This window comes from Castor canadensis, chromosome 3 (assembly GCF_047511655.1).
Source record: "Castor canadensis chromosome 3, mCasCan1.hap1v2, whole genome shotgun sequence".
NCBI classification, from domain to species: domain Eukaryota; kingdom Metazoa; phylum Chordata; class Mammalia; order Rodentia; family Castoridae; genus Castor; species Castor canadensis.
In genome coordinates, this window is record NC_133388.1 from 46757862 (window position 1) to 46829950 (window position 72089).

At 39.3% G+C, this 72089-nt stretch overlaps 1 protein-coding gene and 2 non-coding genes across 3 annotated transcripts; all 3 read left to right on the top strand.

Annotated features, from left to right (window-relative positions):
• The first annotated feature begins 5958 nt into the window (after positions 1-5958).
• Positions 5959-6088, top strand: LOC141422227 (small nucleolar RNA SNORA31). The gene has a single exon (XR_012446831.1). It is a non-coding gene; the product is annotated as a small nucleolar RNA SNORA31 (small nucleolar RNA).
• Positions 6089-22571: 16483 nt separating this feature from the next.
• On the top strand, positions 22572-24331 carry LOC141421398 (melanoma inhibitory activity protein 2-like). Its single transcript, XM_074066967.1, has 2 exons — positions 22572-22663; positions 22750-24331. Exons 1-2 carry the CDS (start codon positions 22572-22574, stop codon positions 24329-24331), a joined length of 1674 nt encoding a protein of 557 aa, XP_073923068.1.
• Positions 24332-25950: 1619 nt separating this feature from the next.
• Positions 25951-26013, top strand: LOC141422235 (small nucleolar RNA Z39). Its single transcript, XR_012446836.1, has one exon. It is a non-coding gene; the product is annotated as a small nucleolar RNA Z39 (small nucleolar RNA).
• Positions 26014-72089: the final 46076 nt, after the last annotated feature.

Here is a 72089-nt window from a genome sequence, read left to right on the forward strand (position 1 = left end):
ATTTTGTCAATTAAAGAAATTAAATTTAAAAATAAGGTTAAAATAACAACAAACTAATCCTTTATACATGCCCACTTTTCCAGAGCTAGAGGAGAAAACAGAGCCATGAAGGGATCACTACAGAATTGGGCAAAGAAAAAAACAGGTAGCATAAGAAATCCAAAAAGGAAATCTAATACTCCCATCCTTAAGCGTGTAATAGATTTTGTGTATTCTTTTTCCAAGGAAGGAAGGAAGGGAGGGAGGGAGGGAGGGAGGGAGGAAGGAAGGAAGGAAGGAAGAAAGGAAGGAAGGAAAAAAAGGAGAGAGGGAGAGAGGAAGGGAGGGAGGGAAGAAGGAAGGAAGGAAAGAAGGAAGGAAGGAAAAAGGGCAAGAGGGAGGGAAGAAGGAAGGAAGGAAGGGAGAAGTGCACGAAGGAGCTAGTTTCCAGAAAGGCTAATATTCACATTGGAATTTCAAAACATCCACTTCAGCCTATCCAAAATGACTCTTCAAGGTTTTGAAAATAAAGTTAGACAATACAGCAGTGAAGTAAAGAGTGTGAAAAAGTTATTAAATTGGGACCACTTGTCAAGAAAAAAACTTCTCTGAGGCCAGGCGCAGTGTCTCACACCTATAACCTCAGCTAACTGGGAGGCAGAAATTAAGAGGATAGAGGCTTGAGGCCAGATTGGGCAAAAAGTTATCAAGACCCCATCTGAATCAACAAGATAGATGTGGTGGTGCATGCTTGTGATCCCAGTGATACTTAGGAGGGATGCTTAGGAGTATCATGGCCTGTGGCCAGCCCTGGGCATAAACTAGAGCCGCTACCTAAGAAAAAAAAAGAACCGGAGGAGTGGGTCAAGTGGCAGAGCACCTGCTTAGGATTTTACAATATGTCCAGGCTAGCTTCAAACTCTTTGGTTCAATAGATCTTCCTGCCTCAGCCTCTCAGGCAGCTGGACTAAAGGCCTGTACCACTGTATCTGGCTTGATGTATATTATTGAACGCTGATATAACTCTGAAGTCATTGCAAAGTAATTCAGTTAAGTGTGTTTGGATGCATTTAACAGAAAACCCAATGGAAATAAGCTTCAATAATATTGCTGAATGTTTGTTGGCTCACTTTCCTGAAAAGGCCACAAGTTCTGTAGGCTTTAGAGTTGGTCCAATCTGAGGGAAATAACCCACAAGTCTCTTGGTCCCATCTTTCTCCACCAGCCAGCTGTATCCTCGGCCTGGTTTCTCTAAAAGTGTCAGGTGTCCGTGTTTTCATTTGATACTGTATTCTTCCTTGAGGTAAGGGTGCCTCTACCAAACTTACGTCAATTACTTACGTCAATAAGAATCTAACCTGGGGTCAGGGAAGCCATACATTGATTGTCTTAGGTACTCATTGAACCAATCACTCCCATCACGATGAAATTATCTAGAATGGCCCTAAGTCAAAGGCTGCCTCTAGATGTGAGGTGTGTGGTCAGTTTCACTCACCTGTCATACTGGTTGGTAGTGAGAGAAGGTGTAAATGAAGGTTGAAAAATAAAGAGAATCCACAGAAGGATATTCAACGTTTTCATGAGGATGTGATTGGGAAGTCAAAACATCAGTGCTTAAACAAAGTCGTTCTTTCTCCTAAAAGTCTACACTTTTAAAGTACAGAATTGGTACCAAACTCTCTCTGTTGTCATTTGGAGCCCAGAATCTCCTTCTAGCTCCTGATCCTGATGGCATTCCTAGGGCACAGTCCTAGTCCTCATTATCCACGGAGGGTCTCTGCTCCAGGCATCAGGGTCACATTGAAAGGAAGGGTCCCAATAGCTGTTAGTCATCACACCTTTGTCATGTGGTCACGCCAACCTTATTGTAAGTATTCTAGGAAGCAAAGCTTTATTCTGGAGTAGTCTTTTTCCTGGCTAAATATCTTATTACTGTGAAATGAGGGGGAAATAAAGTTTAGAGAATAACAGGCACTTTCTTCTACGCTGAAGAAATGAGATTTATTGGAGTTGATTGAATGATGTCAGGCAAGGTGACATGATTAGTGAATTACTTGGGAAAGTGGTTACTCACTTGTCATCCAGCAAACGAGAGGGAGGTGACATAACAGAAAAATTCCAACTTCAAGGAATGAAGTAATGAAAAAGGGAACAGAAAGATAGGAGTTAAGATAACTGTGTTTTCATTCCATTTCTAATAGTGGGGCCATCTGTACCAAGTTGCATAAGCTTAATAAGCTTGTGACCTATCTATAAAATGGAGATAAAAAAATATCTCTTACTCCACAGAGCTAGGCAAGATGACTTGAGTTGAGCTGTAAGTGCTTTGTGAGCAGCAATGCTCATACAGATCAAAGCTATTGTTATTAATAATGAAGTCTATAAGATGTGGTGAATGTGTCAGGAATACATTAATAGAGTGGAAAGTGAGATCTGAGAATTCCATTGTCTTCCTAAGATTGTTCTTTTAACACAATTGATATTTGTGGTTAATTGAATCAAAACTTTCCTTGTCATTTTTTCCCAGTCAATCAGATCTCATTTGTCAAATTACTCAGGTGAGCAATATTCTCACTGGGCCCATAACAAACCCATGAACACAAGACCAGAAATTCCATATTCCAAAATTTCTGTTCTATTTATAGCATTAATTTCTAAAGTAAAATACATTTCTCAAAAGTAGAATGCAATTGAATAATTGTAGTCCTAAATTTCACTTCTAATGTCCTCTTTTGGGTAAGGGTTGGCTGGGGTTTGACTCAGGGTTTCGTGCTTGTGAAGTAGGCACGCTACCTCTTGTGCCATACCTCCAATCCATTTTGCTCTGGTTATTTTGGAGATGTAGGTCTCATGATCTATTTTCCCCTCGCTGCCCTTAAACCTCGATCCTCCCAATTTCAGCCTCCCAAGTGGCTAGGATTACAGATGTGAGCCACCAACACCCAGCTTCATCTGCAGTCTCTCTGACATAAAGAGTGGGAATTAGTTGAAAGAAAATGTCTCATCTGCTCTGCACAGTGCAACTGACCAGCTGTACTAGGAAGAGCAATTGGCCTCATTCCCACTCTGCAGTGGCTCAGTGAGGGTCTTGTCTGCAAGGCACATTAACTGAGTGTATTAAGACAATGGGAGCCAGGGTTCTCCTTGTCTGAGAAGGGAGGTGACAACAAGGAAGAGGAGAAAAGAAACCTGGAAGCTGTAATCTCCTGGTAGAGATGAGCACATCAACTACCCAGATAAAAGCCTCTGAGAACCTTCACAGAAAAGATGAGAGATCATTGGAGAAATGCCTCATTCCAGGGCTGGGACAGGAGGATCGCAAGTTCAAGGTCAACTGGGGCTACATAGCAAGACCTTGTCTCAAAAAGAAACAACAGGAGTCTCTACTCCCATTTCCTGCATGTGGGGCAGGAAATGTTTCTCATTTTCCCCCCCATTCCTCCCCACTTTTATCCTCTTATACTAAATGTCGTTGCTAATAACTTTACTATTACTTTTACCGTAAAAAAAGAAACAACAAAAAACTGACAAAATGTTCCTGCAACATCCTGTTTTGAGTGAAAGTAAGAAAACACAGTACTCAAAGAATGAGGAGGATGTGCTAGAAAAGCAAGAGCTAGTTTGAAGGACTAGTTTTACTGGGATTTTACATGTTAATTATAGAATATAATTTATGCATCTAAAATGAGAGGGAGAAGGAGAGAATTAATGAGACAAATACGGTGAAAGATTAACCGTTGATTAGGGAATCTGGGTAAAGGGTTAAAAGTCATTTGTATTATTTTTATACATAAATTTGCTTTATTTTATGTGAGTAAATTCTTTATGTCAGACAAAAATTCATTTCTTTGTTAGAACAGTTCTACAAACTCATGTTTGCAGTAAAATAAATCACTACCTGTGAAGGCACAGGAGAAAGGAATGCAGAAATGTAAGAGTTCTTGCTTCTTTTCAACTTAATTGTAGAAGCAGGGATGTGGTCCTTATGTTTCTGACAATTGCAGTGTTACTCGGGAGGGTGTGTGGCCGTGATGCCCAGTACTTTAAGAGCTCCTCAAGCTGTGACATCTTAGCCGTTTGGACACAGAGCTCTTTGTGCCATGAGGCCAGGCTCAGGAGAAAGCTCTTTACCTGATCGAGTACACAGGCTGTCCAAACATGGTGATTTCCACTAGGTGCCCAGAGTCTACCTTGTCCACCTCTGGCAAGGCCTGGCTCATCTACGCCATTTCCAGGATGATGGGTCTGTCTGGGACAAAGATCATGTCCACTCAGTTCCTTGGACTCACCATCTCAGGAAGTGAGTCCAAGTGGCTGAAGCTGTACCCTGAGCAGCCTCTCCAGTGGGGGAGAGGCCCACCATACTGGAGCTAGCAGCCAAAAGAGCAAGCTTTGAGGCTCCCTCTGACTTCCTCCAGTCATGGGTATTATTTTTTCAATTTTCTATGAGATTGAAATTATTTCAAGAGTTGATTTTGAAAGCATAATGTAAATGATATTAAATTCTTGTTCGCTGAAAGTTACAGGGCTTAATCCCAGTACTGCCAAAAATGAAGGAAGGAAAGAAAGAAGGAAGGGTCTATAAAGATAACAGTGGCAAAACAGTTTTTAGATCTTCTCAAATGCTTACATATAAACAGAGAAATTGGAGAACAAAAGTCAAACTCATGGGTAACATTTACAAGATGATGAGCTGGCAAGGCATCCTCACAAGCCACAAAACACAAGCAGGTAGAAATACCCAACCACAAGCCCTGCAGGATGTTTCTGTTTGCATGGACAGGGAAGCAAGTGGGTGTTTGATGGTTCTGAGAACAGGGAGAGTACCAGGGAGCAACAGGTATCCCCTGCAAAGCACAAAGGGTCAATCTGTGAGTGGCAACTGAAAACTGGGAAGGATTCTGCCCACTTCAATAGCAGGCGATTGCTAGGGGACCCAGTAAGAATGAAAGGGCTGGGAGCAGCCTGGCCCTGATGAAATGCCCATCCTAACTGGCCAAGTCTCACCTCCAGCACACAGCTCTGAGAGAAGCTGCTGAGTGAGGAGTCAAAATTGATCAAGATGGAGACAACACAGATGAAGCAGAGAAGGTCCAGATAAAAAGTGAACAGTGAGCAGTGGTAGAGGCTTGCCTAGCATATGTGAGGCCCCAGGTTCCATCCCCAGTGCTACCAAAAAAAAAAAAAAAAAAAAAAAAAAAGAAAAGAAAAAAGAAAAAAGAGAAAGCAAAGAAAGAAAAAGAAACAGTGAGTGAGGAGAACAGAGCCAGGAAATCTTAAAAAGAAAGAAACTCTATGTTTTAAAACATTACACAAAGCCAAGGATTACTTCGGTGACATTAGAAAACCTATTTGAACCAAGTCTCCTTCTAAAATGCTCAGGAGAACTAAATTTACTTAAGGTCAAGAAAGAGAAAAATACTGAGGTGAATCTCAAAAAAATAGAAAAGAAAAAGAAAGAGAAGCAGAGTAACAGTCCAAAAAAAAAGTAAACTGTTAAGACAAACTCAAGAAACAGATCAAGCCAGGCACCACTCATGATGCCTGAAGTACTAACTACTTGGGAGGCAGAGATCAGGAGGATTTCAGTTTGAGGCCAGCCTGAGCAAAAAGTTAGGGAGACTTTCCCCCATCTCAACCAATAAAAGGTGGGGTTGGTGGCATGCACCTGTCATCCCAGCTATGCAGGAAGGATAAAATAGGATGATCAAGGTCCAGGTCCACCTGAGCAAAAAATTCAAAGCCTTTATGAAAACTATGAAAGGAGAAAGGGCTGGGGGCTCAGCTCATGTGGTAGAGGATCTGATAAGCAAGCAGATGAGCAGAACTAGAGTTCAAACCCTAGTACTGCCAAAGCAAAGAAAAAGGTCAAAATGATAATGCAATTTTTCAAAATGAGCTAAAAAGTTTAAAGAAACCAGTACCAAATATGAAGAATGAACTTAAATCTAATTTGGAAAAACTCAAGAACTGGATGGCAGGCATCTACTGGTAGGCCTTGAACAATTTGCTGTTGCTCTTTTGGTTTGCGCTAAGGTGTAAAAGAAAATGGTCCCTGAGCTTTCTGTCTGTCTTTGTGGCAGCGCAGATTGAATTGGGGAATATGTCCATAGTAACAAAAATAATACATGGCAGAACTCAAGGAGAGTCTGAAGGGAAAAAAATAATTTTATAAGTAAACACTAAACTAGTAGGAAAAGGAGCAAAGCAACAACACACAACACTTTAAGAGAAATAGTAGATGAAATGAACTTTTTTTGGTAGTGCTGAGGATTAAACCCAGGGCCTCAAGTGTGTTAAGCAGGTGCTCTACCACTAAACTACAGCTCCAGTCCCCGAAAGGAGACAATTTTAAAACTCAAAAGAAATTAATATCTTTTTTACAAAAAGAAAAAACAAAAATATTCAAGAAAAAGTGTCGAGTATTAAAGATAAGTAAAGAAGATGAAACATACATACAGTGGGAATTCTTTTTAAAAAGAAATGCAATGGAGGGAGAAAAACAAATACTAAATACTATAATTCAAGTTGTTTTGTGGTATTGAGGTTGAACTCAGGGCCTCACACTTGCTAGGCAGGTGCTCTACCATTTGAGCCACTCCACCAGCCCATTTTTGTGTTGGGTATTTTTGAGATAGAGTCTTGCAAATTATTTGCCCTGAGCACCCAGCTAATTCAAGTTTTTTGTGGTAGCTCACTATGCATGAGGCCCTGGACTTAATATCTATATAGGAAGGAAAGAAGGGAGGGAGGGACAGAGGGAAGAAAGGAAAACTTTCTCATGATCAAAAAAAATTGAGTTGGATACCGGAGGCTCAGGCCTAGAATATTAGCTACTTGGGAGGCTAAGATCAGGAATGTTGAGGTTAGAGATCAGCCTGGGCAAAGAGTTTGGGAAATCCCATTTCCAAAAATGACCAGAGCAAAACAGACTGGAGGTGTGGCTCAAGTAGTAGAGCACCTGCCTTGCAAATTTGAAGCCCAGTTTTAACCCCAGTCTCACCAACAAAATTAAAATTTGAAATTACATATTGAAAGAGTACTACAAGTAGTTGAGAACATTGATTAGAACAACCAGCAGGAAAAACTATTACTGAGATGGGTGCAGTGTGTAGCAGATGCCTTTAAGCTCACCTACTCAGAGTCTAAGACAGAAGGATCACGAGTTCAAGGTCCCTGGACAGCATGGCAAGACCTTGTCTCAAAAGAAACAAATAAATAAAATAAAAATACTGGACTTTAAAGAAAACAGATTCTTTGGCATTATAAAGGAAAGGTGATTGATTATCTTCAGACTTGAACACCAACATGTTATGCCAGAAGAAAACTGAGTGATGTCTGTTTAAGATACTCAGGAAAACAAAATGTCAGCTAGCCAGTTTATACCTTGAATAAGTGACTTTAAAGTATAAAACGTCCAGACCAGACAAGTTGTTACTGAACTTGAAGCACATCATTCCTAAGAAATATAGAGAGTGAATTTCAGTAAGATTGACTGAGAGGCAGCAACATAAGAGCAGGGGAGACCATAAATGAATACTTGCTTAAAGAACTGAGATGACATGATATATAAGTGGGAGGAAGATGATATGATTTATTGGTTATATGATCTGACAGTAGATATTACACAACTATTTTAAAATGGGAGACTAGCGTGATGACTCACACCTGTAATTCCAGCTACTCAAGAGGCAGAGATCAGGAGGATCGAGATTCAAGGCCAGCCTAGGCAGAAAGTTAGTGAGACCATCATCTGAACAAGCAAGCTGGGCTTTGTGGCTTGACTTGGGGTCCCAGGTGTGGAGGTGGATCATGGTCAGAGGCCAGTCTCAGACATATTAGAAAAATAACTAAACCAAAAAAGGCTCAGATGGTAAAGTGCCTGCCTAATAAGCAAGAGGCCCTGAGTTCAAACCCCAGTACTCCCAACAGCAGCAACAACAAAAAAGACACAAGACTCACGGCAGTAGCTGTTCCTGTCTCTGAGAGCAGCAGGTAAGGAGATCTACTGCATTTGTCATTTTAGGATAGCCTCTCCTCAATGATGTCTGGGACTTTGTTCTATTTATCACTCTTTTCCCAGTGCCTAAGACAGTGTCTGATACAGAGGAGGTGCTTAAAATGATTGGGAGTGAATAAATGATTTAATTCTCAACACGGAAAATAGACCAAATTAAAGACCTTTCCAGAAAGTTGAAATTAATTTGTAAATTTTGTGAAAACAAAAACACAAACAAAGCTATGGCCTCATTAACAGATGCAAAGATTGTAAAGTAATTCACCATGCTGTCACCTCCGGGTCACATTGTGGCCCAGTGAGTATGTTTCACATTACTGAATTTCTAGCAATAAACTGCAGGATAGTTATTTAAAGAAAATTATGATATACAAGTGCTAACCTCTATTACTTTAATGAATAATGTATAAATTAACTGCTCCTAGAAAATTGCCTAAACTTCATTTTATTGTCTAAAAATGTACTTTTGTACCTTACAGTTCTCGGATGGCAGTAAAACAGAGTTAATTAAGATCACAGGCTTTGGAGGTAGGCAGTAACACCCCATTCTGCTCACTTCCTCCTATTCTTTTGGAGGAAATTTGAATTCTACAACATACAGTGAGGTCAGGCTAGCAAAGGAGCCAGAGAGCCTCAGTTGAGTTAAATACAAACCAGAGGCTCCACCACAACAACTGTACTTGCATGGGGTCCCACACTTCTACTTATTTCAGTTTGGCATTTTGACAGAAAAAAAAGGTGATCTCATGAGAGTACAGCCTTGGACTAAATTTAGAGTACCACATTTCATTTCCAGTGTTACCTCTGATAAGCCCTGTGCCCACGGGAAAATTATTTAACCTACATTGCTTTCATTTCTGTGTTTATATTACGACAAAACCCTGATCCTCAGGGAATCAGATAAAATGAGAAAAAATAGCATATTGGGCTAGTCTTTGTCTCAGCACATTCGGGAAGCAGTAGGGTGTGTGGGCTAAAAGTAAATGCAGATTCCAGTTCCGATGTGTCATTAGAAGGCTGGAAACTTGGGCCACAGTATTCACTCTGTGGTTAGAATCCTTTCTGCATTGACTTTCCATTCGTATAATGAAATACCTGGGATAATTAACTTGGAAACTGAGGATTATTTTGGCTCACAATTTCGGAGGATTAATCCGTGATCAATTGTCCCTGCTGTTTTGGGCCTGTGGTGAAGCAGTGTCATGGCTGGAGCCTGTGGCAGAGCAGTCCTGCTCACCTCAGGGCCAGCAAGCAAAAGAAGACTGGATAGACCCACCTTCCCAAGGGCGCCACACTGAGACCAGGCTTTTAGTGTGTGGGCTTTGGGGTCATTTGGCGAAACCATAGCACTTTCAGACTCTTTTTTAAAAAGTCTAAGAATCTAGCTTTACTCTGGGTATTGTGCAAGTCTAAAACCTTTCTGTAAATTGCTCCTTCTCTTGTGACATGTTAAGGTCTTGAAGGAACCAATAACTACCACTCCTCTTCAAATTCTGACCCAAAGGATAAAGTATAGGATAAAATATAAGACACTAGAGATTGGGAGGAGGAAACATCACTTTTATTATTAATAAAGAGTACAGTAAATAATAGGACATCTACCTGTGGCCAAGTGGACCGCTCCAACCCGAACTCCACATTAAGAAGATAGTTTGGCTCATCCACGCCTAGACGTTTCTGGACTAACCCACCCAAATTCGCATGGAGTCGAGTATAAGTCAAATTTATGGAAGCGATGAGCAAAGGAAAGTATGGATTCCCTGATGAAAGCTAGATTCCCAGAGAAAGAAAGAGGATGGCATTAGGCTATACGTGCCCATTTTCTCCTCCAAATTCACCCATTCATTAAATTGTTTGAGTGGAGTGAGGCATGAATACAACCAAAAATGTTACTAGGTGAGTCTCCACATTGAGGGAGTCATCATGTTGAGAAACAAATGCTTCCTGGGCTCCCAATGTTTCCCAGATTTTTGTTTTCTTTATTCATTGATCTTAAAAGTCAAGATGGGGAAGAGTCAGCACAATTTGCTTCTACCTTCATGCAGTTGCTTTTCCAACCACAAATGACCGAAGTTTCTTCAAAATCATTCCAAAAATGAGTAGTGTTGATATTTGAGATATCTACTCCAAGTTCTTCTTCTTCTTTTTTTTTGTCTTCTCTTTTTTTGGTGCTCGCACATACTAGGCAAGTGCTCTACCACTGAGCTACATCCCAGCCCTACCCTAAATTCTTGAAATGAATAACTAAACTCTTTTGGCCACTGGTATTTGTAAAAGTCAGATTTCAATCAGGAGAAAGAACAAGTCTGTGGGTTGTGTTACAAGGAATTGACTTATGCAATTTTGGGGCTAGCTGAGCCCCTGTTCCCATAACTGCTCTATTGAGATATCACTCACATACAGTTCACGAATTTAAAGTATTCAGTTCAGTTGATTATATTATACAGCTGTCCTCAGGATCCACAAGGCATTGGTTCCAATCCAAGATCCATCACAGATAACAAAATCCATAGATAAAATGGCATACTATTTGTATATAGCCTACATCCATCCTGCCATATCTTTCAATCAGCTCTACCTTACTTATAATTCCTAATAACACATAAATGCTGCATAGTTGTTATTCTGTATTGTGGCTCATGCCTGTAATCTTAGCTACTCAGGAGGAAGAGATCAGGAGGATCACGGTTCGAAGCCAGTCCAAGGAAATCATTCATGAGACCCTAGCTGGTGGCTCACACCAGTAATCCTAGCTACTTATGAGACAGAGATCAGGAGGATCACGGTTTGAATGCAGCCTGGGCAAATAGTTTGCAAGGCCCTATCTTAAAAAAATCACAAAAAAGAGCTGGTGGAGTGGCTCATAGGCTCTGAGTTCAAACCCCAGTACCTAAAAAAAAAAGTTCTAATCTAAATGTATGTACTATAAAGCTGATCTCATAGAAGTAGAGAATAGAACAGAGCTTCCCTGAGCTTGGTAAGGATGTAAGGGAGAGGACTGGAGAGAGAATAGTTAATGGGTGTGGGGGCTGTTAGTTGGATTGGAGGAATAACCTCTAATGTTATGTGGCAGAGCATGGTAACTACAGTTGACAACAATTAATTGACTATTCCAAAATACCTAAGGGAGAGATAGGGATGTATTCAGTGGTAGAGTGCCTGCTTAATTTGTGTGAGACTCTGGGTTTGATCCTCAGCACTTCAAATAAAAAAGAAAAACAAAAAAGCTAGCAGGAAATACTTTGTGCACAACACAAAGAAAGGGTAAATGTCTGAGGTGATAGATACGGCACTTACTCTGGTCTGATCATTGCGTATTGTACACATGTATTGAAATGTCATACTTTCCCCTATAAATATGTACCATCACTATGTGTCAAATAAAAATAATGACCCAATGGGAATTTGATCAGTGAAATGAAGACTGTGGGAACTTCTATAAGACAATGACTTGGTTTTTTTTTTTTTTTCCAACATTAAGTAGAAGGAAATAAAATAGAGAGGGAAGAGAGATGTAGGTTAGCATTAGCCCCTGGTGCTTTCTGCAGCAAGGTTCTGTATTTACTCTACGCAGGTGGATATTCGTCAATAGACATGTGGCTATCACAACCAGAGAAATGAGATTAAATTAGACTGAAAAGATAGGCCAAATGCTAAATATAGATCTTATAGAAATCCCAGGTCAAAGGCTGGAAGTGTGGCTCAAGCCGTAGAGTACCTGCTTTGCAAGTGCAAAACCCTGAGGACAAACCCCAATACCACCACCAAAACCAAAATTCCTACAGTATTCCCTTTGTGGGAGTTGGGGACACTAAAAGGGCGACATCCTTGGCTGTGAGTGAGTGATTGTAGAAGTTGTGTGATTGGTACACGGGGCTTTAATCTACTTTCTTTCGACCAAAGAATATGATTGAAATTTTCAATAACTGAAAGATGTTTTTCTTTGTTTGTTTGGTTTGCATGGTTTTTTGTTTTTATTTTTGCTTTGCTTTTTTTTTTGTTTGTTTGTTTGTTTTTGCAGTGCTGGGGATTGAGTCCAGGGCCTGTACCTGATAGGCAAGAACTCTACAACTGAGCTATATACCTAGCTTGAAAGTTGTTCTTTTGGGGGAGTGTTTCCCATTTTTATTAGCATATATTCATGTACAGAGGGAACTGTGACAGTTCTGGATAGCCTGACATTGTTAGCTCACCCCCACCATCTTCTCTTCTCAATTCCCTCCCCTCCCCCACTTTAAATAATTGCAAGGTTTCATCATTGTATTTCGTATATGTCTATGAAGCCCTCCAACCATCTCCTCCTTCATCTCCTCCGTTCACCCTCCTCACTCCCACAAGTATGCCTTGCTGCCCCCGTACCTATTTTACAGTCCTGTCTCTCATTTTTAATTCCAAAGTCAGTGTTCAAAGGGGTTTCTTGATGTATCCCAGATGTGAATATACTGTACATTGGTCAGTTCAACCCCCTCTATTACTCTCCCTTACCCTTTCTCCCCTCCCCACTATTATTCAACAGTTTTCAGCACATATTATTAAGTCATCTACCTGCACAGATACAATGTGTTTCGATATTGTTGACTATCATTGTCTTTTCCTTTCCCTCCTCCCTCAAGTTCCAGAGAGTAGTTCCACTATTACAACTATGTTCTCTATATGAACATGTGTCTGATCATGTTTTGGTACTGGGATTGAACTCAGGGCCTTGTGCTTGAGTCATGTCCCCAGCCCTTTTTGTTTCAGATATTTTTCCGATAGTGTCTTGCATTTATATCCGGGCCAGCCTAGACTGGGATCCTCCTATTTACACATCCCACATAATGGGGAGGACAAGCATGAACCATCAACTTTCTATTGATTGAGATGAGGGTCTGCCTAACTTTTATCTCAGGCTGGCAAGTAGCTAGAATTACAGGCACGAGCTATCTCTCCCAGCGTATTTTTGAGGACAGTACTGGGATTTGAACTTGGGGCCTTGTACTTGGTAGACAAGTGCTGCTCCACCACTTGAAACAAGTCCCCAGCCGTAAAGTTTTTTAAAAGGTATTTGCATGGTAATTTTCCCACGTTACCTCATTAAATCATCATTTAATCATCACCTCACTCTTGTGAGGTAACTAGAATGACACCTCAGATGAGGATCTGCAACTTAGAGAGGTTAAGTTCCATGCTTGAGACCACACAGCAAGCAAGAGGCAGCACTCAAATCCAGGCTCTACCTTCAAATTCCATGTTCTTCTAGTGCCCCACACTTTGTATGCCAAGCTGTAAAATCACCATTGGTTGCTTGTTGGAGAGTAAGGCAAGAAGAATCAGGGAATCGTATGAGTCACCATTGCTCTTGTTCAGAATGATGGATCTGCAGCATGTGCTTCCCTAATTAGGAAGAGATTAATACCAACCACCAGCTGCTTTGCGTTTAATAGGGAGAAGACAGACCATGTTACTAGCCAGGATAGATTTATAAGTTCCAGATGTGGAAGAGATCTATTAACTATAGTCTATACACTACTGACAATGATGATAAAATCAATTTAAGACATCGAGTTCATTAACTGAAATTACTGTTCTCAGCACTCAAAGAGCGTTATGTTGTGTACCTTTTCCTTCAAGACATAGGCAGTGTGTGCTGACTAATGTGTCAGGGTAATATCTGAAACAAGGACGAATAATGAACTCATACCTGGATCTGGTTCATGCATCTGTTGTCAAATTATTTTTGTCTTTGATTGCTTATAGCTTCCTAAAAGGCCCCGTGCCTACTGGCTTATGATTTCCAATTGGCATTTACATTTCGTACATAAAAGATTTCACTACAAGGACAAAGCTCAGCCAATGCTTTAAGAAAATATTTCACTCCTTGACAATTATAACACAATGAAGTATCTTTCTTAAGATAAAAAATTTAACCACATAATATCATTCATTATAGCTAGACCTGTGGGCTTAGGCCTCATAATAGCATATGCAAAATGTAGATGAATAGTGATATATAACTTCACATACTGTAAAAAGATTTGCAAACTTTTTACTAGTTTTGTGTCAAAATGAAAGGAACAAAAAACCATGGGCTAATAAAGATAGGATTTCAGCAGTAAGAAAAACGGGGTGAAGTCAATTTTCAATTCCACTACGTGTCCTATAGGACTTGATTTTGAGAGGGAGACAGTAATGACCTTCAAGAACTTCAACTTTTTGCCCAGAACAAATGCCTGCTTCCCAAGCAGCTGCACTAATTGTAACATCTCCCTTATGGAAGGCAGCAGCCATTTCCCATTTCAGGTCTGAGTTTACCCACTTCACCTGAGGGCCAAAGTCTATGGAAGGAGTTAGGATCAGAGAGTCAGGTTAGACTGTAAATGGCAGGCAGAGATTTGTGGAACAGTAACTTCCAATAATTCAATGACCAAGAAATATTAAGTAAATGGGAGCTGTGGCAACACAAATTGTAACCAAGAATGCCTTGAAGCTGCTTGGAGAAGTGGCTTATGACTATGATAATCCTGGTTTTCTCCAATTTTATTTTGTCTTTCTATGCACCTTGAGTTGATACTTATTTGTTTTCTCTACAGTCTTCTTAAAAAAAAAAGTGTGGAGAAAAGGGTTGAAGGCTTCACCATCTTCTGAAAATCATGAAATATTTAAAGGTAAAATGGCTAGCTTTTTATAGAATTAAACTTTTCTAAAGTGGATAGGCTCTCTTTAAAGGAAATTTCACATAAATTGAAGAAACATTCATCTCAAAGCAAAAACTCATTTAGGAACGTAAGAGGATGGAAGAATATAACCCCTATCCCCATATAGTGTAGTAAATTACCAGTAGGTTTTATACCATTATAAAATGTTTTACAAAAAAGGTTGAATGTGTAAAATAAGAAAACAGCCTTTTGAACTTAAGGCCTTCCTACGAAGCCCAAAATCCTGAGTTCAAACTCCAGTATGGGAAAGGAAAAGGAAAAACAGAAAGGGCAAAGGGAAAGGGAAGGAAGAAAAGTCCCCAGATTGTTTCTTTTCAAAGATGTAAACTCATCATTCATTTATGTGAAGAAGCCATTCCTGACTTACCACACCTGCTACACTAATCGCTCACTCTGTAATTTATTGCTTATTTATGTAGGACAGCTCAGCAGAAGTCACATCTGGTTATCCTACAGGTTTGAAGTTGCAGCTTATTTTTATTTTTATTTATTTATTTATTTATTTTTATTTATTTAATTTTTTTATTACTCATATGTGCATACAATGCTTGGGTCATTTCTCACCCCTGCCGCCACCCCCTCCCTTACCACCCACTCTGTCCCCTCCCTCTCCCCCCGACCCCCTCGATACCAGGAAGAAACTATTTTGCCCTTATCTCTAATTTTGTTGAAGAGAGAGTATAAGCAATAATAGGAAGGAACAAGTGTGTTTGCTGGTTGAGATAAGGATAGCTATACAAGGAGTTGACTCACATTAATTTCCTGTGCGTGTGTGTTACCTTCTAGGTTATTCTTTTTGATCTAACCTTTTCTCTAGTACCTGTTCCCCTTTTCCTATTGGCCTCAGTTGCTTTTAAGGTATCTGCTTTAGTTTCTCTGTGTTGAGGGCAACAAATGCTAGCTAATTTTTTAGGTGTCTTACCTATCCTCACCCCTTCCTTGTGTGCTCTCGCTTTTATCATGTGCTCATAGTCCAATCCCCTTGTTGTGTTTGCCCTTGATCTAATGTCCACATATGAGGGAGAACATAAGATATTTGGTCCTTTGGGCCAGGCTAACCTCACTCAGAATGATGTTCTCCAATTCCATCCATTTACCAGCGAATGATAACATTTCGTTCTTCCTAATGGCAGTTGCAGTTTATTTTTAGCTGGGATGGCATGAGAGTTTAATGCCTTGGATAAGCTTACACTGCAAAAAATTTTTAGCCAGAACTACGTTACAGCTAGTATTTTCCGGAAATGTTAGACTGACTGATAAGGAAGAGAAAGTCAACACTGTTTCCAAAGGAGGAGGAGGAAGACAGGAAGGAGGAAACATCAATCTGACCCCCAGATTCGCTGTGAACCCTGGCCCTGGTACAGTTATTAATGGCGTATTAAATAACTCAGTTTTGTGCAATTAGCAAAAACGTACAATGAAAAATATCTGGCTGTTATACACAGCATTTAGCACAGTTTCCCAAACATGTTTTCTGAGTTTAATTTGACTTTACGTTTTGCCCCTCTCATTACTTGGCAGGCAAAGTGTGTGATCTAAATAGAATCCTGATGTAGGATTACCAAGTTTCTGGACTATTAGCACAATTTGCTTTTAATTTCAGCATTGTGAAGCAAAACTAAACAACCACAAAACAAACTACGTTTGCAGCTTAAGATGGAAAAATCATTTTACTACTAAAACTGAATATGAGCCCTCCCCGCTTAAATTTCTGAGCATGACAACACACACCACAGCATGCACGGATTGGGTGCCACAAGTAATAGGGTAATAAATTGTATGCGACTGTACCAAAATCATACAATCCCAAAAGAAATCGCCATAGACAGGAACATGTGAGTAAACAAAAACCTTCCTTCACTGCCGGCTGGGTAGAGATTGTATGATATTAGCCATTTTGAAGAGCAGTTTGGCAGTGTTCTGTTAAGAGGTGTACAGACCTTACAATGAGGAGCTTCACTTTGCTGGATAACCTAGAGAAACCCTGAGATGTGCATGAGGACATATATTCAAAGTGATGTTATTTTTTCCTAGAGAAAAAAGAAGAGGGACTTAATTCAATGTTCATTAATTTTAGAATAGAAAAATAATTCATTAAAGGGAATTCTATTCCGCAGCTAAGATGGATATTCCATCTGCATGTGTCAACATGGGGAAGTTTTGAAGTGATGTTGAATAACAACAGTGCATTGCAGAACGATATGCACACAATGATGCAATTTGTATGAACTTTAAAAAAATTTCAATGTGTCACAAAACCATAGAAGTATCCTGTTTAAGGTGCTTTTCAAAATCAGAGCCAATACCTTGGTATAGTGTAGGCCTAATTTGGGTTCTTTTAAAAGTAAAGAATGAGAGCTGGGTGCCTGTGGCTCATGCCTATAATCCTAGCTACTTGAGAGGTGGAGATGGGGAGAATATGGTTCAAGGCCAGCCCTGGCAAATAGTTCTCCAGATCCCCAGCTACAAAATAGCCAGAGCGAAATGGACAGGAGGAGTGGCTCAAGTGGTAGAGTGCCTGCTTTACAAGTGTGAAGCCCTGAGTTCAAATCCCAGTCCTACAGAAAGAAAGAAAGAAAAGAAGGCCCTGAGTTCAAGCCCCAGTACTCAAAAAAAGAAAAGAAAAGAAGAAGAAGAAATGAGCCAGGCACGTTCGGCTGAGATTAGGAGGATCATGGTTCCAGAACAGCCTGGGCAAAAATGTTCGAGAGACCCCATCTCAACAGAAAAAGCAGGGTGTGGTGTCATGTGCCTGTTGTCTTGGTTACACAGTTAAACATAAAACAGGAGGATGATGGTCCACAACGGCCTGGACAAAAAAGTAAGACACTACCTTCAAAATAGCCAGAGCAAAAGGGCTGGAGGCGTGACTCTTAATTTGTAAGAGCCTGCCTTACAAATTGTGAAACAGTAACAAAAAAAGTTCAGACAAGGTCTCATTGGATTCATTACTCTTCTTGTGGACTGTTTCCATTTTTCCTGTCCAAGCGGACCCTAACACCCCCAGTGCTCATTGTCATCTGCAGAAGCAGTCATGGTGGGGGTTGACGCCAACAAATATCTGCTCAAGGTGTACAGAAAGAGGCGTTATGGCCTTGAAAAAAACCTCTCCTGAGGTTGAAGTAGGTTACAATGATGCCACTTGATCATGAGTCAGTGACCTTATTGCAGGCAAATTCAATGGACAGGCCTTCTCTGTTCTTTACTAGCAACATTAATCAGGAGGCTGGAACAGTCTGTGAGGAGTTTCTCTGCTCACAGGGTGTGTGCAGTCTTACTATTGTGACAATGGGAAGTTAATCTGTGTCAGGAAGATGCTTGCAGATCCTGTGGTGACTTATTTTTTTAAAACAATGTTAACAATGAATTTTTGTTTCACTCTTTTTGTTGTTTTTTTTTTTCTCGAAGGACAAAGGAAAACATTTAAACCTTTGAAGCATCTGAGAAAGGTTTTAGGAACATAGAGGATCCCTAAAAATGACTGCATAGGACTTCAAGGTGGTGGTTTCCTTAGCGAGGTGGAGAGGAATGAAATGGGAGGGTATACAAGAAGCTTCAGTTGTGTTTCTAACATTTATTCACTTTTCCTTTTTGTGAATTGGGGTTTGAACTCAGGGCCTCATGCTTGCTAGGCAGGTTTTTCCACTTGAGCCACTCCAACAGCCTTTGTTTTTGTGTTGGATTTTTTGGAGATAGGGTCTTGGGAACTATTTGCCCAGGCTGATTTGAACCATGATCCTCTTGATCTCTGTCTCCTGGGTGGCTAGGATTACAGGTGAGCACTGCAGCTCCCAACTAGAAATACTTTAACAATGATAATAGCTTTCATTTATATAGAGGTTCCCAATTTTCAGAACATTTTCTCATTCATTAATTCCATTTTATCCTTAATGCAACTCCATTTGATATGGCTGTAGACACATATTATCATCATATATATATATATATATATATATATATATATATATATCACAATATATATACTTACATATGTATACACACACACATACAAACTCAGGTTCAGGCCACCATGATGTGATTTGTCAAAAGATAAACATTGAATAAGTGATTTAATCAAGACTCAAATCCACTTTTAACTCTTTGCCAAAACTTTTTTTCATTTATTAAAATAACAAAGATGATATTATATATCTGAATCATTCCAACTAAATTTATTTAGGCATTTTTTAACATACAAGAAGACTTTGGGCTGGCAGAGTGTCTCATGTGGTAGAGCACCAGCCTAGCAAGTGTGTGGCCCTGAGTTCAAACTCCAGGTACTGCCAAAAAAAGAAAAAAGGGGCATTTTAATCATTGTTCTTAGAAATTATAAAACTATACATGTTATGAACATGAGATTAACACTGCTGTGTTAATCAGATTTCCAGTAGTGTAACAAAAATACACAAGATAATGAAGGTAAAAGTAGGAAAGGTTTATTGGAGCTCAAGTCTTACTGATTTCAGCCCTTGGTCAGGTGTACTTGTTGCTTATGGGCCTGGGCCATATTATAGTGAGGGCAGGTGGTAGAACAAGCTGCTCACATCATAGTGGTGGAGGAACAAAGAGCAAGAGAGAAGGAAGGCAAAATCCCAGTGTCTCCTTCTAAGACAAGCCCCCATAGAACCTGAAGACTTCCAACTAAGCTCCACCTGTTAAGGTCCCACCATCTTTCCATAGCACTATGAGATAGGGACCAGCCTTTAACACAGGGCCACCGGGGAACACACTGACATCATAGCAACTGCTTTCTCTTATCTTTTTCTAAAATCTTTGAGTATACTCTGTTGTGTTTCTAATTTCTTAAGAGAGACACATATTTTATTAACCTGGAGACTTCTAATGTAAGAATTTTAGGTTCATATTAGCAAATGCCACATTTGCTATGTCCTGTAAGTTTTGATATGCACTCTTTCCATTTTCACTGAATTTTAGTTATCCCCATTTTCAATGTAATTTCTTTTTAACTGTGAGTTATTTAACAAGGAGTTAAGATTTATCATTTTGCTATAATTTCTGCCTTTATTGAATACCTATTCTTTGAAGTTTGTCGGTGCTTCCTTCACGGCCTGATATGTGATCATTTGTAACTGTCCCATGCGTGCTAGAAAAAAATGTGCGTTCTCTCACTGCAGGTATTCATTTTGTATTCATGTTTTTGAGATTGGCCAATGTCTTTATCTTATTCTGCTCTGAGTTTTGGTATCAGGGTTATACTCACCTCATAAAATGAACTGGAGTGGACTTTTCTTTTTGTTCCCCTCTAAACTGGGAACATTGAAAAAAAATTAGAAAATATGTGTCCCTTAAAGTGCTGGTAGAATTCAGTGGGTTTCATTCATGTAAAAGAATAAGAGAAAAGCAGATACTTATCTTCTACCTCAATTTGTTTATGGGCTATAGATGCAGTAGCTTTTCTAGTATTGAGTCAGCTTTTGTGAAGTCATCATTTTTCTAGGGTCTGTGAAATCTCAATTGTCATATTTTTGTTCATAGGATTTGCTTAAGATTTCTGAAATCTCTTCCACATCTTATTGTTTCTTCTTCCTCTGGCTGAAACTTTCTAGAGATTTCTTTATTCTGTTAGTCTTTTCAAAGAAGGAGATGTTGGCTTCATTACTCTTTTCCATCTTATCTTTGTTTCCTATTTTATCATTTCCTATTTCCAATTTGACTGTGTCCTTCTTACACTTTCTTTCAATAATCTGTTGTATTTCTTAGCAAGGATATTTCTTCATTACGATCATATCAACCAAAGTTTCAGATTTATTTCTAAAACTGAACTCGATCCCACAAGTTTGCTTAATTAAAATTTCTAGCTTTATTCCCATGGCCCATAGTTAGATGTTGATATAAAAATGTACCAGTGTGCATTTTTGTTTCCTTGTGATACTGACTATGGTCATATAAGCACATATTATACAATTATTGTGTATGATAAAATTGTCATTATACCATTCAAATTCCCATATCATTTTAGTTTTTGCCTATTTCATCTACTCATGATGACAGAAAAGGTTTTTAAGTTTTGTTTGTTTTGCAGTAATGAGGCTTTCACTCACGGCCTACACGTTGAGTCACTTCACCAGCCCATTTTCATGATGGCTTGTTTTTCCAAAAAGGTCTTTTAAATTCCGTACCAAGATTGTAAATTTGTAAATGTTTCCTTACTACTCCCTTTTGAATACATAAATTTCAGTTAAACTACCAGGCATTTAAATGTTCACAATTCTGTCTGGGGGCTGGTACCAGTGGGAGGGGTGTATAAGGAAAGGGTGTAGAAGGGTGAATATGGTGAAAATACTATGTGGTCATATCTGAAAATGGAAAAGTGAGACCTGTTGAAACTATTCCAGGAATGGTATCAGGGGATAAAGGAGAATGATGGAAGGGGTGACATTAACTAAGATGTAGTAAGCACTTTTGCAAATGTCAAAATGTACCCATAGTACAACAAGCATATGAAAATAAAGACTTCAAAAGATATAAGATAAAGGATGTAATAAAATAAAAATTGAGAATTCCTCTCTTTTGTGTCATCTTTTCCTTTGATCATTATGTAACAAAACTCTACTCTTAAGAGGATTTTTCAGTGTATCTTATCCTTTATTAATATTACTCTAGCAGTTTACTTAACATTTTTCCTTTGGGAACATATTGGTGTCATTATGTTCTAGGGATATTACTTGTAAATAGTGTGGAACACAATTTTTATGAACCTAGTCTAAAGCATATGTTAAAATTTATTACACATACTACTAAATTATTTGAACATAATTTTAACATTCTCATTTTTCATCATAATCATTTTCATTTGATAAAAACAAAGCCGAGAGAATTCATTGGCAGCACATCTGCACTATGAGAAGGATTAAAGGAACTTCCTAAGACTGCAGGAAAATGAGAACAAATGGCAATTCAGTTCCACACAGGAACAAAGCAGGCTATCTGCTGTGTCTGCAAAACCAGATAAAGTACCAGAACTGTTAGGAGACTCCCTGATGCCACATTAATCAATACCTTAGATAAGGTGTCCTGCATGCCTTGATGATTCCAGAACTGATGTGTTGTGATTAAGCTTCTATAGCCTTAGGAAAATTAGCCCACCAAACCTCATTCCTTTCACCTTGCATCAAAGAATTGTTAAAGCTTGATTTTTACCTGAGTCTTTTCTTTGTGCTGACCTATAAAATAACCACTCTGGGTCAGGTCAGGCGCCCACATTTCCCATCAGGAACGGGCAGTCCTCCCATCCCCAGCTTTTCTGTTTTATGTGAATACTCTGTGTGTGTTTTATTTCTCATTCCCCAATGCTCTTAGTCACATTCACGCAGCATACCCACAAAGGGCTTGGGCAATATCCTAATGAAGTGAAAATAAGAAGAAAATATGAAAGATAGAATAATAAAAAGGAAAGTCTCTCTTCAGCATTTTGATGAAGTACCAGTGGAATCTGTCTGATGGAAGCAGACGAACTGTGTTGTGGTGCAAGAGGAATTAACCCTGGCAGGTTAAGTGTGAATAAATTGGCTTTTCTACCATGAAATCTAAGTGTAGATTCAGGAATAAACAACATTAACCGCCCCCCCAAAAAAGAATAGCACTTTCTTTGGCTCTATCTATGAGGATGCCTAGATGAGCTTTAGGACATCTGAGATGTCGCTGTCCATTTTATGAAAGACAGTGTCTACTCCTGGCCAAGGTCTGGCCACTACCATGTAAATCTCCCTGGGGGGCGGTTACCCAACACTCCATGCACCCCTCACCCCCAGCTCCACAGTGGTCTGCTCTGGTGTCAGTGTTCTAGGCAGAACTTTGAGTGTTTGTTGTCTTTCGAGGCTCAGCCTGGCCTTGGCAACCGCCAAAGCAGCCTTGAAGCGATGGATGGGCCCCAAGCTGTCCCTCCCATGCACTTGGGGCTGGTCCTGCAGGAATTTGGCAGGGTTATGACAACAGACCCTGCAGAACCGAGGCAAAAGCCCCATGATTTCCCATGGGAACTGTGATGTGTGTGACTATTATTGGACTTTTCTCTATCCCATTGTTGTTGTGGAGAAGTTTTCAATCGGTTAGAAGCCGGCTTTACGCTCAAAGAGAAACACAGCTTGCTCTAAAGCTTTCTACACTGATTGAAGAAAAATGTGAGCTACTTGACAAACTTAGCCTTGTGGAGAAACAGCGAGATGCAGCCTGTGGACAGCTGGACATCTCCAAGTGTAAACTGGAGGAAGTACTCCTGCTGGAAATGGAGCTGCTAGAAGAGAAATGCAAGCATTATACACAAGTTGAATTGAATGTGGAAATGTCAAAAACCACACAGTGCCTAGAAGATGAACTAAAACCTCTCACACCCAAAGTAGCTGCAGCCAAAACAACCTTAAGCACACTTCGAGTCAGTGAAGCGAATCTTAAGGACTCAACAGCACAGGCTCGGAGTGAAAATATCCAGCTGGAGGAAAGCTGCAAACAGCTGCTCCAAGAAGCTGCAGTGTGGAAGGAACAAGTGAGTCACCTTAATAAACACAAAGTAACACTTGAGGAGCCTGCGACATCTGCAGCACGAATTCTAAAAGACAAAGACGATCACCTCAGGTGGCTAACTGAAGGCATTCGAAAGCTGAAAGTCTGGGCCTTTGTTCTGGAAGAACACGGAACACATGACGGTGACTTGGACACAGCGACGAACCCTGGCCCAGAAAATCCTGCTCACTTAGATACTCAGACCAAAGGAGCTCTGCAGCACCTGATGTTCGCTGTGACGTTAAATGCGTCTTTAAAATCCCTGGTACGAGAAAGAGACCAAGTTTACACTGAGCTGCGTGAAGTCGAGAGAGCAAGCAAAGACCTGACAGAACGCATTAAAAATGTCCAGAGCGAACAAGTCATTTTACAGTCTCAACATGCACTGTTCGAAATTGAGAAGGAGAAGCTTCGGCACACAGCTACAATCATTCCCGAAGTGTTTGAAGAAGGACTGAAATTCTACAGGAAATTAATGGTCGAGGATCACCGCCAGCGAGACACAGAGGAGAAACTTCCCAAAGTAAAAGAAAACATCAGCCGCAAGACTGCAGAGCTGCAGACCTATAAAAAGGTAGCCAGAGAGCTCGAAGAAAAACTGGAGAGAACCAAACTTAATCACCAAAGGGAGATTATTTCCTACGAGAAGAAAGCTCACTTTAACTGGCTGGAGGCCCGGGATGCTGAAGAACATCTGCAGTATCTTAGGCAAGTCAACGCCAACAGCAGACAAAAGGTAATGGAAATGGAGGTGGAACTGAAACGTTTAGAAGAAGACCCAAATGCATTTGGGGTTTCAAATGCAGCATGCGGCAGGGAGCATTTTCCACGTGGTCCCTCACCAGTGGCTCAACCTTCATGGGAAAGGAGAGCGTTCCTCTCTCCTATTGTGTTGGAAGGTCCACTCAGACCTCCACCTTTGCTTCAGCAGGGAGGAGAAGAAGACTCAAGAAGCCCCGATAATCCACTGGAGCATCACACTGGCAAGGAAAGAGGGGACTCGAGCTGTGATGGGTTGACTGGCCACCATGGAGCACCTCCTGAGAATGGGTCCCTGTGTCCCCCCACGCAAACAGAGGGGAAGGGTGATGGTCCCTCCATCAGGAAAACCATTTACTGACCCAGCTCCTCCTGCACACAATTCAAATGTGCCTGTTGAAAGCAAGGCAGTGGGCCCTGGTTTTGTTCCTCCACTCAGAGGTCCCTTGCACCCAGTGGATAGAAAAAACATCTATGGAGCTCAAGACTTTTTTCCACCAGAAGCTAGTTTCCCAAACCATCCAAAAAGCCCACGTCTGGGAAAAGAGCCTGATTTTCCTGCTCCACCTCCTCCAGGGGATGTGTGTGGATCCCCTGAAGATAGCGCTCCAGCAGGGGAGGTTTTCCCACATGATGAAGAAAGCAATTTCGTTAGTAGAGGGGAGTCAATTCCTCCACCTGCCGCAGAAAATTTCACTGGACATCGTGAAGACAACTCCCTCCCTGGGAACACGTTCCCAGAGGAGCCCGGCTGCTCCTTTACTAGTGCCGGGAATGCCATTCCTCCTCCTCCTCGAGGAAACACGCGTGGGGCTCCTGAAACTAAGTTTCCATCAGAGGCTGTGTCCCCAAATTCTCCGGGGATCCATCCCAGCGGAAGGGGGCCTCCTTTCCTCCTTGCTCCACCAGGAACCATAGCCCGAGCTCCTGAAGCTTCTTCACGATCAGAAGCTGGATTCCCAAAGTCTCTGTGGAGCAAGTTTCTAAGAAGGGGGTCCCCTTTTCTCCTTCCTCCACCAGGAACCATGGCTGGAGCTCCTGAGGCAGCCTTCCCGCCAGGGGATGTAGTCACCAAGTCTCTGTGGAGCCAGCTCTTAAGAAGGGGGCCTCCTTTTCTTCTGCCTTCACCAGCTACTATGGCTGGAGCTTGTCACCCTTCTTTTCTGTTCCCCAAGCACGCATATCGCCAGCTCAGGAGACAGGGCCTCCCTTTCCTGCATTCTTTCCAGGAAAAAGGTCTGGGATACCTTGGTTTTATTTTTCAGCAGGGGATTTCCCTGGCCCAGCACATCCTCCCCTCCCAGTGAGAAATGTCTGTTGACTGAGTGGTTTCCCCAGTCATCTTCCCCCAAGAGCTGGATGTCCCCACTGTGTCCACATTGTCAAAGTGGAAGTGAGGATTCTGCAGGTCGATTCCACCTTGAAATGATCCAGCTACTGAACTTTAAAACCAGGAGAAGAAACCTGGCAACATTAGGATCTTCTTCCAAAGTCCTTCGAACTGCTCTCTTGTTTTCAAGATTAATAGAATTATAATTCTCATGATAGTATAGTATAGATGATTTAACTGTGAATCCTATTGTTTTATTTCCATTTATTTTATTTAGGTGGTATATTTTATTTTCATTTAAATCTAGATAGTATAAGCATTTTAGTTTTATTATTTAATCTATTATTACATAAACAGTAACTGGAGTTTGATGTATGTAACTTGCACTGGGGTTATTTTAAACCCCAGCAGCTTTGCCTTCATACCAAGTATTGTATTTACTATAACTGAAGACCAGAGAGGAGGGAAGATCTCCTTTGAAAATATTTTTGACTTCTTTCTCAGTTTGAGTTTAAATTACTACTGCTTTTACTCACTACACTTTACCTCAAAAAATTTTTTTTAAAACTTCACCTCAAAATAAAACCTAATAGCATTATAATTGTCAAGATGCTATTTCATAAATTTATGATTTAAATTCAAATCTTTTTGCATATGATGAAGCAAATGAGTATGAATAAAGTCATGATACTGTAAATGCTTTCTAAAAAATGACTGTTTACTCCAATTGTATTTTATTTTCATTTAATTCTAGATAGTATAACTATTTTAATTTGCTTATTTAATCCACTATTGCAGAAATAATAATTGGAGTTTTATGGATGTAATCTTGCATGGGGATATTTTAAACTCCAAAGTCTCTGTCTTTATTCTGTATTGTAGACCAATGTGAAAGTGATGTCTCTTTTTAAGGTATTTTGACTCTCTCTCATTTTCAGTTTAAATTCACTACTGCTATTTGGTCATTATACTTTATGTGAAATTGACGCTTAATTGAATTATAACACACAATTATATAATATAATAAATATATAAATATTTAATTTATTATTTATTTTTAATATTAATTTTAATATTTAAAATATATAATATATTATATATTATATTAATACTATTATATATTAATACTATTATATATTAACAATATATTATATATTAATAATATATTATTAATATATAATATTGTACTATTAATATAATATGATATAATATAATATTATTATGCATAATATAATATTAGATATATAATATATTATACATAATATAATATAACATACATATTATAATATAACATTATTATAATATAATATTAATATAATATAATAATGTTAATATTATAATAGTATAATATATTAATGCAATATATTATAATATAATATTATTGTATATACTATTATAATATATATAACATTATTTATATATAATATATATAATATATAATATATATGATATATAAATATAATAATATATACTATTATATATATTATATATAATATAATTATATATATTATATATATTAGTAATATATTAATGTTATATTATTATGATGTATTATATGTAATATAATATATTATATTATTAATATTATTAAGAATATTTAAATATTAATGTTAATATTAATTTTAATATTTTATAAATATAATATTTAATACATTTTATAATTTAAATATGAGTTGATTTTATTCATGTGGTACATTTTACTTTCATTTATTCTAGATAGTATAACTATTCTAATTTGATTATTTCATCCACTGTACAAAAAAATTGGAGTTTTGTCTATGTAATCTTGCAGTGGGGTATTTTAAATCCAAAGGCTCTGTCTTTATTCCAGGAAATGCATTTATTCTAATTGTAGACAAATGTGAAAATAAAACTCTCCTTTCAAAGGACTTTTGACTTCTTCTCATTTTCAGTTTGCATTACTGCTGTTATTTAGTCATTACACTTTTTCTCAAATTGAAGCTTAGTACAATAATAATTCTTAGGATGGCATTTTATAAATACATGATTTAAATATGAATCTTATAATTTTATTTTCACTCTGTTTTGTTTAGATAGTGCATTTTAATTTCATTTTATTTCCAGAAAGTTTATTTTAATTTGATTATTTAAACCACAATTACATAACAAATAATTGGAGTTTTATGTACATCATCTTGCAGTGGGGCTCTTTCAAACTCCAAAGGCTGTGTCTTTATGCCAAGAAATGTATTCACTATAATTGTAGACCAATGAGAAAGTGCTTTATGCTCAATTAAATAACTTTTAATTGAATTAAAAGATAAAGTGCCCAGAGATCATTCAAGGTGATCATTAATTAATTCAGAAACAAACTCTGGATCATAAAACAAGACTCAGTACATTTAGAAGGAAAGAATACAATTAGAAAGAAATAGCTGCACTGGAAAGTTTTACTATGTTTTTTTTTGTATTTATTTTTTATTTTTCAAATTAAAAAAAATTATTTTATTGTTGTGCTGGGTAGGTGTAAATAATGGTCCTTACAAAGGTTCTTGTAACACATGAAATACATCAGACTTGAGTTCTCCCCCTCGTCCCCTTTGAGGAATAGTTTCAACTGCCATCTTTGTTCCATTTATGTTCATGTGTCCACAGTATTTGCACCATATTCACCTCTACCCCCTTTCCCCACCTCTCCTCCCACCTTCCAGTGGTTTCAACCCCCTCCACCCACTGAAAGGACCTGTTCCTCCCTCCTTTTTCTGATTTTGCAAACGAAAAGGAAAATAAATGACATTTTTGCTTATTTAAAATAGCTGCACAGGGAATTTCCTGTGCACTTCCATGTATATATGTGTTATAGCCCAATTTGCTTCATTTCCTCTATTTTTCCTCTTTCAATTTTAGTCCCTTTCTTATGGGTGTTTCAACCAGTTTAAAAATTCTATATTCATTCTGGTATAGAGAGTGTATCAAGCACATTCCCCTCAGCTTCCTTCTTGTATACTCCCTGGCTCCTGTGTGACCTCCCCTTGGTGCATCCTCTTTTCATTACTGCTACACTTGTGTCAGGTCTATATTCCGCATATGAGAGAAAACATGAGGCTTTTCACCTTCTGAATCTGGCTGCCTTCACTTACCATGATGTTCGCCAGCTGGGCGCAGGAGGCTCAGACCTGTATCCTCTCAGGAGGCAGAGAGCAGGAGGATTGAGGTTCAAAGCACGCCTGGAGAAATAGTTCCTGTCTCCAAAAACCCATCACAAAAAATGGTGCTGGAGTGGCTCAAGATGTAGGTCATGAGTTCAAACCTCAGTACCCCAATCCCTCTCCCCCACATAAAAAAGCTCTCTCTTTTTGCAAAACAGCAGGTGTAGCATAGTATTGCATGGGTTTTTTTTTTCTTTTTCTCATTGCTGGTGTTTGAACTCAGGCTTGGTAGGCAGGTGTCCTACCACTTGAGCCCCTCCACCAGTCCAGTAACGGCCTCTACATGAGTCACACAGTAAGTCCTTGGTCAGTATCAAAATCAAGTATCATGGACTGGGGGTTTGGCTCAAGTGGTAGAGCTCTGCTTTGCAAGTGGGAAGCCTGGAGTTCAAATCCCAATGCTGCCAAAAAAAAAAAAAAGACCCATGTCATTTCAAGTAAGATACATCACAAGTTTCTTGGAACAAAAACTCTAATGGGGTCTAGAGTTAATGAAGAGCTTTGGCAGACTGTGAGCCCCTTCCTGCAATAGTGCTTTAGCATAGAGTCTTATTTTGATTTAGAGACAAGGTATGATTGTGTCCAATGGTGATCCAATAGGGAAGTACATCTGCATGTTTCAGTGCTGCCACTAATTATGAATCAGTGAGTAAATAATTGAAATCAGTAGGTTTTCCAATGTGTACACCCATGCTTTAGTGTTGTGTGAACATCTTTATCTTCAGGACAAATGAGACCACCCGCTACCCAGGAGGCTGAGCTCAGGAGAATCACCTTTTGGGATGTTGGCTGCATCCTTCGCACATGTGAGTGCAGCCCTCTGGAGAGGTGCACCTGACAGCCCTGAGGGTCTGGATGGTTTCCCTCCAGTTAACGACATAGTGACCATAACTACGGTGTACCACCTTGCCCAGCAAGACCAATGGCAACAGTGGAAGCTTCTTTCTTCCAGAAACCTCTTTGGTGTGTCAGTTCTGATTGCACTGTAACACCAACCTTCAATTCATCATCAGTGGTGACAATGGGCTTAGGGTCAACTTCAACCAAGCCAAATCTCAAAGAAGGGATCTAGAGGTTGCTGGGCAGCCACCAGCAGATGGTCACTTGTTGCTACTTAATGCTTTCTCAAGTGCACTGTGTACGGCTATCATCTTAGCCTTTTTTTTGGTCAGGACTGGGGTTGGAACTCAAGCCCTCATGCTTCATAGACAGCTGCTCTCCCATGGGAGCTCCTACACATGCCCCTTTTGGGGTGGGAATTTCTCAAGATAGGATAATGCAAACTATTTGCCTGGGCTGACTTGGAACCTTGATTCTTCTGACCTCTGCCTCCAGAGTAGTTAGGATTACAGGGGTGAGCCACCGGCCCAGCTCATCTTAATCTCTTAGTTCCCTAGGGCCTAGACTCTGGGTTCCATGGGACTAATCTAGATCTGTGTCATTCATTACCTTATCCCTTGGGCCTAAGTCAAGTCCTGGCACATGGTAGGCCATTAGGGAATATTTGTAGAAGTAAAAAGGTGACAGAACAACCTACCTTGCAACTTCTCTCCTGCTCACTGGCTCCAATCGGTTGTAGAATGAGCATCATCAAGGTTCTCTCCCATGATATCTTCATCCAAAATGAGCACAGGAGAGGCCGATGCAGGGGGAGAAAGACCATGTTTACGAGAAACATTTGCTGATATTGCTGACAGGTATTGTCCATAGAAATTATTCAACACATCGTGTAAATTTGTGACTTCTAAACTATTACAGTAATGATCAAACTCAAAACTCATGTACACTGTTATTCAAAGAGGAGCTGAGGGTCGGAAAATGTAAGCCTTTACTTCTTTCTCCTCTTCCCTTACCGTGAGCCATGTCTGGGTAGCCACTTCCTGGGTCACTGCAAATGGCTCCCCCTGTGCCACCTACCACATAATGAGAGCTGACAGATAAAGTATAGGATGCCAGTTTTATGTGAATTTCAGATATACAATTAATTGTTTTGATTATCTTAAGTATGTTCTAGATATTGCATGGATTACACTAAAAATTGTGTGTCACTTATCTGAAATTCACACTTACCTGGATATTCTCTACTTTTTATTTTCTGTAGCTCTGAATTTGTATTTGCTAAATCTGGTAGATAATTTCCCATATCTGTGACTACTTTTAGTTGCTAAAAGTAGCAACTCTGGAGTATAAAATGCCTGACAGTGGTGCTTTTACTCTTGAAGCCTCCTCTTTCATCCTTAAGGAGTCATTATAAAGAAGCCCTGTGGAACCACCAAAGCTCAGAACCACAGTGGAGTGATGTCAGGACTGTAGAAGCCCTTTGTCTTCTTTTCACATGGTCTCTTCTTACTTCCCCTCAAGTTAGCCCCATCCTGACTTCCATGACAGTCACTCTCTGGCATTTCTTCAGGTTTGATGTCTATGTATGCATTGAAGAACAACACAGCTTTTTTTTTCATTATTTTTTCTTTATCTTGTTTTCTTTTGTCTGGTTTTGGTTTGGTTTGCTTTGGTTTGGTAGCCTAGGCTGGCCTCATACTTATAATCCTCCTGCTTCAGCCTGGCTTATTTTTGAACATTATATAAAAGGATATATGTAAGTAATCTTTGTGACCTGTTTTTCCCTTAATATTGTGTTCTGAAATTTATCCATGTTAATACACACAGCTGTGGGTCCTTAACTCTCATTCTGTACCACGTTCCAATATGCAGTTGTGCTCAAGATGTACTCATCCATATGTTTTAAGTGTATTAAATAAGCTAAAATACAATTCCAAAACCAGTTCATTCCATTCAGGAAAAGTGCTGACCCTGAGTGCTCCCTCTGAAAATGTTGATTACTGTGCTCAGCAACAGGGCAGAGTTTATGATGGCGTGTATGCAGTGGTTCTCACTCATAGTCTCAGTTCTTTTTGCAGTGCTGGAGGTTTGAACACTGAAGTTTTTATGGAGGTTTACATGCATATAGGAAAATGTGCACGTCTTAAGTCTATAGCTGGATTATTTTCTACATGCATGTGCCTTATGGAACCACCACCCACATCGAAATTTAGAACATTTCCAGCATCCTTTTAACACAACTGTCTTGTAACTACATACTACTTCTGGCTGCCCCCTACAAGAGAGCTATCTGCTGTAAATTTTGAACATTCATCTAATTTGGGGCTGTATGCTGTTGGTTTCTGGGCTTTTGGGTGCCACCACCTGGTGAGTAAGCTGTACTGCTAGTTGGTTCCTTTAAAGAAAGGCTCAGGCAATAGATTTCCAAAATGACAAGAGGGCTGGCACCTATAATCCTAGCTAATCAGGAGGCAGAGATCAGGAGGATTGAGATTTGAAGCCAACCTGGGCAAATAGTTTGAGAGACCCAATCTGGAAAACACCTTCCAAAAAAGGGCGGAGAGAGTGGCTGAAGGTGTAGGCCCTGAGTTCAAACAACAGTACTGTAGGGGTGGGGTGGGAAGACAAATGATGGCTGGGGGAGTGACACAAGTGGTAGAGTGGCCTGTCTAGAAAGTGTGTGGTCCTGAGTTCAAATCCCAGTACTACCAAAATAAAAATAAAAATGAAAGAAACTTTAAAACCAAAATGACAAGGAATAAAAGTTGACAATTCAGTCAGATGAGTGATATTTCTTCTAAAAAAAAAAATGAGAGATTTATCTTCCAAAAAGAGGATGTAAGGGCTGGAGTTGTGGCTAAAGTGGTACAATACCTGCCTGTCAAGCACAAGTCCCTGAGTTCAAACCCCACTACTGCCAATAAATTAATTGACTAATAAAATGCAACAGTCCAAAAAATAAGGATTTAAGATCAGGTAGATAATGACATCACATATACTCATACTTAAATTGAGTGTGTAGCTTTCTGCTTGTGTGTTTAGTATATAAAGAAAAAAGTCTAGGCATGGTGGTGCACACTTATAATGCCAGCACTTGGGGCACTCAGGAGGCTGAAGCAGGAGTCTTCCCAGTTGGAGGGCAGCCTGGGCTACATGAGACTCTGTCTCAATAAGTAAATAAATAAATAAATAAATAAATAAATAATTCCAGAGATGGAGAGGTAGGTTAAATCATGATAAATTTTTAACCTCTCATAGTGGAAAATCAATATATGCTATGTAGATCAGATAAAACTTGAAAGGGAAAAATATATTAAACTAAAAAAAAACTGTAAACGGATGATCTAGGGAAATGAATTACATACTGGGAAGGAGAAGGTGTGGCTGAATAAAGGAGGGAGATTTTATTTTTAACATTAAGCTTGTTTGTGAAGTTTTATTCTAATTTTTTTTAAGACAGGGTCTTGTTTTTTTCAGGCTGGCCACAAGCTTATGATCTTCCTGCCTGTGTTTCCTGCATGCTGAGATTAAAGACCTGTGCCACCAGGCCTAGCCTACACTAATTTAATTGAATGAATTTATTTACTCATTCATTTATCTTTTGAGACAGGATCTTGTTACATAGCCCAGGCTGGCTTAGAACTCAGAACCTCCAGTCTCAGCCTCCAGAGCAGACCTGTGCCAGCATAGTACATGGCAGGAGTACATGGCAGAGGACACCTTCCCCTCATGATCACTGGGAAGCAAAGAGAGAGAGGAAGGAGCCAGGGTCCCACTATCTCTGGCAGGGGCACCTTCCCAAATAACCTGTCTTCCTCCCACAAGACCCTGCCCCATAAAGGTTCTGTCACCTCCCAGGAGCTCCCCCAGGCTGGGGACCAAATCTTCAACACAGGGGCCTTAGGAGGACATTCAGTATCCTAACTACAGCAGGTAAGTCCAACTAAAACTGTGCTTTCAACCTTTATGTGTCCAATATTCTCTGAATGAATGAAGATTCCTCTTGCTCCTTTTGGCTATTCACTTTCAAGATTTCAGGATCCATTTCATTGTGTCTACAGAGGAAGCCCATCGGATGATGACCATCAGGAACACACCTGAAGTTCAGCAAAGTTTGAGTGGCTCCTTGCTGGGCTATGAGAGTATCCCACCATCCTGCAGAATCCTGAGGGGCCGGGAGATCTGGATAACAGATGTTGGGGAGGGTGTCACAGCATCTGGGCTTGTGCTGAATGATGCTGAGGGACCAGGGGAAGCGGGGTCAGCTCTGGATGAGTATTGTCCTGAAGCAGGGGCAGGTTGACTCTTGGGATTTATGGTAATCTTCGTTCTGGAGCTGACAGAACAAGCAGAGCTGAGGATATCAGGGGAAAGAACAGTGAACATTGAAAAGGAGAGAGGATGCAAAGCCCAAGGAGGAACACTGTTCACCTGAACTTGGCCTCTCGCCTTAGAAACATTTTATAAAGGTTCTCTTAGAAACATGCCAGCCTTATCACATGTTTCCCTAGAAACCACAAATTTAAAATCTCTTATCTGAAGCTCTTGGCTGGGAATTGAGGCTGCTTCCCTGTGACAAGTGACCCACAAAACTCAATTCTTTCAAGTAAGTGTAAGGTGTTCCCTTTTCATTGACATAACTTTAAACAGCAAAGTGTCACACAGACCGTGACAGTGTTTTCCAATAGAAATAGAATGTGAGATGCATACACATTAAAATTTGTCTGATAGCTACATTAAAAAAGTAAATATAAGCCAGGTGCTGGTGGCCCACGCCTGTAATCCTTGTTACTCAGGAAGCAGAGATCAGAAGGATTGTGGTTCAAAGCCAGCCCTAGCAAATAGTTCCATGAGACCCTATCTCAAGAAACCCCTTCACAAAAAAGGGCTGGTGGAGTGGCTTAAGGTGTAGGCCCTGAGTTCAAACCCCAGTACCGCAAATAAATAAGTAAATATCCAAAATCCAATATAGCAGATCTCAATTTGGGGCTTTAGAGTGATAAAGAAAAAAATTCTGAGGGTTAGAGGTGTGGCTCAAGCAGTAGAGCATCTGCTTTGCAAGCACAAAGCCCTGAGTTCAAAGCCCAGTTCTGAAAAAAAAAGAAAAAAAAAAGAATTCTGAAATGTCCTACATTGAATTATGGAGGGAGAAGATGGATGGAAGGAGAGATGGGGGAGGTTAATGAGTAACATTTTGTAGGCTGAAAAGAATAAAAGACTGGTTTTGCATGCTTGAATGGATGTTAAAGCTTTTACTCACCTCTGTCAGGAGACCCCAGATATCATGACTCCCCAGACACCATCACATCCTGCTTGCAGCTCCAACCAATCCAGAAGCACTGGTTGCTTCTCCTTGTAGATTGGCCATCTGTCCCAAAGCCACCCCTCTTATCTAAATAGCCAAGGTAGGTCCAAAGGAAATAACTTGTTCCTTGCTTCCATGAACTTTCCAAATAAAGTACTCTTTTTTTTTTTTTAACATCCAGCAGACATTTTTCCAACTTCTACCTACCTTCTTGCTACTGTACCAAGACTAGTCCTTTCTTTTAGTGGCTAACATCTGTAATGGCTCAATCAACCCTTGTATTTTACAGTTCTTTTTTGAGTTTACAAGACTTTTGTTGAAAATACTTCCTTTGCATTGTTTTCCAATAACTCAACCAAGTACTAGTTTTCTTTCTTAAACATTTTTTGTGGAACTGGGGTTTGAACTCAGGGCCTTTACCTTGAATCACTCTACTACCCTTTTCTGTGACCTGAACTAAGATAAGCACACAAGAAGTAGCTAAAACATGTAGTGAGCTCTAGGTGTTTGTTTCTGTTGGCAGGAATATTAATTATATTCTTACAAACAATACAATGAGACAACAAGGGAAGGAATCAGAGTGAAGAAGGGACAGAAAAATGCATCTAACATTTGTGCCGGGCATGGTGGTGCTGTTTTCACTGAAAAAGAACCATTCTCCTCAGTATTAAATTTGCAGTAAAGAATAAGGAGAAAAGGAAAAAGTGAGAAGGGAATGAAATGGAAGATCAGAGCTTGCATCATGGTGCTGCTGCTGGTGCTCCTGGTGCTGCCGGGGTGAGTCTAGGAAGACAGAGTGGAAAAGCTGAAGTCCAGACAGTGCTTACTGAGGAGGAGAAGAGCACGCTGGGTAAGACGATGCTGACGTTTAACAGCACGTTCTGCTCACTGTGCTATGATGCTGCTATTCACGTGGACTAATATATGATTAAGAAGTCCTGTGTTCATTTCACCTGGGATATCAGTCTCAAATGCTTTCACCATGAAAGAAGGAAGAATAAAGAATGAGATGTGATTGCTACCAATTATGTTGATAACCATTTGATAAAGTTGATAACCAGGTAGGAATTGTGAGGAAAAGACATTCTCAGGTACTGTTGATGAATGAGATTGGTAAGTATTTGAGTGTAATTGAGCAGCAATTATTAAAAATTTAAAGCTCACATCTTTTAAGCTTAAACCTTCACTCTGGGACTGGATCATTCTGAGGCAGGAAAACATTATTTTGTAAACACGTGCATGCACACAGGTGTTAAGGACATGTGTTACACATTGTAGAAAACATGTCTGTCCCTCTTTCCTACTTGAGTGGGGAAGTACTCATTTCCGGTAGTTGCTACCCCATCTCCATAGGAAAATAGGAGATCTGATTAAATAAAACAGCAGAATTAGATTTCCCACATAAACAGGTCAGAAACACCTTCACATATGCCTAGGGCAGTGAGGGTGACCCTAAGAAGAGATTTAAGGTGGAGCATTCCATATTCCCAGAGTGGCCTTGCCATCTAACACAAAGAGGCAGCCTTACATCAGGAAATCAGCAGACATGTCTCTTTCTTTACTCACCTACAATTTTTCAAAAATTGTAAAATATTTCAAACATTGGCTATCATAGATGTTAGTGTTTTGTCAAACTTGGATCAGGTGCCTTGATCTGTCTAAAAATATAAGATGATATTTTTACGTAACATTAAAAACCTACCTCCAAACATTTCCCCTCTTTCCCCAGAGACAGCTACTGTCTTGAAATCAATGTGCATGTGTCACTTTAGTACATTTCCATTAGCTGTCCATCAGCTGTGCTCTATTTTGTGCTTTGAAACTTACACAAATGTGGAACTGAAGATCATCACATTGAGCAAAGTAAGCCTAGCTTAAAAGTCAAATATAGCATGTTTCCTCTCATATGCAGAATCTAGACCTAAAGTAATGACTATCATGATGATGGGACATGAGTGTGAAAGAGGGACTGTGTGTGGCAGAATCAGCAGGAGGGAGAAAGGAGGGTGAAGATCAAAGTATATTATATGTATTTTATTTATATATATATATGTCATATTTATGTTTACATGAAGATAGAGCAAGGAAACCCACCAGATAATGTTTAAAAAGGGGGGAAGATAAAAAAGGGGGTGAACCTGTTCAAAGTACACTGTATGTGTATAATACCTGCCTAATAAGCACAAGGCCCTGAGTTCAAACCCTAGTACTGCCAAAAAGTATATGTGTATTGTATATGTATAAATATCATACACTAATATATATCTCCATCAGTAATGAGCACATATGAGTTGATGCTACAGTTTGACTAGTTGTGAGTTTGCTGGGACCTTGTAAGCCCACATCACTCACCATTCTTTACCATTTGATTAATACCTTGCTAGAAAATTAAAAATGGGTACAGCAATTAAGGTAGATGCTCTATTATCCCGTATCCCAAATTGTACATGTGAGGGCTACAAACCACTTTCCCTTTGTTGACGTTTAAATCGCTGTTTTTCTTTGTAAGGAAACTGGCAAACACCTTTAGGCACATGATGGTACAATAACTCATTAGATACAGCACTTTGGGGTCAAAATGCTCTGAGGTTTCTATGGCTCTTAGCATCTAGCGCCAAATCATTCTTAAAAAGAATTATGTTAATTTGCTGTGTCACAGTTATGCAAAAACAGGTCACACACACCTGCATTGAATGTTATAAGTGTAATCTTGACATAATTTTCTTGCCATGTAGAAAATTCACATCTATTTATGTCATTCTTCCTTTTATTCACACATATCAATTTTCCCTAAGAATATGGTGGCATTATACATTGTTAAGTGGCTTTATTACATCTTTTGCACTGTCTCTTTCTTGGTCTTTGTTGTTTGTGCAGTACTGAGGATTGAACTCAGGGCCTTGTGCTTGGTAGGCAGGCAAACTATTACTTGAGCCTCACCGCCAGCCCTTGACTGTTTTTTATTTGGGGTTTCTATAATTACAACAACTGTTGACCCATTAATTTTCTTTCTTTTTTGTGCCGCTGGGGATTGAACCCAAGCATTTGAGCATGCTAGGCAAGCGCTCTACCACTCAGCTAAGTCCCCAGCCTCTGACACCAACAGTATACAAGGTTTCCTATTCTCCACAATCTTTGAAAAAAACAACAGCCATTCTAACAGGTGTGAGGTGATGTTTCATTATAGTTTTGGTTTGCATTTCTCTGATAATTGATGATATTTAACATCTTTTCATATACCCGTTGGCTACTTGTACATCTTCTTTGGAGAAATGCCTATTCAAGTGCTTTGCACATTTGAAGAATCAAATTACTTATATATGTTTTTTGCTATTGAGTTGTAGGAGTCATTTGTATAGTTTGGAAATTAGTCCCATATAAGGTACATGGCTTGCAAATATTTTCTCTCATTCTGTTAAGTTGCCTTTTATTCTGTTTATTGTTTCCTGAGCTGAGCAGATGCTTTTCAGTTTGATCTACTCTATTGTCTATTTTTTATTCTACTTTCTGTGCTTTTGGTGTCATATTGAAGAAAGCATTGTTAAGACTACTACTAAGAACTTTCCCTCTGGTTTTTGTTTTTTTTTGAGGGAGGAGTTTTACAGTTTTAGTTTTACACTTAAGACTTTAATCCATTTTTAGTTGGTTTTTATACCTGGCATCAAGCAGGAGTCCAATTTTATTTTTGTGCAAGTGTGTATTCAGTTTTCCCAATACCATCTGTTGAAAAGACTGTTCTTTCTCCATTGTGTATTCTCATCAAAGAATACACTTGACCGCATATGCATGCATTTATCTTGGCTTTCTATTCCATTTAATTTGATTATGTTTCTTTATGTCCCTGCCATACTGTTTTTACTAATGAAACTTTGTAAAAAACCTTGAAATAAAGAGGTATATGGGCTCTAACTTTGTTCTATTTCAAGATTGTTTTGAGTATTCAGCACCCCTTGAGATTCCAGAGGAGTTTTAAGGCAGATTTTTTTTTCTTCTGTAAAATATACCATTGAGACCTGGTAATATAGCTCACATATACAATGCCATCAGGTTTTGACTGGGATTGCATTAAATATGTACATCAGTTTGAGTAGTACTGACATCTCAACAATATTAACCTTTTCAATGCACAAACACAAAAGTTCCATTTATGTGTGTGTTTTGTTTCTTTCATCAATATTTTATAGTTTCCACCATGTAACCCACCTCTCTTATTTTGTCATTTCAAGAATGCTGCATGTATTGGATCATCTCATATATAACCTTTTGAAATTGGCTTTTTAATACAGCCTAGTTCTCTTGAAATCTATCCAAGTTGTTATATTGATCCATAGGTTGTTTTTTAATTGCTGAGTAGTATTCCATGCCATGAATGTACCACAATTTAACTATTTACCTATTGGAAGCATTTGATTCATTTTTTTGTTTCTGGCTATTGCAAATAAAGCTGCTAAGAACATTCATGTATGAGTTTGGTATGAACACAGATGTACTTTCTCTGGGATAAATGCCTAAGAGTGCCATTGCTGAATCACATGGTAAACACATGTTTAGTTTTATAAGAGACTTCTTACCACATATATATGCAAGCTTAACAATATTTTGTTTAATCTTACTAGTAGTTGTGTAGTATAGGATATAATTATATGGTAATACTTTTCTGGGACTTCCTTTTCACTCACCATTAGATTTCCAAGACTTTTCTGTGTCATTGAATGAAACTATAGTTCATTCATGTTCATTGTTGTATTAACTGCACTTTGTGACTATCTTACAGTGTCAGGACAATGGTGGATCAGATTATACCATTTTATGAACAATGTGCATCCTTTTATAAATGAAGCATCATGTGCAGAAGTTTCTTTGGGTGTATCCCTAGAAATGGGGTAGTTGAGTGTTAAGGAATTTGAATGTTCAGCTTTCAGACAAAAGGCTGTATTAAGTTCCTAGGGATGCCTTAACAAATGACTACAAATTTTTCTCTCACAGTTTTGGAGTCCAGAAGTCCGAAATAAAGGCTGGAGGCTTGGAGGGGAAGTCTGTTCCATGCTTCATTCTGGTGATTGCCAGCAACCCTTGGAGCTCCTGGCTTTGTTAGGTGTGTCTTTTCAATCTGTGCCTCTGTCTTCAAATGGTGTTCTCCTGTAGGTGGGAATTCTTCATAGAACAGAGGCTTAGAGGTGGTAGGAAACAGGTCAGTGAGGATGCAGAGGACTCTTGTATGCTCCATCATGGCTTACAAAATGTTCATATCTCAGAGTCATCTTTGAATCAATCCAGTGCAGTAGGAATTATGTTTATCAGAGACAGGAAATTTTCTAGAGCCATGATTCGAACCAAGGTTTTCAGAGTTCAAACCTAGGCTTTTCTCAGTATTCAAATTGGATAACTTCCAGGTATACAAAACTTAGATCTGCCTTGCTGGATTGCCATCTGGATATTTTGATGTGTGAAATATCTGGCAATATTAACTGTTTAAAATAGACTTTGCCCATGCCTCTCCCCTGGGTTATAAATAAAAATTTCTTTGACTCTGTTTGCTGACAGCTCTGGAAGCATCTGCCCTGTTCTCACTTTCAATTGAAAATGGCAGGGACTTGAAACTGAGATGATACCAGGAATGGCACCAAGCTGAGATTTATTGCTGGAAGCTGCTTGCTTTTCTCCTGTTTTCCGGGGATGGTACTTCCAAACTTCCTCACCAAAAACTTGATTTATCTCATAGCTGTGATCAAATGTGTGATTCATCTTCTGCTTCCTGAATTCTGTTGCAGATCAATAAGGAGCAAACCCAATTGCCAACTTTGAGGAATTTCTCAAGTTTCCTCCAAAATGCTACTCTTCAAATGATCAGGTTGCATGGGTTCATGAATTTTCTGCCACTGTTCTTCAAATCTAGTATATTTTCAACATTTTCTTTGCAAAATGCTGTAAATTGTGGCATCTAATTTCAAATGAAACTACTAAAATACTCAAATACCTCTGTTGTTTTCTGTACCTGTAGTTTTGAGGTATAAAGTGATATTTTGATACATGTATATACATTGTGGAATGATCAAATCAGAGTAATTATTGTGTCTATTGCCTCAAATATTTATAACTTATTTATGATGCAAAATTTAAAATTCTCTCTCAGGTATTTTTCTATTGCATATTTCAGGCAAAAGTATAGGAAATATGGATTAAGTAGAGCTGGAAAGAAATGGACAGATTAGAGTTACTAAGGTAGAATTGCAGGACTTGATGATTAATTGAATGTAGGGTCTTGGGGATAGAAGGACGAGGGAAAGACAATTCCTAAATGTCAATCTTGATGCATTTATTAAGGTAGAGAACCATGTAGGAAAAATAAGTTATCTGTAAGGACCTGGGAGGATTGGCAGGAAGAGTAGACAATGACATAAATTTTGTACATAATGGGTTGGAGTTACCCAGGAACTACCTAGGGAAAATGTTGGTTCAGCTGTTGAATGCATATGTCCTGACTTTAGAAGAAATGTCTGGTCTAGAGCTATAATTTTGATTGTCAACATATAAATGACTTCAGGGTCTACCAGGGTAGATAAACATTAAGAAGAGAGGAAAGATTAGAACTGACCTAGAAGAACTCTGAAGATTAAGGGCCAGTCAGTGAATCAGAAACAATGAATCTGATTATAAATAATTAGGCCAACTCAGACTGACTTGAACAATAAAAACTTACGTAAAGGGAAAGCCCAGTGGGAATGTGGGCTTCAGACTTGATTAGATTCATCAGTAGAATGATACCACAAAATTCCTAAATTCTTTCCATTTCTTGCACTATGTTATGTAATATTAGCTTCCTCTTTAATGTAGTTGTGGAATGGCTATTGAAAATCTTCAGGGCTTCATGCTTCCCTTTTTACACTAGGAAAAACATGTCTGTTATTTTCTCAAAAGAGGTTTTATCCTCAGAAGCCCCCAGTAAAACTTCTCTTTTTGTTGGGTAAAATTGGGTTGAATACCTATCTCTGACTGAAAATTCAGTAAGCTTCAGAATGGAAGTATGCTGGTCGACCTAAAATACATACAATCAGACAATGTTGGGAGTGGATTCAAATTCCCTATTGCTCATTGCTTGTGGCAGTGATGCCCACAGATTGAATATTTGGACAACACTTGGATTCGTTATCAAAATGAGGTATACTAGATTTTGAGGAGGTGATCATAATGCTGCCTAGAACTAAGCAGTAAAATGACTAGAAAATGGCTGAAGGATTAAGAATACAAGGAGAGCACAATCCCATCTTTACATACAGGATGGGAAGTGTGGTTGGCAGGAAGAGATTCTGATCAGAGGTCAAATAAGAGAAGAGAAAGGGAACATTTGCTGGATAGTTTATTAGGTGTGTTTTCAGGGTGTAGTGTGGAGCAAAGGGAAGTGAAGAAATGGAGTCAGGGAGTGTAGACATCTTTTTGAGAAGCTAGGATTAGAGGGGTGTAATGTGTAATGGAGGGAACACTTTGCTTGTTTCTATGATTTTCACTTTGAAGATGGTAGAAACTTTAGCTTATTTAAATTCTTATTAAAATAATCTATTAGGAAGGAAGAGATTTACATGAATGGAACAACACACTTAGGAATATACTACATTACTGGATCAGTAACCTTTGACATTCTGCCTGATTGCATATGACAGTAGTGTCCTTGGTTGTAGTGAAGATAAGTTTGTTTGACAGATGTGTAGAGTTCAAGAATCCCATGTGTGCTGTGGCCGTCAGAGAAACTCCTGCGTAGGGTTGTTAGGAGGAAAGACAGAGAACATTGGTACAGGGATTGACCTTGGGCTGCCTCCTGCATGAAGATGAGCTAGAAAAGAATGAATTTGACTATCAGAGTTGAGGAGTACTCACTTGATTTATGTTTTAGCTAAACAAGGAGGTATCTACCTCCTTTGAGTGAGAACAGAGAAAGGCATTCAGAGGTTTGAAGAACGTGGAGGAGTCTGCAATTGTCATTGCAGAAGATATGGGAATTAGATGGCCATGGAAATGTAATAAGATTATTATGTAATGCTATAATCACACAAGTTGAAGCCCTGGACTGTAAACAGTACTTATTTTCAACACATTTTTCAGCTTTTTTGTAGCACAGTAAAGTGACTAATGTTCAAAATAATTTATTATATATTTTATAAAAAGTGAGAAGAGAGAAGTTTGAAGCTTCCCAATACAAAGAAATGAGAAATGTATAAGGAGGAAATGTTAATTATCCTGAATTGATCATTGCACATTAAATATGTATATATATTTGAATTGGCACACTGTACCTGATAAATATGTAAAATTATTATGTGTCAATTAAAAAGTGTTCAGCTGCACATGTTAGGGTCTAATGAGAGGATAGAGGGTTAGTAGGGTTTGGAAAATAACTAGGAAGAGTAATTGAAATGAAGGGCCTTGGAATCTAAGCTTGATATTGAGAAGGTAGCAACAGGTCGGGGTAAAAGATGAATAAATAGGGTCAATTAGTGGAGGCCTAAATGTGACTAAAAAAATAGTTGTAGTTGTAGTGACTTAATTATCAAGCTGTAAGGAAGGACAGGAGGATAGGAAGAAATAAAATTTTCTGAATTGGTGACTTTGGCATAGAGAAGCTTCATCTGTTGACACCCTGCTGTGTGTGACATTTAGTGATTAGCTCAAGTGAGGTGGTAGCAAAGATACATGGGAGATGAGGAAACTCAAAACCAGGAGACCTATTTACTCTTATAAGCTTACACATTATGCTTATAAGAATATATATATATATATATATATATATATATATATATAGAGAGAGAGAGAGAGAGAGAGAGAGAGAGAAAGAAAGAGAGAGAGAGAACATGATTGTGTTAGTGGGTCTGTTTAAGGGGACTATGGGAGAAGGTAGAGGGAAAGAGAACGATAGAGAGTAAATAATATTGAATAAATAATATTGAGTAAATAATATTGAAACACAATGCATCTGTGTATGAAGATAGTGTAATGAAATGCACTGTAAACTGGTAAATAATAGGGGAGCAGTGAAATAGAGAGAGTAAGAAATGGGGGCGTGTTAATCTGATTAAAGCACAATATAAAATGTCTGAAATATGAAGACAAAACCTCCTTGAACAATCAGTATACACTTAAAATATGAAGGATGGAAAGGCAAAACAGGTCCTATCTGGGGTGAGTACCAATGGGAGGCAGGGTAAAGTTAACAGAGAAAGTGAATATAGTGGGTGTATTTTGTTTTCGTGTATAAAAATAGAACAATGAAACTTGTTGAAATGGTTGTAAGAAGGGAGGGAAGGGGGGTGAATGAAGGAGGGAATGAATGGAGGGGTGAATCTAACTAAGATATATTGTAAGCACATATATAAGTGTCACAATGTATCTGGCCTATACAACTACTATATGCAAATAAAAGTTTTTAAAAAGAGAGACTTGGTTACCAGTGGGGCCTCTTTGAATGTTGAAGTCCCCCGAGATAATGGCAGGAGACAGAAATATTTCAAGTGCTTGTGACCAAGACTGGCCCTTAATGACATAACAGTAAGGGAAAGATCACTGAACCAAACTCCAGAGAGCTGAACTCTAATCCCATGTTGATGGCTAAAAACAACTAGCCAGGTAGAGTCTAAGTCCTAGAACAATGGCAGTACCTCCTGAATATCAGGGAAACTGCACAGGCCCTTCCTTACTCATAAAAGTGAACAGGCTCTTCCATAGTCACAAAGGAGGACGTCAGGACAGTTTCCCTCCAGACTTTTTCCTTATGGAGATTTCTAAAAGTCTACTATCTGATACTTACATGGAAGAGTCAAAAGGAGGCCAAAACACTGTTTGAATTGATTACTTGGAGAATATAGTTATATATTAAGTTGTTAGAAATCTTTAAAACCTTGGTGTGAATTTGTTTCCAACAATCACATTCCATAGTTAGTTGAGAGCAGGCTCCTATAAGAAAAGGGCAGGACAAGACATATTCATTGGCTGGGTGGGAATGGCTAGGGGAGTAGGAAAAGAGCTTTGTGAATGCCTGCCCCGGGGGAAGAACCATAGAGAAGCCAGGAGAAGGGGTAGCATCACAGGAGAGCAGTGGTGCTGCCTGAGGAGACAGGAGGACAGCAGTGATCACCTCCACCCATGTATAAGGTGCTTGTTTGCTCCAAACACCAAAAAGAGCACCATGTGCATTGTCTGCTCATGTCACAGTTGAACAGTTGCCAATTCTGTCCTGTCCCCCAGTGGCAGCCTCCCAAGTCCTACGCTTAGACAGTTCAAGGCACTCAAATTAGACACACACACACACACACACACATCAGTAGCCATGAGGACATTCAACAGAAATGATGATGATCTCAACTAAATCTTAACCTAGACTAGAAGCTCCCAAGAATACCAAGCAGCAAATATGCTAACAGAGGGTAACTGATTGATTTCACAATCAAAGTGTGACTAACTCTCCTTTACTAAAATCTAGGCATGCTCCTCTCCTGCTACTCTCTTCTTCTTTTTACTTTGTTAACTTGGTCTTGTCTTGTTGTAGAAAGAGCTGCCAGGTAGAGAAAACCAGAGAGTGAAGGAAAACTGGAAAACACCCAGTAACTGACCCTCAAGTAATTGCAGCTCTCATTTATGTAGGTAATTCTCCATAGGTTTTGAAAACCTACAAAAGAATCATTGAAAGTGGATGTAAGCATTAAGAAAATATTTCCAGAGTAGGTAAGTAAGAAAAAAAGAAAAACTAACTGCTCAGGTGAATGAGTGGTTAATGGGTACTGGAGTCAGGAGACACTGATCCTCTTAACACTTCTCTTCAGAGAACATTCTGGGTTTTATTGGCAGAGAACTCAGAGACAATATAAGATTTAGTATTCTGTTATTTAAAAAGAAATTTAATGATATTCACCATTCTCAGTTTACCTAGACAGGAAAGTGGGCTCATGGCAACAACTCCATTTTACAAAGCATCCTCCAGGCAACGACAGATAACAGGATACTCTATTCTCTGAGCACTTAAACTAATTGCAGTTTTATTGTACAGATGAAATACAATATTTTCTTTCTTCAGTGTAGCATTGATGCAACACAGACACAATTTATTCATTTTTAGACTTGGGGACGTCTCAAGAGACTAAGCAGCAGGCTGCAGAGAGAAAACCAGTGGTGTCAAATTTCAATGTGTCACTTAATTTCCTCAGTCATTTAATTTTATGTCTCAAATCGGAAACCCATCATGTTCTCTAGCGATTCATGTTAGGAAATCAAATCGCTTTGCTTCACTTCGGTTTGTTTTCTTCAGCTGGATTATCTTAGTCACGTGTGCTCCCAGTCCCCCAGCAGTTCCTGCCATAAATGTTTGATTAACAAAGTCATCAATGAGAAAGGGCCTGGCTATGCTGCAGTGTTTTTGGTTAGATTTTAGGTCCCCAGAGGACAGAGATTGGGTTCAAACTCAGCATTTTGGGTTGTTTTTAACTCTTTATTTTGACAAATTTGACATTAGTTAGACGTAAAGAGCTCTAGGAGATAGGTCCTATAACCGTCAGCAGAAATCATGGAAGCTGAACTTATTGAAATAGTTCTTGATGTTTTCTCCCTGAAATTCCCTTTCTGCTTTGTTTGCTAACATTGTTTGGTCCTCCTGGGGCTCCACCTCGGAGTCTTTGTAGGGGGGAAAGTACAGCACCAGAAGATTTTCTAATCCCTCCCACAGTTCAAGCCCATTCATAGGGTGATGCTGTGTTCAGAGAGAGGCAGGAGGGAAAGAAGCTTCTGGAGAGTAAGAGGGGAGATGGTCTAGGCAGTGATGGAGGTGGGAATGCTGCACATTCCTCTTTGCCTTACCTGTGGGACAGAGTGACAAGGGACCTGGTAGCAGGCTTCCAAGCAGTGACCCAGAGAAGTGACACAAATAGGGTTGGCGATATGACGCACCGAGGGAGGCAGGGCCCTCGACGGAGGCTCTATATTTAAACAGCCCCTCCTGTCGTGATAGGCTGTGGAGAAGGTAAAGAGACAAAGCCTGTCTGTCCATGCAGGTCACTTGAGCCTGGCAGAGGCCTGGTGTGTGTGCCGCCTCCATTCAGGCTGTGGAAAGCCTTCTACCTACTGAATGTTCCTCTTCCTCACTGCCAGTTCAAGTCTGGTTTGCTCTGCTAAGTGTTCCCTGCACTCTCGCCCACTCAGTTCATTTATTCTCAGAACTCCCACACTTACACATTGTCCCACACTGACAGGCATTTTGTGGTTAATTGTCCTAAAGTCTTTTTTCTTTTGTTCATTCAACAAGTATATTGAATCCCTGTTGTGTGTGAGGCTCTGTTCAGACACTGGGGAGAGCAGAATGCACACACAGACTTGGACCTTGTCTTCATGGTGCTCCCATGCTAAGGTTGGGGACAGCATTGTGGTGCTATAGTCCCTGTTCTTTAATGTATGCCAAGATCTTGTCCCAACCTAATTATAGGGAAGGCAAGGAATTGTCTTATTTAGGTTTCTTCAAGAATGAATGAGTCATCATTCTTTGCCCTCAGGTGGGCAAAACACTCTTCTAGAAGAGGTGCTTCAAAACTCCTCCTAATGTGCTAGAATATCTGGACAGGCTAGGTAGTTTAGGAGGGATGGCCCACAAATGCCAGACAGGATCCTATAAAGCTCCAATCTCAGGCCAAAAAGATTTCAGATTTTTTCCATCTTATTATTGCTAAAGACAAATGAATTTTTGGTATAGTTCCTTTAACCTTAGAAGAGTTGACAGCTTAGTAAAAAGGCTATTGATTCTGAGGTGCTCATATAGCACATGCCCCTCCATGAATAAGGAGTGTCTCTCCAGCTCAAGGCTGTGAATGCCCAGTTTATTAAAGGGACAAAACCACCCAGAAGCCAGGGATTGACAGATCAATTATGACTAAATACCTTCCCAGGCCTGAGATTTTATATTTTAAAATCTGACTCCTTTGCCAATAAAAATAAAACACACAAATATGGCAAAATAAGAGTGGGTGGTGTTCTTCCAAATTATTGGCATTTTCAGTTTCTTTCTCTACAATATTGAAAGCAAACCTGCCCCTGGAGAGAGGAGCTGTGCCTGTCCATGGAGTATTGAAATGGAACAATGGATCAGTGGTTTGTGAGACAGTCATCTTACATTTGCTATTGGGATCACATGGCTCAGACCATCACCTATGAACCGTGCCTGATGACTATCATTTTGTGAGGCAGAGGCCCAGCCATAGAATTAGGAATTGTTTTATTTATATTTCTTACAATGCTGTGTCAAAAGTAAAGAAAGAAAAGTCTAGAAGAAGCAGGGTGGTAAGGAAGAGATATTTACAATCATTATCATGGTTAAGAAATAATTATGGATCTGAAACCACAGGGAAAACCAGCAGTCACCAGCAGTTGAGAGGACACCTGGCTGGGTATGTACGTGAGATAGAGTCTGTCCTTGCCAATGCCTCCCTTGTAAGTGGGGCTTCAAAAAAAGACAATTAGGGCTTTCAAAGTTTTGCTTGCAAGTTGGCATATGATATTTTGTTTAAAAACAAGAGGAAGGGAAGTGTACACTATAAAGACTCTTTTCCCTTGTGCCTGTATTTTGTATTACAGAAATATTTCTATAAAGGATGTAAACTAGGACTTATTTCCATTTGAAAGTCAATTATTTGAGACTGCATGCTCCACAATGAGTTTTTTTTCATCTCTTGGAAAGCTGACTCAAGTGAACTACATCTTTTGGTCTGTCAAGCCCCTGATGAAAGAAACATGCTTGCTGGAAGAATGACTGGATTAATTGCTGTATGTCAATGTCGTTCCAACATCTTTTCATAAATGATGCTTTGTGTCAGATTTTGGGGCCCTTGAGCTTCTTCCAGTCATGTGGAGAGGAAGCCACAGTGATGGGCTCCTCCAGCTTTGTAGTGTTACCCTTTTCCATTTTCTTATCTTTTCTCCACAAAGTAATTGATCATCTGATCTGAAGTGGTACACTTTTCAGAGTTCTGTTTTCAAGGTATTCACAGAGTTGAAAATTTGATCTGTCAACAGGGATGAACATGGAGGGAGGGTGTTCCAGGTTGCTCTGTAAGTAGAATGAATGTTAGGGCTGAACCACCAGATGCAGCAGAGCCCAGGAAATGTCAGACAGTCTGGAGAGTGCCATTCCTGTTGTGGCATAATAATGCTAGGTTGTCTTAGATCTACTGCTTTTGTATTTCTGCTGGGAGGAGGAATTGATTATATCATCACCTTGTGGACTTCCCACAGATGTTACTTCTGCTTCAGCCCAAAGCCATTATTTAAGTTCACTACATAGTGAACCAGCACCGTAAGAAAGTTCACCATGTGAATGACTGAGAACTAGTTTCCAAAAGTTGAGCTGGACAATAATAAAAAATAGATGAACAGATGACATTAACCAAAAACAATGTGAGTCACAGAGAACAGAGGCAAATTAAGTACTGTGTACAGTATTTGGAGATCAAAAATACAAAACACTTTTCATTTGTGTGGGGGAAAAAGAGAAGGAAAGAGCAAAAAAATTGCATTGCTATAATTCCTTGTTACAATGCAATTTTACACTTCAGTCACCTTGGGATTGCCAACATCCCATAAATAAAGAAAATTCCAGAAATGTGTGATTAGAAGCAGAACTGTGTCTCCAACAGACATTATGAACCATTTATCTCTATGTGGTACCCAGTACACATTCACAGCAGCAAAGGACTTAGGAAATTAAAAAACAAAAACCAGCTGGGTAAATGTCAAACCCTTCATGGTACACCATGTTCTAGGGACATTATGGTCTTGGTTTGTCTCTTCCTGACCCACAAGTCTCCCGGCTCCATACAGTGCTCTCATGGTCAAGTTGGATTTTTACCTGGGTATTAATTCTGAGCCTCACCATAGTCCATACTTACTGAAGAAAGTACTTTTAATTTCATCAGTCCTTTCAATCAATGTTTGAATTATGATTCTTCTTTGTTCTATCATTTAGGGAGTTCTTTTTTTTTTAATAAAATGAAGTCTTACTTTGTGTGTGTGTGTGTGTGTGGTTTTTTTTTATTATTATTATTCATATGTGCATTCAAGGCTTGGGTCATTTCTCCCGCCTGCCCCCTCCCCCCTCCCTTATCACCCACTCTGCCCCCTTCCTCTCCCCCCTCACCCCCTCAATACCTGGCAGAAACTATTTTGCCCTTATCTCTAATTTTGTTGAAGAGAGAGTAGAAGCAATAATAGGAAGGAACAAGGGTTTTGCTAGTTGAGATAAGGATAGCTATACAGGGCATTGACTCACATTGATTTCCTGTGCGTGGGTGTTACCTTCTAGGTTAATTCTTTTGGATCTAACCTTTTCTCTAGTTCCTGATCCTTTTCCTATTGGCCTCAGTTGCTTTTAATATCTGCTTTAGTTTCTCTGCGTTAAGGGCACAAATGCTAGCTAATTTTTTAGGTGTCTTACCTATCCTTACCCTCCCTTGTGTGCTCTCACTTTTATCATGTGCTCAAAGTTCAATCCCCTTGTTGTGTTTGCCCTGGATCTAATGTCCACATATGAGGGAGAACATACGATTTTTGGTTTTTTGAGCCAGGCTAACCTCACTCAGAATGATGTTCTCCAATTCCATCCATTTACCAGCGAATGATAACATTTCGTTCTTCTTCATGGCTGCATAAAATTCCATTGTGTATAAATACCACATTTTCTTAATCCATTTGTCAGTGCTGGGGCATCTTGGCTGTTTCCATAACTTGGCTATTGTGAATAGTGCTGCAATAAACATGGGTGTGCAGGTGGAAGTCTTACTTTTATGTAAAGATTTCAAAACAAGCCCAGAGGAGGCTAGGTGACCCTGGTTCTGTTTTTTGTTGTATGGCGCAGTCACACATAAACACACAAGCAAATGAGTGAATGGTGATCACCCCAAACCAGTTGACTAGGCCATAACTTAGAGAACTTACATGATAAGTTCTCAAAACACTGAGGGAGAGTGCCTGTCTCCTTCTACACTCCTGGTGCCACTTCTTGGCATTTATCTTCAAAGTCATTTTGCTCTGTGAGCACGATCATGTTGCAGCATGAAAGATCAGACAAGCCTAAAGCTTGGCTCTGCTAATAGATGTCATGACTGGGAACCGACGTTCCATTTTCCCAGCTCCCCAGCAATCCTTCATAAAGTGCTGGGATTGTTTTATACCAGGCACTGTACCTGGTGAACAAGGCGCAGCAGGTAGAAAAATATGCCAAGAATGAGGGTAAGCAGGGAGTCACAGAAGCTTCTGTGAAAGGCAAGGGAAATCTCTCAGGCAGGTGAATCCTCCTCAGTGTTGCTGATGCTCCTGTGCGTTCTGGGAAGCTGCGCCTCTGTTTGAGAGCCTGCAGCATGACCTCCTGCACTGTGCAACCACTCCCTACATTTCTGTGTGCTGTGCCATCAGAACCCTCCAAGTGCTGTAACTGGGCCTGCAGAAATTTTTCTGTCAATTGCTTAGTTGTGACAATTACATTTTTGTTGTCTGAAGAGAGCATAGGGCTGAATCATGCGGACTTAAGGGCTTCTGTGCTCTTCAGTCTTGTGCATGTGGTCAAGATTTAGAAGAATTAGATTAGCTTCCAAATTTCTCTGACATAATCAGAGAGACAATGCAAACTAAAGAGTGCCTTGTTCTATGCTAGCACCCAGGGAAGAAAACAGCATTACAGTTAATGAGAGGTCATCTGCTTAGATGTATATATTCCTTTGTGCTCCATATTTAGTGGTCTGGCTCTAGACAAATATAATTAAATTGGACTCATAACTGTATATGCTACATTATTAGTTAGCATTATTACTTATTACTGTGTACTAAGTGTTGATAAACACAAGAATATTCTTCAATCATACAGCTTAAAGTTGCTGTATGATTAATGAACAGGAATGAGTAATTCCAGGTCTAGGAGACCTTGCTGCATCACCACTTCTTGCCAGAAAAACTCTGGAACAAGCAGGTGACCCATAAAGTCATTGGGCACTTTTTTAATACTGTGTTGCCTTTCAAGATAACTTACCTCCATCTAAATTCTAGCCCACAAGTGTAAAAACGTGTATATCAGTATTCCTCTGTGTTGTAAATATGACTCCAGTGGACTGCACATGGCAAGGGGACAGGGATGAATTATCAAACCCCCAGACAAAGATAAGCTCTGCTAATTAGTATATAGGGGCGCTCAAGGAAACGGAGTCATGCAGAACTAGATGCAGCCCTAGAAAGCAAACATGCCGTTGGCTTCATCACTAGTTTCAGCTCTGTAAATGGGAGAGATTTCCCTTAAGCCTTTTCTAAAAGTGAAATTGTGGGAGTGCTTGCTTCAGTAAGCATGTGTGCTTTGATGGTCGTCTTAGTTACTTTATCAAACCTGATTCTGGTTGGTATGAACTTGTGGGTTTCAAGCATGGGGATTTGCAAAGATTTGAAGGCCGCAGGGCTTGGGAGTAAGGATGAGTGGGTATTTTTTTCATTGGTGCCAAGGTTTAAACTCATGGCCTCGGGCTTGCTGGGTCAGTGCCTCACTACTACAGCTGTGCCCTCAGCCTTTTTGGTTTGTTTGTTTTACTTATTTTTTCAGCTAGGGTCTTGAGTTGTTTGTCTGGGCTGGCCTTGATCATGATCCTCCTACATATGGCCTCCTGTGTAGCTGAGATCACAGATGCACACTGCCACGCTCAGCTTACTGGTTAAGATGAGATTTCACTAACTGTTTGCCTGGGCCAGCCTCAAACTGAGATCCTTCTGATCTCTGCCTCCAGCGTAGCTGGGATTATTGGTGTGAGCGAGCCATGTTGCCCAGCCTTTGATGACAGAAGCTTCAGGGGAAAAAACCTCCTGTGTTTTCAATGAGGGCAGGTTTGATCTTTTTTGTATATTGAAATTCCATGTAAGGTTATTCCTTTGGGGAGAAAAAGAGGGTTTCACTGCTTTAAAATATGCTTGAAAACAGCTTGTACAAAGCATTGCACTAAAAAAGTAAATAAAACTACATGCTTAAAGTAAGCCATCAGAAAATGAACTTTCAAGATGGAGTCAGTGCATGTCAAGGCCCATGGCGATGAGCCAAAGTCAGCAATGTGCCAAAGCAAGGGAACAAAGCTGACTAGGTCTGAGTGACAGAGGTTGTGACAGTTTGGGGAAGCAATTCACAGGTGTGGTATGATGTCATGAAGAATGTATATTTGGTCTGTGCTCATAGTTTCTGGCACAACTCCCAAATCTCTTGTAATTTCTTGAGCAATAAGTAATAAGATGTGCCAAGTATACCTTTGTTAGCTATTTAGTCTTTGACCTTGGTTCTAGGCATAGAACTCCTAGTTCCTTGGAATTTTTGGGTGATAGGAACAGCTTTTGTTCTAATGAAGCAACTCTTGGTTGGCTTCTGGATGGGGACACATAACAAATGTTTAGCCAGGCATGGTGGTGCATGCCTGTAATCCCAGCTGTGCAGGAGGCAGATTGGGATGATCACCACTTGAGGCCAGCCCAGGCAAAAAGTTAGCAAGACCCCATCTCAGCTAATAAGCCAGAAGTGGTGGTATGTGCCTGAGATCCTAGCTATGCGGGGCGGGGGGGGGGAGCATTTGTAGAACGATTGTGAACCAAGGCCAGCCCTGAGCAAAATCTACCTGAAAAATAAGTAGATCAAGAAAAGGCTGAGGGCATGGCTTAAGTGTTTGAGGACCTGCTTAAGAAGTGGAAGGCCCTGAGTTCAAACCTAAGTAATGCCAAAATAAAATAATAGATCTTTAGCCCCATATTTCCACCCCCATTCTCTGTGAAGGAGATGGGCTAGAAACTGAGTTAATAATTGAACCCTCCATAAAAATCTCTGAGCTATGACGTTCAGGGAATTTGTGGGATGCTGGACGCAGGAAGGATGACATGCCTGGAGAGAGTATGAACGCTCCCCACCCCCCCAACACCACCCCTGCCCACTCCGCCCAACCCTGTCCCATCCCGTCCCATCCCGTCCAATCTCACACCTTGTCTTGTGTACCTCTTCATCTGGATGCTCATCTGTATCCTTCGTAGTTCCCTTCATAAGAAGCGAGTAGATGTAAATATTTTTCCTGAGTTCTGTGAGCCATTCTATAAATGACTGAAACTGTGGAAGGGGTTGGGGGAACCTCTGAATTGTAGCCAAGAGAGACAGAAGTTGTGGGTAACCTGAGGACCCAACTCTTACAATCGGCCTCTGAAGTGGGACACTTTCATTGGACTGAGCTCTTAAACTGTGGGTCTGTATTAACTCCAGGCAGCTAGTGTCATGATGAAATTGAATTATAAGACTGAATATTGTTCAGTGTGGGAAAACCCTACACCAGAAGTGAATCACTGAGTGGTTTAAGTATTGCAGAAAGGAAAATAGTCTGGTTGCCCACATTATACATGGATAAACCTGTACCCACCCAGCTTTGGAGGTTAGCATAGACGTCTTTGTTAACTCCCAGATCACACTGAAACGTGGAACTGGCAATGATGGTCTTGCTTCAATGCCAACCGCAGAGAGGTTACTGCTTTTGGGCATTATTTTACTTGAAGTCAGTGCAAATGGATGTAGAACCTGAAGCATTCTCTGTGGTGAAGTCCACTCATAGGTGTTCACCAGAATCCTATTTATTTATTTATTTATTTGGGCTATACTGTGGTTTGAACTCAGAGTTTCACACTTGCACAGCAGGCGCTCTATCACTTGAGTCACACTCCAGTCCATTTTGCTCTGATTAGTTTCAAGATAAGGTCTGTTGAATAACTTGCCCAGGGCTGGCCTTGAACCACAATCCTTTCTATGTCAGCTACAATTACAGGTGTGAACCACCAACACACAGCCCAAACTTATTTATTAACCTGTAGGCTACAACTTAAGGATTCCTGCTTTAGGGAAGGGTTTTCTCTTAATGAAAGAAAAGACCAATTTGTATTCTTTGTTCTCAGATTCAAAAGGAATAAGTTTAGGACTAAAAAAGATACTTTAAAAATGAAATTCTATGGCAAATTGTTTTTCAATGGGTATAATGCTTCTGTTTTGCAAAGTGAGTAAGTTCTAGACATCTGATGTACCCCACAGTACCTGCTGTCAGCAATAGAGTTTGGGCACCTTCAGATACGTTAAGAGGATATTTCTTTTCTGTTTTGTGGAGGCAGCAAAGATAGGTGCCTCACCATGATGCTCAAGACGACCTGGAACCCTTGGGCTCAAGCAGTCTTTCTGCCTCAGCCTTCCTAGTTGTGGGAACTACAGGTGCACGTCACCATGCCCAGCTAAGAAAGAATAGATCTTATAATAAATGTTCCCACCCTCTTATAACAACTCCAAATAACCAAAACAAACAAAGCCACAGAAGAAGACAAGGACATTCTGGAGGTGGTAGATCTGTGACCTAGGGTGTGGGGGGTGGCGTTATGGGGACATATGTACATACAAACTCATCAAGACGTACACATCAACCGCGTGTGTCTTTTTGCATGTGAATTACAAAGGAAAAGGCTGAAACATAAAAACAGATTTCTAGTTATTAATGATTATCCCAGGGCAGACCATCAAGCCATGATTTTTTTAATGTCAAAAGTCAATCAAGCAATGCGAGTAAACTAGCTATCCTTATCTCAACTAGCAAAAACCCTTGTTCCTTCCTAGTATTGCCTATACTCTCTCTTCAACAAAATTAGAGATAAGGGCAAAATAGTTTCTGCCTAGTAGCGAGGGGGTGGTGGGGGAGAGGGAGAGGGTAGGGGGAAAGGAGGGGTATGGGGGGGGAAGAGGCAGAAATGACCCAAACATTGTATGCACATATGAATAAAATAAATTTATAAAAGGAAAAAAAATGAATAATTGAACTTAAAAAAAAACAAGCAAACAAAAAAACTAAATCAACATCTTTGTTCACTGGATGACAGAAAGGTACATTTTTGTATGATCTGTTCTCACAGAGGAGAGTGTTGAATGTTTTACAAATAGACTTGTCCAGTAAATTCTATTATGGAACATAACCTAAGAAATAATTATAAATTAAAGAAAAAGTTTTATGTTCAAGAATGTTTCAACTTTATTTGCAGTAAAGTAAAACAGAAAATGACAAATAGCTACTGAAAAGTATTCAGTTAAATTATACTACATTCATTTATTGGAATGCTCTGTAGCCAATTAAAATACTGTTTTTGAAAACAAATGATGTGAGAAAATTTTGATATAAATGTTAAGTACATTTATTGAATATTAGTTTAAAGTAAATCTAGTGCTAATATTACTAAATGTGCATTGAATTGAATCCCTAGTGGTTTAAAAAGCAAAGCTATATGCCTAAAAATACAATAAGGAAATCCATCTAACTATTAATAGCAGTTATCTGTATGTGTGGAGTTAAGGATAAATTGAACATTTTTTTCCTGCTGGACCTTCATTTATTGCGTACATTCCTTCTTAAGAGAATGCATTGTGTCTGGTATCAGAAGAGAAGGTAATTATGGAGCAGGTTTAGGCAGAAGTTGACACGGGTCAACTTCCTGTGAGAGGATGCATGGGTAAAAGGGAGTTGAGTCAGGAGGGAGGAGAAAGGTATTTTGCCTGAGGACTCCTGGAGCATCAGGAGAAAGAAGAGGCCCAGATCCTAGACCTTCTCTCTGACGCTCAATGTGACTGAAGCTGTTTGCGTAGCTCCCTACCATGACAGAGCAATGAGCGCTTACACACGACATTAGAAGGATAGAAAGAGGCGGGATGAGGGATGTTGTCTAAGAAGATCATGTGCTAGGTCTTAGTGAAGGAAACAAGAAGAATTTGTCCTGACCCATGGAATTCGTGGCTTGGACTCAAAGCTTTAGACCACAGAAAGCATCCCTGGGACTTGTTGGTATCATCAAAGGGGTCTCTCTGATAAGGAGAGGCATCCTTTATGCAGAGAAGATATAGACCATGTCACTGAAACCCTAGAAGCAGGTGTAGAACAGGACATTGCATCTGTCATTTAAAAAATATAAATAAAGGGATGAACGTAGCTAAGAATATGTGGATAAGATGAAATGTTGTGATAGACTGGTATTAATTGAGGTGAAAAGATATAATAAGTCAAGAATTATTAAAACTGGAAAAATCCCCCAGTAATGATACAAATATCAAGAATATATGATTAGCAATAAAATAATTACATTAAAGAAAACCCAGGGCTGGGGGGTAAGCACAAGGGCCTGAGTTCAAACTCCATACCACAAAAAAAAGAAGAAAGAAAGAAAACCCCAGATAAATATTGCTCGTGTGTGGTGTATACTTTTGAGTTTCTCCATAAATGGTATGGTACCATATATAATTGTTTACAACTTGTTTAAAATTACAAATTACCAGATGGTATATCAACAAATATAGATCTCTACTCTATAACATTTCCACATCATGGTTTTAATGACTATAGGTTCCCATTTTATGGTGTAGTGACAGTTTGTAACATTCCGATTGTGGTGATGAAACAGGCATTGGGATTATGATGGTGAGCAGGATCTGTCTGTAAGTAGAAACTTTCCTCTACAGATGTTTTTACTCCTCTCTTCTGATAAAAATACAACGTTCGGGCCATACTCAAGTTCAGAGTTAAAATAATGAGAATTCTCAGGAAGATAACTGTGAGTGTCAGCAAGACCCAGACAGAAGAACATTCTGTTTTATTAGACTTGTCTTCACATATTAGATAAAACCGTTGGAGCCTGTTAGTTTGGCCCATTCTCCTCTTCCTGGGTCTTAAAGTGAAATACATTTCAAAGAGACTTTCCCTTCCCCTTCTGAGGTAACACGCTTGGACTGAGGTATTAGTGAATGAAAGGCTATTTGATGTCAGAAATCTGGAGCAACACAGTAAATGTTCTCAGTCCTGGACTCAGTCAGTATTACTTCTATCCTGCCTGGATGAAACTTAGCCCAACCTTTTCCTTCTGGACATTCCAAGTTGGGAAGCCAATGCAATTATGTTTAGGATCTATATAGGAGGAGTAAAATGCATCTTTTTTACAAAAGTCTTTCACTAGGAATGGGAGGACTAGATTTGGGGGTAATTGTCCCTGGGAATAAAGTATGGCTTTTGTTTTATTCTTTTTTTTTTTTTGAGACAGGATCTTATATAGACCAGGCTGGCCTTGAACTTACAACCTTCTTTCCTCAGTCTGCCAACTGCTTGTCAGCCTCTTGATTAGAAGCATGTATCACCATGCCTTGCTGCTTTTGTTTGATTCTTACATTTAATAATTAAAATTGGTTTTTTTTTAAACATATGAGTGGTAAAAAGAGTTGAATTATTCAGAGTCTAAATAAATTTCAAGAAGACAGATGCTACATAATTCATTTAACCGGTTCCTAATACATAAACATTTACTTTATTTCTGGCTCTTTTTTTATTCCTTGACATGTACAAGTATCCTTGTACATATATATTGTACCATTTATTTAAGTGTACTCATGATAACTGCCTTAAAATGCAATTGCTGAGGAAGAGTGCAAAATAAGAACAAATTATATTTTCACAAAAGGTGAATGGAATAATTCTCAGTGGTTTTTTGTGGCATGTTTCCTCCACTTTCCTTTTCTCCTCCAAGTTTATCATCACAGGTGGGAGAAGAGCTTTCTGAACACAAGGAGGCATGCGATGGAGAGACCTGCCATCCTCAAGAGATCCTGGATTTGCACTGGATGGGACTTTGGAGGTATCTTCCGTGGGAAAAGGGAAGGAATTTTATCAGGCAAGTCAGGTGCACTTAGACATTTGGTTGGCTAAGGGCAGCCTGTGGGAGAGACTGCTTGCTATCTATCCCCAAGTTCTCTTCCTCCTCTGAGAGAGATCTTAAAATTTCACCAACTTCCAGTCTCCCTTGCACCTAGATGTGACAGTGAGACTAAATTCCGGCCAGTGGGATGTACGCGACAGTATTGTGTACAGCTTTAGATGTGTGCCCTTAAAGTACAGCAAGTAGACCCTTCTCTGCCCTTTTTTCTAGCTTGCTTCAACTGTGGATGAGACAGTGAGGCACCATGGACCATGAGAACGAGTGGGGCATCCTAGAGATGGTGCGGCAATACGACTGGAGTCTGGGCCCCTGAATGACATTGAGGAGCTGAACTCCTAAACAAGAGTCACACCATTGATCTCCAGTTTGGTGCACAAGAGCAAAACCTACTTCTACCTAACTTACTCACCATCGTGTTAAATAGGATAACATCCCATTATATACAGCTGAACATTTCTTCCACGTTAGCTATGTAAGACTAAAATTTTAATGTATTTTGGCATGCTATCAGTACTTAAGTGGAAAGGAATTTTTTTTTGCTATAAATTTATGTTGAGAAACAAAGTATTAATTATAGCATCTTAGATGAACTAATTAGGAACTTACCTCAAAACTGAGAAATGTTCCTTGTTTGTTTTTACTCTTGTATAAATGGAATCTTTATATTCTCACATATTTTAATTGACTGCTTAGCAGGTATTTTTTCTAAACAGAAATGTTTCAGAGACCTTCAGATGTCATTTGAAAGCCCAAGTGGTTTACATTAAAGCTACAAATTCAGAGTTCTAAGTTTAGAATTCTCTTAGAAAACTTAAGAAATTATTTTTAAAAGCAAACAATATTAACACACATGTTATGTATAAATTGTTAGAAATGATAGCACATATAAAGACACAGAACTTTCCCCTTTAAATTTGAAATTAAAAAAATCAAGCTTTTCTGTCCTGTCTTGCAGGAGTGGACACTGTGCCAATTGTACGTAGAAAGCAGCTGTTCCCCATTAACTTGGATCAACTTTACATTTTTTTCTTAAGAACTTTGGCTGATCTTTGAGATTCAACTGAAAGTCCCTACAACTTCTCAGCTGAGATTGTTTTTTAAAAAAAGGGCTTTGTTGTTTTATAAGTAAAACTAAGAAACTCACTGAATTTTGATTAAACTGCTCAAGTCCACCCCCAGAGTGAACACATAAAATTATCCTTAGCTCACCAATTTTTATGTTTGTGAATCCATAACCTTTGTAGGCACAGCAGATATATGGGAGTATGGAAGGGTGCTTTCTTGAATCCTTTACCTCCCCATTCACAAAGGGGTAGAAACTCAGTCAGAGGTAATTCAAACTAGACTTGAGGCTTGCTTGGTCATGGGTAGAGTACAATGTTGGGGGGGGTCACCAATTCAAATGGGAAGAAGTCAATCCAAATGAGACTCTGTCAAGAATCTGTTTGGACCAAATCTCTACTTGAGGTACCATTTCGAGCCACGAGATCCTCTTGAGAAGCTGGACCAGGACTGGTAGACAGGTACACAGCCCTAAAGAACTCAGAAATTCTGCATCAGTATTGCACAAGAATGGTCCTAATTCCCAGCCACTGTCATAAAGGAAACATGTAAGTATTTATATTTCATTTCATATGGCAAGGTACATTCAAAACTTTGCATTTACATTCAATCTTAACCACCTTCTGCTAGACCATGTCTAGATCTAGTTGTGAAAACTGGGTGGCATGGGCCCAGCCCTGAGTTAGATGAATGGCAGACATTCTACGGATACTAAAGTTTTAAAAGGCCTCTTACCTTGGAGATTAGCAACAGAAGATACACCAAGGAAAACTCTGTCTTGCTGTCATTCTTTTAGACACAGTCACTTTAAGTTAATACCAACACATACGTGTGCATGCATTTATACACCATGCAAACATAGCTTTATGCTCTTCCTCTTCATATTTTGCATGGTCATATGTATTTCCAAGCCAAATATGGATTTGCCATATTTTAAAAGTCTGTAAGAGATTCCATTTGCTAATCAGTATTCTATCAATGAACATGCAAGATGTTCTAATTTCTTCTTATTGACAATGCTCCTGATGAAGCTACACGTTCCCAAGCTCTTAACTCTTACGTCAGGACTTGAGTAACAGCTACAGATAGGAACTTTTTGTAGACACATGCAGATGCTGCCATTCATACCAGATCTCTCTGAATGGTGGGCTCTGGGATTGGAACACGAACTTCCTTCCAGGCCCTGGATGCAGAATTTCACATGCTCCCAGCAAGATGTCCCCTCCCCTAGCTGCCTCTTCAGATTTCTTTATTTGACGTTTCCAAGATTTGCAATAGTCTAGTATCATGAATACACCACATTTAAATTGATTATTTGCCTTTACTAAGACTAAGAAAGACTAAGAAAATTAAGAGACTAAGAAACCATCAGACCAGGGACAGGGATGCAGTTCAGTGGTAGAGTATTTGCCTAGCATGTGTGAGACCCTGGGGTGCTTGATCTTCAGTACCACCCCCGCAAAAAAGAAGTCAGACACCATTCACCTAAGATTGTTGTTTACTGCTTCCTAAATCCCTGTTCTTCTCCAAGTCTGACTGCAAGAAGCTCAGCCCTTGGCGTTTCTTCCCCGTCATGTTGACCCTTGGTAGAAGATCTTTCAGAGCTTAGTTGTGACATCAAATAGAGGCAATACTTGTTGAGGAAGATGCTATCCAAATGCTGGGGCAATTCTATGAGGCTGAGCGTAAGTAATATGTTTGGGAGGGAAGCCCAGAAAACACTGGTAAGAGAGTGGAGGAAAGTGAGAATTGAAGGAAGATGATAAAGCAGAAATGTCCATGCATATTAGTGCTGTGATAACGGAGTCTCAATTCCACTGTGGGATTTGGGGAGACAAAGTGGTGTATGCCTTACAGTTCTTCTCTTTGAGGGACGAGAGAACTGAAGAAGTTGTTCATCAGTGCCCCACGTGTTATTGGTCTATAGCAGCTCTCAGGGGCAATAACTGACACTTCTGCCTTGCCATGCTTGGTGTCTGCCCTGCTCCCAAAGCCAGCCTAAAGGTCTCAGAGAGGTAGGACTGGGCAATATCAACAGCGTCTGCTCCAGTGGTCACCTACACCTAGATTTTTCAGGTATGTTAGCTGACAAATTCTGATTTTTTTGGTCTTGTTATGAATTGGAATTTACATTTTTAAATTTAATGATTTTTTTTTTTTAGCCATACTGGAATTTGGATTCAGGGCCTAGCACTTGTGCTTTACCACTTGAGCAACACCTCCATCCACATTTTAAAAAATTAGGTGTTTGATTAACATATAAATATTATATATGGTACAATAATTGTATTAGGTACAATGTGATGCTTTGATTCATGCATACATCGTATAATGATCAAATCAGGATAATTAGTACATCTATCATCCTATACTTTTATCCTTTCCTTTTATGCTGAGTACATTCAAATCATCTCTCCTAGCTTTTTGGGGATACACTATATGCATTACTGTTAGCTATACTCTTCCCTATTTTTGCTTAAGAAAATTTGAAGTGCAGGTCCGGTCTGGGGGCTTGGTACCAGTGGGTGGGGGGAGGAGGTGGGAAAACGGTGTAGGAGAGTGAATAGGGTGTAAATACTGTGTACACATGTATGTGAATGGAAACATGACACCTATTGAAATTATTCCAGGAATAGGGGGAGGGGCAATAAAGGAGAATGATGGAGGGGTGAATTCAACTATGATGTATCATAAGAACTTTTGTTAATGCTACAGTATACCTTCAGCACAACAATAAAAAAGTTTGAGTTGGATTTATATCACTTTAAACCAAACAAATTTGTCATAATGCATAGAGCAACATATTTTCATATGTATATATTTAACATATATTTTAAAGTATAATTGCTACATATACCCATGAGATTATTGTGAGGAATACAATATGAATGACAGTCAGGACCCATATCAAATGTAATAATCACTATGACTAATAGTTAGCACTTATCACCCATTAGAGTTTGAATTTGAATTTAGTGGTCATCTATTTATTGGTTCCTGTGCTAATAATTTATTTGATAATAAAATGCAGTTACTTTTTTATTAAGACTTTAATCTGAATCATATTATTTCTTTAACTTTCACTACCCAGGAATTAGATATTATTGTTCTTTTTCCTTTTATTTTTGTTCAGCAAAGGAAAGCAAAGCTTTCAGAGGGTAAGAACTTGCCCAAGATCAAAGTAAAGGGAAGAGATGGGATTTGAACTATTCCCCTATAGATAGGACTGAAGCTGGGAATAATTTAGTGACTTGTTCAAGGTCAGATAACCAGAGATTATAAATCATAAAAATGACTATTTGATAGATATTGTATGCACCAGGCAGAATAACAGCTCTTCAGAAATGTCCATTTTTTATCCCAGGAATATGTATGTTGTGTTTATTTGTAAAGAGAGGAGGTAAGGTTGCCAAAGAGCTAACTTTGAAACAGGAGATTAATTACTCTGTATATTCAGGGAAGATGAATGTATTCTAGGGTCCTCGTCAGTGAAAATGGGAGTCGAGAGTCAGCTTTGAAGATGTGTTTCTGGATAGCTTTGAAGATGGAGGGAGAGGCATGAAGCAAGGATCTGTAAACTGACCAAGGCAAGGGAATAGATTTTTCCCTAAAACCTCCAGAAGGAACAGTCCTGCTAACACCTTGGCTTTAGACATTTTGAATTCATGACCTCCAGAATTGTAATCATAGATCTGTGTTGGTTTAAACCACTAAAATGGTAGTACTTTGTTATAGCAGCAACAGGAAATAAATACATTGTAACTAAAGGGAAGGAGACCAGCTATGGAAATGGCCACTCCCCAGGTTCCAGAGAGAACTACGGTGTAGAGAAGACATCACTTCGAAGGGCTCTCCATCGCCACGCAGATGCTGTGTGCACCATGGTAAAGAAGGAGATAAAAAAAAAATTCCATTTACAGGTAGGACTGCTTTAAGATGTTTTCTCCGAGTGCAGGCCTACCCTGATAAGCTCTGGCCTAGTCTTGGGTGAAGATTTTTCCTGGGAGTTGTTTTGTTTGTACTGGCATAAGAAGATCTTTCTTGACAAGTTACTGAATGAATTTTCTTTTTTTATATACACTCAGAATTTTTGCCTCAGTCATAGAGTACAATAAAAATAAAAATGAGCTGGACACAATGGCTCACACCCATAATCCCCAGTACTATGGAGGAGAGAGCCATGTGTCCTAGAAAGATATGCAAAGGGGCAAGGCCAGGCAAATGTCTGCTATTATTACCACAAGCTTCTTGTTGGAGATGCCCAAGAGCCAGGCTACACTTCTGTCAACTACTTCTTTTGTCTAACCTAATCCAGAGAAAGTAGATGACTGAGTCAGGGCACTCTTTTCCCTCCTGCTCTGCACTCATGTTCTCTAGTTTGAGAATATTAAAAGGCTAGCTTGATGTCTAGAGATGTCTTTCTGCAGAAAGGACAGTGCTGAGTTGCAGCAGACCCTTGCTAATGCTACTTTCCAATCACAAGGAAAGAAATTCCTGGGCAAGCACTTTATTGACCACTCTCCCCAGTGGTGGTCAGTGGAAGTCCTTGGATTTCAGTCATTGCCACCAGCAATCCTCTATTAAGGAATATATTCTGAGAGGGGTGGAACAAAGCAAATTTTTTGAGCATTCTGTGGTTTATAAATTGAACTAGTTCAACCAGAGAAGTTGATTTTCCCTTCAAGGAAGGCTATTAAACAGCATTTGAAAATATTTGTCCATTTTCCTCCCTTTGGGACCATGTCACCACCCCTTGTAATTGTGTCTGGGATAAAGATTTGGCTCTTTTAAAAACTCAGTATCTCATGGATTTGCCTTTCAAAGCTTGTATAAGGGCATGGTTACACATGCTTTATAGTTGTGCTCTGATATGTCTAATCCATAGGTCAGGGTCATGGAAGCGAACTGGTAAGGGAATAACCCAAATAAAATTGCATCAGTAATGCAGAATGCTCTGAGTTGGCCACCACTATGCAAAGTTAAACAAAAAACTGTTAATGGTAGTTACCAAAGAAATGAAAGCAGTAGTATCAGTTTCTCCTTGTTCCTAAAGCTCCTTACAAGCTCCAAAATATTTAGTAGGCATCAGCTATCCATTTCCTACACATTTTCCTAATTTTTCTTTATCCTGTCACAAATACGTTCTATCAGTTCTTGGTTAGAACTTCTCCAAAGTTAATCACGAGTGTTTGTTTTCAAATTTCTAGAGAAACATCAGGGCATATAAGAATTTTATATTGAAAGCAATTTTGAAGAGTCAAAAAATTTTCAAAAATTTAGGATTTCTAGGCGAAAACTCTTATCTTTTCTTACTGAGATTGCTAAAACATTAGCATCAGATCCCACTAAATTTAGAAAATACTGCAAACCCACAATCCAATGTGATAATCACAAAAGTTTATTTAGGTTTTTTTATTGTATTGGGTGCCATAAGACCATTCTAACTACAATTTAGGGAAATATTTATGTGATGTTCCTTCAATAAATAAAAAATATGGAAAGTCATTAATACAGTATCTGTTCTGGATTAGATACTCTAGAAATGAAAGTTTAAAACATGTTATTTTAAATATTGGTTTGCCTATTTGTCTCTCCTCCTTTTCTCTGTGTGGATGTCTTTTCCTCCTTCCCTCCCTCCCCCCTCCCTTTCCTTTCCTCCTTTTCCTTCCCTTCTCTTCCTTCCTTCCTTCCTTCCTCCCTCTCTCTCTCTCTCTTTCTTTTTGCATCCTGAGTCTCTCCCATGATACTAATAGAAAAATTCAGTAAATGCTTGCTAAGTGAATTAATGATGAGTAAATATATTGCATTGTTGAGGATTTGGCCTGTACCATGAAAAGCATGTAATCAATCAATATGAAATATGATACAGGGTTGTAAACTGAATATCCAATTTTTAGAGAGAAAAATGTTCTCTCTCATAATTTGTTATGTTGGAATGTCTCTGAACAAAATAATTTTGTTTATAAATTGATGTCCTGACCCGCCAAAGGACAACTGCCCATCCTATCCTTTCGGATAACCAGTGGTACCCACAGTTGGAGGTGGGAGTGAGGAGGTCACAAAGCATAAGAACCATGTCATCTGAGATGTAGGGAGGGCAAGAAAGAGGGCAGATCTTAAATATAAAGTGCAAGAAAATGTACAAAGAGGGAAACATGAAGCAGTGGGTCAGAAACAGACTCGCAAGGAAGATGATTGAGCTGACAGAGCCAGGAAATAATACTCCCTATGCAAGAGAAGTCTGTAATTCAGAGCATGGTAGGAGACCCTGAGCCAGCTCTTGCTCAGGAAAGGATCTGTATAGGGTGAATATTAGTTTATTGGAGAATAGCTCTCTGACTGCTGTTGGGAGGATATTAACTCTTTCCTTCCTTCCATCCTCCCTTTCTTTTTTTCCCCCTTCCCTCCCTTCTTTGTTTTTCTTCTCTTTTTAGAGACAAATTATAATTCACATGCTCTTTTGTTTCTTGGTAGCTGGACTTTTCTCTTCCATCCTGAGACCACCATTGATTGTCATGCACACACAGGGCTGGCCTTATGAGGAAGGATAGTATTTTGCCTTCATCACCTTGTGCACCATTGGATTTGGTGACCATGTTTTACGTAAGTCAAATGATGTTAATAATAGAATTGAATTCACATTCATAGCCACAGAATCAGTCACAAGTAATTGTAAATAAAAGTATAACTAGAAACACAGCAGTTATCCATTGGAGTGAGATGGAGGCCAAAAATCATTTTGAAAATTCAAATCAGCCGATAATCCTAAATCCAAAATAATAATGTATTACAACCATAAATTTATAACTGTAAGTGTTTATTCTCATTGAAAATGTTACTCATTTCAGAAGCACTCCCTGGGTTTTTTTTGGGGGGAGGGGGAGTGGTGGGATTTTTAGCAATTCTGGGGTTTGAACTCAGAACTTCACTCTCCAGGTAAGTGATCTACAACTAGAGCCATGCCCCTGCCCAAAAAGTGTTCCCTGTTAATTTTCAGTTAGTCTTTAATAATCATTAATAGTCAATGATTAGAATCTAAATGTAAACATTTTATGCTTTATGCTAATGTGCATAGTTTATAAGGATGAAAAGATTAGAGGCAAAAGCCAGCTATCAGTGATTTAAATGTGATTTAATTTTTGCTTTCAAGTACAAATCCTTCTAAGAATTGCCCACTAATTTACCTACTAGTAACAACACTTTGGCGTACCTTTGGTCTTGCTTGGAGTGCTCTTCTGTTTCAGTTGTTTACAAAGGTTTTGGTAAAAACAAACAAACAGACAAAAAAAGAACAGGCTCACTCTCCAAATGTTATGTTAAGAAGAAAGAATTTCATCTGGGAAAAGTTCTTCATCCTTCTGGCCTATTCTGGACAAGCAATCAAAAAGAATATCACAAGCTTCTCTTTGAAAGTAGTGGAACAAGATGATCTGAAAGAGAAGAAGCATGTTTCTACATTAGTCTGCCATGTAAGTCACATCCACAGTGAAGCTTTGTAATTATATTGTGTTTTGCATTATAATAAATAATTTAAAAATACAAAACCTTTCATGGTATAATATCTGATATTAAAAATATATAATCATATACATTTAGGAAGAATAATAAACTTCCTTGAACCTGCCATGCAACTTCCAAAGTAGAACTTATGCCAGTACAACAGGGGTTACCTGTGTGAACCTTCTCAATTTCATTCTCCTTGCTCCCCAGGGGTAATGGCTGTGCCCACCAATATTGCTAGTGCATAGGCACCAACCTGTTTTTCAAAGTAGTTGGCCAATTTCTGCTCTCACCAATAGTTCATATGCATTTCCATATTTCTACCTTTTACTTGACATTATTGGATTTAAAAATTTTTACTCATCTAATAGTTTTAATATGATATCTAATTGCAGTTTTGCTCTGTTTATTCCTGATGACTCAAGAGGCTGAGGATGTTATATTTCTGGCTGTTTGATTTTAAAAGAGACTCAGTCTCACTTTTGTTGCCCTGAACTCCCAGAATCAAATGGTCTTCTAGCCTCAGCCTTGTAGCTAGGTCTACAGGTGAACACTACAGCACTTGGATTTTTTTTCCTTTCCTTTCTTGTGAAATGCCTCTTCATGAATTTTGGGTTATTTGTCTTCTACTTAGTGGATTGTAGGAGTTGTTTTCTTTTTAATAAAATTTTAATGTTAATCCACAAATGTTCCATTTGTGGTAGATACTGCTTTCTGGTTATGTTAGACTTTTCATTGCTGTGACAATTACCCAACAGAAACAATTTAAAAGAGGAAAGATTTCTTTTGGCTCACAGTTTGAGAGGTTTTGAAACGTGATTGGCTGGCTCCATTGTTTTTAGCCTGGTGGCAAGGCAGAAACATTAGGGAGAAAGGGCATGGTGAAGGAAAGCTGCTAACGTCACAGCAGCCAGAAAGCAAAGAGAGACAGAGGAAGAAGCTGAGTCAAGACACATCATTCCAGGGAATGCACCCAGTGTGACCTACTTCTTCTAACTAGGCTCCACTTCCTACTTCTGCTACATCCCAATAATGCTATCATATGAATCCATCAGGTAATTTATCCATTGATGCAGGCAGAGCCCCCATGGTCCAATCATCTCCAATGATTAGATCCACCAGCTGGGGACCAAGCCTTCAGAACATGAGCCTTTCTGGGGTACGTGTAATATCCAAACCATAACACCCAGTTGTAGTTTATCTTTCTATTCTTCATGTGTAACTTTTGATAAATAGAAGCTTCTAATTATAATTCATGTTCTCTTTTATAATTATCACTTTTTCCATCTCTTAAACAAATCCTTCCATATCTATGTTAAATATATTTATTAATGCTTTCTGGTTAATATACTCGACCAAATTAATTGAGGAGTTAAGTCAATTAATTTGCTCTCAATACCATGAGGAATATGAAATGAAATACAGTCACTGCCTTGGTGCTAATAATTATATTGAGTAATATTAGATACAGAACAGTGAATGCCTAATATATGCTGTTAATGAAAATAATTATTCAGAGCACTTGCTAAATTATAGTAAGGAGGCCTTTTTTAGGACACTCACAATGCGGTTTTGCAGTGGGGAAAAGATTAGGCTCAACTCTGAGTACAGCATGGGCAAGTGGAGATTTGTACCGAGGGAGCACTGGGTGGGAGGAGAGGTTAATGGAAACCTGAGGAATAAGGGGGTGGGATAGGTTTCTGGGTAAGCCAACATAATAGGATTCTTACCAAAGAGATGTCAGGGTGACCAGACATCACCTCAGGTACAGTGGATGAGAAATCTGACCAAATATCAAGGGTGTTCAGATCCTGAACTTGGTTTGTTTTTTTTGCTGAACTGAGTTAGCAGGGTTCTTTGCTAAAACTGGATTTTACGAAGAAATGCACAGATGGGAATAGAAGAAGTCTCAGAAACTTGTCTAAAATTTAGCCAAGCAAAGAACGTTTGTCAGTGCCAGACATTATAAATATTTTGAATACATATTTGATAATATCTGAATAAATATTATAAATATTTTGAGCACTTATATGCTAAATACTTCTACACGCATCATTTAATCTAATCTTCACAATAACCTCAGAGGTAAGCAAACAATACCATTGAACAGATAATGCCATAGGTTGATAACAAATTGCTCAAGTTACTTGGCCAATGAGATGCTCAGCACAGATCATACAAACATAGAAGTGTCCCTAAGTCATATTTAAATACTATAGGAAAAACAAGATGATACAAATAAATTTTCAGTTTGAAGCCCTGCTAGGGACAGATCACTGATTTTTGTCTCTAGAGTGAGTGTGATGGGATCAAAGAAGCCTGGGTGCTGGCTGCAGAGAATCAGAGACAGCTTCAACAGAAGACGGTGGCTGTGGTCTGAGTCGAGATGGTTGATGATCTCAGTGGGTAGAGCAGCCTGGGAAGGACGCTGCAAAGGCCCAGGGCCTGTAAGTGCCTAGAGAAAACACGAGGAGGCTTGATGGGCACAGGTGGTAGCTGCATCTTAGGTGGAGGGAGGGAACATGAAGGAAAGAAGGTGCCTGGTAGATAAAGTTAAGCTGAAAGAGGTTTTTTTTTGTTTTTTCAGCACTGGAGTTTGAACTCATGCTTGCTAGGCCCTGAGTGCTCTATCACTTAAGTAGGCCCCAGCCCTTTTTTTGCCTTATTTTTTTAAACAGGGTCTTGCATTTTGTTTTGCCTGGGGCTGCCTCTAACTGTCATCCCCCTACCTATGCCTCCTGTATAGCTGGAATGTAGGCCTTTACCACCAAGCCAAGACTGTTTGGTTCAGATGGGGTTCTGCTAATTTCTTGCCCAGGCTAGTCTCAAACATGATCCTTCCAGTCTCTGTCTCTGGAGAGTTGAGATTACAGGCGTGAGCCACTGTACCAGCTCCTGATGAATAATCTTTTTGATGTGTTGTTTGACTTAGTCTGCTGATATTTTATTGAGTATTTTTTGTGCCAATGTTAATCAGAGAGATGTCACATAGTTTCCTTGTTATGCCTTTGTCTGGCTTAGGTATCAAGCCGATGGCATCCTCATAAATGTGTTCAGAAGTATTCTAATTCTCTTTTTTTTGAAGTTTAAGAAGTACTGGTATCGTTCTTTAAATGTTTCATAGAATTCAGTCATGAAGCCATATGTTCCTCAGATTTTCTGGTTTTGGAAGGTTTTTAAAAATTACTTCCTCAGTCTTTAACCTGCTGTTTGTGCAGGCTTTCTACTTCCTGAATCAATATTGGTTGTAGAATCTTTCTAGACATTTTCCCATTTTCTCAGGTTATTCAATTCACTGGCACATAATCTCCCTTATGATAGCTTTTTCAGTCCTTAGGTGTCTGTTGTAATCTTTTACCTTCATTTTTTATTAGAACCTTCTTTCCTCTTTTCTTAGTCTACCTACAGGTGAGTCAATCTTGTTTAGTCTTTAAAATAACTTAGTTTTATTGATTCTATGATTTTTCTGTTCTCTATTGAATTTATCTTTGATTTTCATTATTTTCTTCCTTCTGCTATGTTTAGATTCAGTTTATTTTTTCCAACACCCAAGTCATAACTATCTGAGATCTTTCTTCTTTTTGTAACATTGGCATTTATTGCTTTAGAATTCATAGGTTTTGACTTGTTGTATTTCCGTTGTTCTCTGTCTCAGGTATTTTTTCCTATAGTAAGTAGTCAAATCAGAGGAACCTGAATTTTACCATTTTATCCCCAGATTTAAAGAAAAAGTCTTATCCTCCTAGAAACATACCTTTAGGTTGAGCTTAGTCAAAGTCTTCTTATCTGTCTTAATTGCACTGCCTCTGCTTGTGAATTTGTCTCTTGATCCAGTGACTTTCTGCAGCTCTTTGAGACACCTATGGACATTCTAAATATTATCAAGAGAGTCAAGGACAGTTACCCAAGAGTGTGCTAGCTCAAGAGTTTTTTCCTGCAAAGTGAGTTATGACTTAGATTTCCACATTAAACACAGCATGCCCATGAGATTTTTTTTTTTCATTTTTCTTTTATTATTCATATGTGCATACAAGGCTTGGTTTATTTCTCCCCCCTGCCCCCACCCCCTCCCTTACCACCCACTCCACCCCCTCCCGCTCCCCCCCTCAATACCCAGCAGAAACTATTTTGCCCTTATCTCTAATTTTGTTGTAGAGAGAGTATAAGCAATAATAGGAAGGAACAAGGGGTTTTGCTGGTTGAGATAAGGATAGCTATACAGGGCATTGACTCACATTGATTTCCTGTGCATGGGTGTTACCTTCTAGGTTAATTCTTTTTAATCTAACCTTTTCTCTAGTTCCTGGTCCCCTTTTCCTATTGGCCTCAGTTGCTTTAAGGTATCTGCTTTAGTTTCTCTGCATTAAGGGCAACAAATGCTAGCTAGTTTTTTAGGTGTCTTACCTATCCTCACCCCTCCCTTGTGTGCTCTCGCTTTTATCATGTGCTCATAGTCCAATCCCCTTGTTGTGTTTGCCCTTGATCTAATGTCCACATATGAGGGAGAACATACGATTTTTGGTCTTTTGAGCCAGGCTAACCTCACTCAGAATGATGTTCTCCAATTCCATCCATTTACCAGCGAATGATAACATTTCGTTCTTCTTCATGGCTGCATAAAATTCCATTGTGTATAGATACCACATTTTCTTAATCCATTCGTCAGTGCTGGGGCATCTTGGCTGTTTCCATAACTTGGCTATTGTGAATAGTGCCGCAATAAACATGGATGTGCAGGTGCCTCTGGAGTAACAGTCTTTTGGGTATATCCCCAAGAGTGGTATTGCTGGATCAAATGGTAGATCGATGTCCAGCTTTTTAAGTAGCCTCCAAATTTTTTTCCAGAGTGGTTGTACTAGTCTACATTCCCACCAACAGTGTAAAAGGGTTCCTTTTTCCCCGCATCCTCGCCAACACCTGTTGTTGGTGGTGTTGCTGATGATGGCTATTCTAACAGGGGTGAGGTGGAATCTTAGTGTGGTTTTAATTTGCATTTCCTTTATTGCTAGAGATGGTGAGCATTTTTTCATGTGTTTTCTGGCCATTTGAATTTCTTCTTTTGAGAAAGTTCTGTTTAGTTCACATGCCCATTTCTTTATTGGTTCATTAGTTTTGGGAGAAT

Coding starts and splice junctions, on each gene's coding strand:
- LOC141421398 (XM_074066967.1), top strand. CDS start 22,572: ATGGATGGGCCCCAAGCTGTCCCTCCCATGCACTTGGGGCTGGTCCTG. Junction 22,664..22,749: donor ACAGACCCTGCAGAACCGAG/GCAAAAGCCCCA, acceptor GTTGTGGAGAAG/TTTTCAATCGGTTAGAAGCC.